We start from the raw sequence: 72,089 nt of genomic DNA, 5'->3' as shown, positions 1-72,089 counted from the left end.
ATCGGCTAACATCAGAGCCTGCTGTGAGGAAGGCCGGTGCTGGGGCCTCCAAGGCCGGGATCGGAACCAGCTGAGGGATTAGGCCAGTGTTGGGGCCAGCGAGGCTAGAACTGGGGCCTCCCATGAGGCAAGGCTGCTGCTTGAGCCAGCGAGGTCTGGATCAGTCCACAGGGTAGCCAGGCCACAATTGGGGCCGTCAAGAGTGGGATCAGTATTTGCAACGTGGCATGCACAGAGAAATATCACAGAAAATTAATATCAGATGCTTCCCCTAATCAGCAATAACTAGGAGGAAAGGGGCAACAGGAAGTTGTCGAGCTATAGAAAGGGCCCTATAGTGAAGCAATTAAGGTGACCAATCAGAGGGTATGGAATAGGGGAGGATGGAGCCTCTTTAAAAAGCAGGAGGTACATAAACACATGTATCAAAGTTAATCACCAAACAAGCATAGGATTGAGGGAGGGGGAGGGAATGGGATGGGGGCTGGATGAGGGCTAATTGGATGATGTGTGCTTGTATATCCTCTCAAGTTTTATATTCCAATGTGATGTATGATTAGAGCGCACCAATAAAAATAAATTTTTTTAAAAAAGAATACCTATCCACGTTTATAGCAGCTCGATTCACAACAGCCAAATTGTGGAAACAATCTAGGTGTTCGATAGGTGGTGCATGGATAAAGAAAATGTTATATATTACACACAATGGAATTTTACTCAGCCATAAAGAAGAGCAAAATTATATTGTTTGCAGGAAGATGAATGGAAGTAGAGGATATTATGCCAAGTGAGATTGGCCAGTCAGTCTCAGAGAGTTGTATGTTTTCTCTCATATGCAGAAGTGAGAAAAAAAATAAGGAACAGGAACTTCAGATGCTCCAGGAAAGTGACCAGTAGAAGAGATGGAGGTAGGGAGGGAGGTGGGAAGGGGAAGTGGAGGACTGAAGACAGAAAGAGTTCAAATAGCTCTAGCAATATATAAAGGCATCACTAGCACTCTCACAAACAAGCACAGGAAGAGGAGGAAGCTGTGTGGGATGGAAAATACGGCAAGATGGGAAATGCATGGACATTTGCATCACCTTGAATCTTGATATGATGTGTAATTACAATGCACTAATAAAAGTTAAAAATGAATAAGGAAATAACAGTAAGAAGAAAAGAATTAAAGAAATGAAAAAATTTGCTTTCCAACAAACAGACAAAGCACAGGAAGAAAGGATGGAAGGAAGGACGGATGGACGGACGGGCAAGCCTATACATTGCATGTAGGGGAGGATACATGTGAAACTCCTGCTCATTTCTACCATGGCATGCTGTGTGAATTGCTGAAGTGAGATAGGAAATGCAGGAGCATCTTTTTAGGTAGAAATAATGTATCTGGCTTTTGACTGTTGAGGTTAAAGTCATCTAGAAGGAAGACAGAGTGGAGCTCTGCATAGAAAGGAGCTCTGGGACTGTGTGTGTGTGTGTGTGTGGTGTGCATATATATGTACATATATACATACATATATATAGTACTGGAGATTGAACTGGGAGTATACTACCTCCAAACTACAACCCTAGGCTTTTTCTTTTCTTTCTTTTCATTTTGTAGTTCTTTTTTTTTTTTTTTTTTTTTTTTGGAGGTACCAAGGTTCCTGGAAGCCCTTCTACCTCCAGGCTACACTCCCAGACCTATTTTATACTTTTTATTTGGAAACAGGGTCTCTTAAGCCAGTGCGGCTGGCTTCCAACCTGCACGATCCTCCTGTCTCCGCCTCCCAAACGCAGGGATTACAAGTGTGCACCACCACGCCCAGCTTTTTTGTGGTTCTAGAAATCGAACCCAGAAGCATTCTATCCCTGAGCTATACCCCAACACTATATTACTATTTATTTTGAAACAGAGTCTCACAAAGTTGCCAAAAGCTAACTAAATTGCTGAGGCTGCCCTTGAACTTGTGATCCTCCTGTCTCAGCCTCCCAAGTACTAGGATTAGAGGTGTGCACCATCATGCCTGGCTTGGGGACTATATACTTAATATTCATGGGTATTCTTTGAATTTTTTAAATTAAGTAAATGTATTTTTTTCTGTGGTGCTGGGGTGGAAGCCAGGGGCTTTTCTACCTCCTGGCTATACTCCCAGACCCTTTTTTTTTTTTTTGATACTTTTTGGAAACAGGGTCTCACTAAGTTGCCCAGAGCCTCACTAAGTAGCTGAGGTTGACTTCTAACCTGTGCAATCCTCCAGTCTCAGCCTCCCAAGTGCTGGGATTACAAGCGTGCGCCACCACGCCCGGCTCTAAATGTATTTTTTAAATAAGAAATATTGAATGGAATTATATATTAAGACAATAATGTGGAAAAGATCACTTACTTTTTCAGCCAGTAAGGGTCTCTCAGGAGTCTCTCTGGCCATCCCTCTGTGCCACTTGTTTCTCTATTTTGTGAAGTCCTTTTATTGCTACGTCTTATTCACGGGGGCCCCTATGAAGATCTTTGACAAGGTTCCTAAGCTATCCCAAGACTGCCACCAGCCCTCGCCATCTTGCCCCGAGGTACAGCCGTAGCAGGGACATTTTCTGAGCCACCTCTGTTCCTCTTGGGGTTAGCATCTGGAGTGTCTCCCAAAGGCTCAGGTGGTGAAAGCTCTGTCAATGCAGCAAGCTCAGAGGTGGGGTTTTAGGTGATGATTGGATCCTGAGGGCTTTGGCCTTTTCGGTGGATTAACCCACTGATGGCTGAATGGACTTCTGCTGGGCAGCATCTAGCTGGAGGAAGCAGGTTAGTAGGGTGTACTCTGCATAGTTTACCTTCTCCCTGGAACTTTCTTGCTCTGCTCTGACCTGGGCAGTTCTCCTCTGCCTTGTCCTTGGCTATGATGTTTCTGCCTTGGAGCCAGCCAACCATGGACTGAATCTTCTGAAACTGTGAGCCCCAAATAAATCTTTGCTCCTCTAAGTTGTTCCTGTCAGGTATTTTGGTCACAGTGACGCAAGGCTGACTAACACAGTTGTGATCTCATAACATCAAAGAACCGTTTTGTTCAAAGACAGAATGAATCATAGATTTGAGCAACCATATGCTTGTGTGTGTGTGTGTGTGTGTGTGTGTGTGTGTGTGTGTGTGTGCACATCCCAGAGTGAGCAGCACTGCCCGATGGGAAGGAGCCCTTGGGTTGGAAACCAGGAGACCTGAGTTTCAGTGCAGCCTGGGAGTCAGTCTGCTGTGTCCTCTATGGGCCTCCCTCATCTTAAAAATGAGAACTCAACTCAATCATGACATTTAACAATCTTCCCAAACAAGACTCCTATTTTCTACATTTTTCCAGACCTCAGCTCTGACCTTGGCCTACATATTCCTCCATCTCTTCATCTTCCTTGTAGAGGACCCATTGCCAGCAAGGTAGGGTGGAACATTCTGGTTCTGGAGCCCGATATCCATGGGCTTGGATCCCGTTTCTGGTTTTCACCAGTCCTGTGGCCTAGAACGCCCAATTATCCTCCCATGTCTTGGTTTCTCCTTCTTTTAAGTACCTCCCAGGTGGTGGCACAAATTAGAGAGGCTTCATCTCAAGGATCCAGCACCGTAAGTGCTCAATAAGGGGAGCTCCTATGATTGACGCAGGTGTATTGGGCAAGCTCAGCATGGCCTCCTCTCTCCCTTCCTCCAGCTCCTCGAGTGTTCATCCTCTGGGCACTTCTGCCACCAGCCTTTGTCTGTGTGTGTCATGCTCCACTGAAACCAGCTGCTAATGGCTCAGTGTCCCCCAGACTGTGAATTCCCCGGGAGCCTGAGTTCTGCCTTTCATCCCTGGGTCTCCAGTACCCGGCATGGAACCCAGAACAGAGGAGCTGCTCTGAGCTCCCTTCTTGCACGCAGGTGCAGCCTTGTGGTTTTCTGCCTCCGTGAGGCTTGGGAGGTCTACTCGCTTGGGAGGAGAGCTTGGCCTCTGGGCTGCGCCCCTGGCCGACACATCTCAGTTCTGATGGAGCTACCCACCTAGGAGAGCAGGGCAGGAATGGAGAGTCCCTCGGGACAAACTGATGTGAGTGGTGACCCTCAGTCCCCTGGCCCAGTGGGGACTGGGCCTGAGGCTGCTGGCCCATCTGCTGTGAGACTCTGGAGAGGCGAGTCCATTTGTCCAGGAGATGACGAGCCATCAGCTGCAAAGCTGGGAGCACTGGTAAGCGCAGCTCACCGGGGATGAGGCTCATTTTTAATTAATTGTGACTTCCTCCATCGATGACAGCAAGGGCCACAGTCAGCCTCACTGAAACACTCTAATTACCTCTGAGGACGCCCACTCTTTGGGTACCTCTGGGACCCCTTCTCAGGAGTCCTAGGCAGTGCCAAGGGGTCCCTGACACCCATCTGTGCAAGTGGACAGCTCTTCTCAGGCCCCACAGGCCAAACTCATTGCTGATCAACCCTCAAACTACCTGCCTCCCAGATTCTCCATTGTGAGCCATGCGACGCACTCTCCTGGGACCCAGCCAGACCTGGCAGGCAGCCTGGGCCCCACCTGCACTCCAGGACCCTCCCCAGCCCTCTCCTCCTAGCTGCTCTGTTGGCTTTATCGTGGGTCACGCCCCCCACATGTCCTGCCCCACATGGGCTCATACCCTCTGCCCTCTGCCCTCTGCCTTCTGCCCTCTGCCCCCTTCTTTGCTCATCTCTCCTCACCTTCCCATGGGAGCTCCCCCTGTCTTCCACCAGCTCCAGTGGTTTCTCTGGACTCCATAGTGGATCCAGTTGTCTGTGGTGATTCTGCCACCTGGGCTGGGCCAAGAGCTCAGTGTCCAGAGCCTGCAGGCCACAGGGCCTGAAGCTGAGAATAAGCTTGGGTAAGGTTTGCTGGAAGGTATTTAAACTGTAACACTCACAGGAGAAAGAGCTGAAGAGAGAGGCTCATGGACCCCCCCCCCTGCACCCCACATACCACCAGCAAATGTGCTAGAGGATCTATTCCCTCTAACTGCCTCACCCTGCTACAAGGACAGAGGACGGGTGACAGGTAGGAGAAGACGGACCACCAGCTCTGCTGCTGACCAGCTCTAACCTATGAGCTTCCACTCTCTTCTGAGCACGATGGGAGCTGGAGAGCCCCATGGAATTGCTCTGAGAGATCAGTGTGTGCAAAAAGAACCTCACACAGCACCAGTTCACAACTGGTATGTAAGCGACTGCAAGTGGCCGTTTCCATACATCCTGGGAGTGCAGGCCCAGCTGGGTGCAGATGAAGAGCATGTTTTCTACTAGGCAAGTGGCCTGGGTCCTGTGCAGAGCCTTGGCTAGACCCAGCAGCACCTGTAAGACTGGACGCTGGCGGCTGAGCCAGGCAGAGACTGAGGCTGGTGCTTGGTGGCCGAGTGCGGCCTGCAGCGCCCCCGTGTGCCCGGAGAGAGAAAACAACTCTCACCGCGACAAGCCACAGGTAAAGTTAACTGAATCCCAGGTTTCCCTTGCCCTGAAGGAAAAGTGGGGTCCAGTGCCCAGGAAACGCAGGTTTTATTTGTGGGGCGGATAGCACAAAACCCACACTCCCCCAGGACCATAGTTCAGTCCATCCTCCCACTGTCTGCCCCACCCATTCAGGGTTTAGCAAGTTCCATCTGCGGCCAACTACCTACAGGTGCCAGGTACCCATGGTGCACCAGCGTGCACCTGCTACGTGCCTCCCAGGCCCTGCTAATGGGGAAGAGAGAAGCTCCCGATGGCTTGTCAGAAGACTAGAGCCAGAAACTTCAGGAAAGTGATGCTTTGACGTGGTGTGTGTGTGTGTGTGTGTGTGTGTGTGTGTGTGTGTGTGTATGCGTGGTACTGGGGCTAGAACTCAGGGCCCTTCTACCTTGGGATGGTCTCCCCAGCCCTGCTTTGCTGTATTTTTTAAAAATTTGGAGATAGGGTATCTCTACGTTACTAAGAGCCTCACTAAGTTGCTGGGGCTTACTTTAAACCTACAATCTTCCTGCCTCAACTTCCCAAGTACTGGGATTACAGCATGTGCCACCATACCCGGCTGACATGCAATTTAACAAACATGCAAACTTTGTTTTATCTTTAGCATTATTTTGAGGTGGCACCATGGAGCCGTTTTACACACTTTTGTTAAGGTTTTGCAATGTGGAGTTGGGCAGTATGGGGTAAGAGAAAACATTCCATTCTGGACCTCTGGGAGTATTCTGACCACAGACCTGGCCAGACCCACATCCCAGGGCCAGCCAAGCCCACCACTCTGTGCTGCCAGCATGGCTCTTGGAGGCTTCCCAGGGGACCCTGGCCCGGGGGATAAGGACTGGGCCTTTTTGTTTCAGCAGCATTCAGCACCTCACAGGCAATAGGTACGTGTAAGTTTCAGGGGAAAATGACATGACATGTGAGACTGGAAACGGTCTGTGAGAGGTCGAAAGGGAACTGAGCAGTACTGAATCCAGCACTATGAGGCCTGTGGGGTGGGACATTCCACTCCCCGTGGCCATTGAAGTCTTAGGGCCCCCATATCTGCCATCCTTAGCAACTGAGACCTGACCAGGAAGTTACCAGTGCCGTGAAATGGTGCCTGGCTGGGCAGAAAGGGGAGGCAGAGCATGGAGTTGCAGCACAGGGATCTTCTGCAGGATACTTCAACCTCTCCTTGCATATATGCTCAGGCTGCAGTCCAGTCTCTGCCTCTTACCTGCTGCGTGACCCTGAACACCCAGCTCCTCGCCTGTACAATGGATCCCCGGTATCTAGCTTACAGGTGGTGCTGTAGATTGAGATAGCACAGGACTTGGCCCTGGGCAGGCGCTCAGTGAGTGGCCCTCTGACTGCCCCAGAGCCATGTCCTCCTTGACAACCGCACAGCCTGTTCCTCCGGGCTCAGCTCAGTAGCTGCCCTTGGCCCAGGTCCTCTGGGAACTATAGAAACAATCAGAGGACGCCCGCCCCTCATCTTCTCAGCCCCAGATCCTCAGGCTATTGCATCTTTATTTATAATTTTTGCCTTCCTTCCTATTGTAATGGAAGAACAATCCTGCTCCCACCAATTGCTAAGGATCCTGTGACCTCTAGTCTTTGTAAGGACTCCTGAGATGAAGCCTTCTCTCCTGAATTGTTGATTCCTTCATCTCTCCTGGGTCATTCCCATCAATACAGAAACAGAATTTGTTGTACCTTGTTATAGAATATCAGGCTCAGCCTGCACTTACCTAACCCCCTCCAGTTGCAACTCATATCTCTCCACAGCCCACCCAGAGGTGGCAGGCTCAGGGCCGGCACCCCATCCTCCAAGGGGCCCCACACCCCACACACAAAGCAGACCCAGGGCTAGGTAAGAGCGCTCTGGAGGACAGCATCCAATGATTAGGATGATTCATACCACATTTTCAGTGTTCATTTTAACTAACATTATTTTTCTGCTTATAAATGTATAGTCATAGCCGGTGTGGTGGCACACACTTGTAATCCCAGCATTTGGGAGGCTGAGACAGGAGGATCATGGTTTTCGGACAGCCTCAGCTACTTAGTGAGGCCCTTTGCAACTCAGTGAGACCCTGTTTTAAAATAAAGAATAATAAATAGGGCTGGGGGTGTAGCTCAGAGGTAGAATGCCCCTGGGCTCCGTCTCCAGTACTACTATATCTCTATCTATCTATCTATCTATCTATCTATCTATCTATCTATCTATCTATCATCTATAGTCATGGTAGACAACCCCCAACCATGAAAAATATAAAAAATGAAAAAATAATAATCATAATCCTACTGCCAACCACAAGTATTCTGGTGAGTTGAGTTTTCTTCTCTTCCTTCTAGATTTTCTGGATTTTTCATGAACATTTTTAGAATTTTAGCACAAATACATTTAAATTGTTTTTGCAGTACCGGGGATGGAACCCGGGGGGGGGCTTCCTATGAAGGGTGGTCATTGGAGGGAGTTAAAGGAGGACAATTACAAGAACTAAGGTGACGCTGCTGCCTTGGCGATGGCAGTGGCCGAGGTGCCCTCCTGGGGGTAGGGTGGGTGGAGTTGAGGTGAGCAGAGCTCCGGGCTCCCAGGTTTGAGGTGCTTGGCTGAATCTGGGGCAGGGATGGTGAGAGGGAAGGAGAAAACCGCTTTAACTCATTGTCCTTCTCTTTTAATGAATGCTTTCTTTCTATGTGTCATTCCAGTGAATCCTCGTGAGAACACTGTGAGGGATGAAGTGTCATAGTATTTCAGAGACAAGGAAACCAGGGCGGAGGGGCCCAGCGACTCCACTGACCAGATGACTGAGCTGCTGAACGCAGCATCTGGACTCCAACCCAGACAGGCTGGGGCTGGGGCGCGCCCTGTGGGTTTTGCTGGTTTACCTGCTGGGCAGGGGACAGGTGGGGGCTGTATACAGGGGCGTCCTGCCCAGTCAGTGTGCTCATCATTCCCTCAGGCCACAGCCAGAGGACAGCATCCTATGGGAAAGGAAGCAGGAGGGAAACTCATCTGAAGAGGCCATCACAGCCAGGCCTCCTGCAGTGCCACACGAGGTCCTGCCCAACGTGCAGCAGCCCCAGCCCTGCTTGGTGACAGTAGAGGCTGTCATCGAGCTGATCTTAACCTGTTCTGCTTCAGCCCCGCAGGGGCCATAGACCCGAGGGTGAGCATCCTGGCTGCTGCCTTGGCCTCTGCCTGTCTGAGATTTCCTGGGGGCTCACCGGGGAGCTGCCTGGCCTGGGTACTCAGCCTCAGCAACTCCGCTTCCCTCCTAATCTTATTGGCGCCAGGCAGAGCGCGTTGAAACCTGCTCTGCTACTATCAGCTGCGTGTCTTTGGCCAAGTTGATTTTATCGTTTGGTTATTGCTCTATCACAAGCCACTTCCAAACCCAGGGGTCTTAAAGCCACAACTTTGAGCGGTTTCTGGGAGCTTGTGTGTTGTTTGGGCAGTGAGTTCTGATGTGGGCTGGACCTGACCGGCTTTGGCTGTGGGCTGGCCGATGAAGGAGAGTCTTGGACAGCACTGAGCTCCACTCCACCTAGAGACTCGGGCTCGGGACTTAGTCACAGCACTTCTGCTGCTTTGTACTGACCAAAGCAAGGCTGGAGACCACTCTGGGTCCAGGGCGTGGGAAACAGAACTGGCTTCAGATGACAGCCACTGCAAAGTCACACTGCAACAGCCATAAATATGATGGTCCCTCTGTTTAGGGGATTGGATCCAGGACTCCACTGTGGGGACCCAAATCTGCAGATACTCAAGACCCTTCTCTGGAATGGCTTGGCACTTACATATGAAGTACGCACATCTACTTATATACTTCTAATCATTTTTAGATTACATAGAATATCTGATACAATGTAAATGCTATGTAAATAGTTATTATACTGTATCTTTGAGTGAATCATCCCAGGGGGTTAAAAACCTGCTCAGTACAGATGTGTGTGATTCCCCCCCCCCCCGAGATATTTTTAATCTATGGGTGTGAAAGCCATGGCTGTGGAGGGTGAACTGTGTAAGGGTGATGGAGAGGGATTGACGTACCACATCACTTCATTCTCTGAGGCTCACTCTGCTCATTTCTAAGATGAAAATTATAGGATTTGCATCATGCTATATTCTAGTGTTTCCTGGCCTTTTGGGGGATGATCAGTCCAGTGTGGCCACCAGGGAGGATCACAGCGTCGATTGAACTTGCAAATCCTGGAGAATCACCACACACTGGAGGGCCACATGGTAGGAGTGGATGCTGGGGAATGGGGAGCATGCAGACAGAGGTGAGTGGCACCCCCGCGGCAGGGCCGGGCATGCTAGCACAGGTGCAGGGTGCCATTGCACTTGGGTGCTGCTAAGTCATGAACAGGGTGGGTATACGGGAGCCTGTCAGGAGCCGGCTTTCCACAATGTGTACCTGACTGCCTGGGCTGACTTGTGGCGGGGATATTGAGGCAGCAAGGAAGTAAGCTATTTTAAAATTTACTATATGCCTTGTAAAACGATGACGTTCTGAAAGCTCACCTTACACAATTTAAAAGGTGAAGGAGAAAGCCATTCCTCGCGTATCAGCAGAGAACAGCATGTGGGGCCAAGCCGCCTCCAGCCGAGGAGGCCACGCAGCCATCCCACACTGAAACACCCTTGTTCATCCCTTCATTTCTTCATTCGATTATTCATTTTGTCCAGGAGTCAACCCAAAACAATATCTCAAGACTCTATTGTGTGAGATATTACAGAAGAGAAGCAGTGTGAGCAGCAGCTGGGCGGAATAGCAAATGAAAGGTTTCTGTTGCTGGAGGACCCACCAGTGAGCCGGATAGTCAGGATACTTCCTTGTAAGTCCTGGAGATGCGCTCACCCTGCCGCCTGAGGGAGTGGGGAGCTGAGCACGGAAGGCTTTAGGCAGGGCCACCTTTGTAATTCTAAAAGCTCTCCTGTGCTTCTGTGTGGAGAGAAGACAGCTGCTGGAGCATGGTGACAGGAGACTGGTGAGGAGATGTTTGAAGCATCCAGCCATTGTCCTGTGTCCTGGGCCATCATGACAGCCTAGATAAGAACTAGATGGACAGGAGAGATGCTTGGGAGGCAAAACTGGTGGGGCTTGGTCCTCGGGAGGAGGGCCAAGGGAGGGGAGGCATGATGTTTCTGTCTTGGGTGCTGGATGGAGGGAGCTGTCCTGTGAAATGAGACATGTGGGGCAGATGACCAGGGACCCAGGCCGAAGCGGATGGTAGTGAGCTAGAGATGTAAGCCCCGAGCTTCCGAGACAGAGTATAGGCCAGAGAGTCATATCTCAGAGACGAAGGCTGTGGAAAGGGAGTGCTGGGTGTGGCTGGGCCACAGCCAAGTCTCAGAGCTCCAAAGCTGTGGAGGGAGGCTGGTCCTTCTCCTTGGGGATTTTGACAACTCTGTACCTGTAAACTGTTGTTTGTTCTTGTGTGTGTCTGAGAGTTTATAATAAGGAGAGAATACCTTGGAGAAGCACAGCTGACATGAATGTTCTGGAAGAATCTGTAGTCAAGTCTCAGCATGTTATCTTGCTTCCCATTATAAACACTGCAGATTTGAAATTAAAATCCTATCTGCTGGCCATGGTGGTGCATGGATTATGCTTGTAATCCCAGTACTTGGGAGGCTGAGACAGGAGAGTCACGGGTTCGCAGCCAATCTCAGCTCCTTAGTGAGGCCCTCTGAAACTTAGTGAGACCCTGTTTCAAAATAAAGAATAAATAGGGCTGGGGGTATAGTTCAGAGGTAGACTGCCCCTGTAATCCCAGCATTTGGGAGGCTGAGACAGGAGGATCGTGGTTTGCGGCCAGCCTCAGCTTCTTAGTGCGGACCTCTGCAACTTAGTGAGACCGTTTCAAAATAAAGAATAAAAAATAGGGCTGAGCATGTAGCTCAGAGGTAGAATGTTCCTGGGTTCTATCCTTAGTACCGCAAAAATTAAAAAAAAAGATTATGCAAATAAATGCCAAGAATTATGTCACTTGCAAGAAAATGGATGAAACTAGATAATATCACGCTAAGCAAGATTAACTGGTCTCAGAAAATCAAAGGTCTGATGTTTTCTCACATAGGTGGAAGCTAGAAAGGAAATAGGAAATAAAGGGACTTTAGATAAATGGGGAGTGAGACCAGTAGAATAGTGGAAAAGAGGGGTGGGGAGGGGAAAATGACACTCGAGGAAGGAAACAGTTCAAATAATGTTATGTCCATGTGTGATGGCATCACTACCAATCTCACTAACATGTGGGGAGGGGGGAGGGGAGCCGGTGGGATGCGGAAGGAAATACACCAAGGGCTGTGCACACATATGAGTGCATCACTTTGAGTCTCAGTACGATGTATAGTTCTAATGCACCGATAAAAGTAGAAAAATGATTTTCAAAATCCATAAGTGTGGTGGAAGACCCTGCAAGGTATAGCCCCACCTTACCCAGGAGACCTGCCTGGAGCTGACTGTGGATGAGAAGTTCCCTTCAGGCCACTCATATTTTCCAGGTAGCTTGTGGGACTGCCAGCCAGCCTCTTTGTCTGCTGCACAGACAGAGACAGCAAGCGCTGCTGGCAGGGCGGTGCTCTGGGTTGTGGAGCACCGCCCTGTGGAGCAGTCAAAAGGGCTGCCTTCTGACAGCAGGTGACCTTTGGCAGCGCACTCTCCCCTGCCTGGTGGGAGCATTGTTAGTCACCTGCTTTGAGGTCAGCTCGGTCTGGCTTGGGAGGGGCACAAACTGCCGACCCAAATGGGAATTGTTTGCATGCAGGCAAGTGTCCGAGGACCAAATGGGACTGATAACCAGAGACCCTGACCGATGAGAGCCTGATAGTTTCCTTGTTTACCCTTTCCTCCCCTGATTCATCTGTGACTACCTTGGTATTACTCTCTGACTCACCCCATGATTGCTTTGTTATTTCTTGTGATTAATAATATCTTAAAATGTTTTGATTGTAATCCTCAATAAAAGCAAGATGCTAGTGGAAGGATGAGAAGAGTAGAAGAGTAGAGACATCTCTCTCCTCCTGGCCTCCCCACTGCCATGTTGTCTCTGTTGTCATTCACGTGAGCGACTACTTCTCATCAGTCAATCAACATCAAAGCCATCCGCTACACCTGCCCACAAAGCTCCCTGTGCGCGAGGGCACGTGAGGATCGAGGGGCGTGTCGGTAAGAGACAGACACACTAACTCAACCACCTGGCCAGGTGGCACTAGGAGCTTTATTAATGACCCTTCCAGTCCCAGGGGATCCTGGGGGCCTCGGCCTTCGCAAGGACACCTCAGCCAGGTGTGGTGAGTTTCGGCTTCAGGTCAACTGCACTCCACGCCCGCGTCCTCACCGTGATTGCAGTTGTGAGAGCCCCAGTCGTTCTTGTTACAGTCCAACAGGGACGCCTCTGTCCCCTGACAGGCAACGTTATCCAGCCAGATCTTGCCTGTGCCTTGAGACACAGGAGGGATAGGGGAAGGCAGATGGTCAGAAAAAATGTGAGGCCCAGAAGCTTCCTCCTGGGGTAGACTGCAGTTGCTTCCCTGTCCAGTCCAGCCCGACGTATAGACAGCTAGTCTGGTCTTCGACAATGACTGATTTTATTCTCTACCGTTTGATAAAAGATTCATTCAAAGTGTAATATTTCCAATCTCCTGCTCTTTGAAATCTCCCCCAGAGCGCCCTGCGATTCACTGTTATATATCCACCTTTCCCAAAGCATTTTAAACCATGTTTCCACTCTCCTAAAAGCAGCCACACCTTTGTCTAATCTCCTTCCTTCTAATAAAATCGAAAACAAATTATTTGATTACATTTGATTTACACTCCAATGAAATTTTATAGAACTTTAATCTATATAGGAATAATGTACAATTTTAAGAAGTTTTCTAAGCCAGGCTTGGTGGTGGCCACTTATAATCAATCCCAGAATTTGGGAGGCTGAGACAGGAAGATCTCAGGTTCTGGGGCCAGGCTCAGAAATTTAAAAAGGAGTGTGCAATTAGGGTGGGGTAAACATGTAGAGCATCTGAGAGACCAGCCTAGTGTCCCTGCTGAGTCAGCTCTTATGGCCAAAGAAAAGGGGCTCCCTTAGGAACTAAATTCCTTTCCTGAAGGTTTGGTCTATGGCAGGAAACAAAAAAGATATAAACTGAGTTGATCTCTAGCACCACAGGACACTGTCTCCAAATTTATTTTAGTAAGTCCCTGCCCCTCCCTCCCTCCCTTCCTTCCTTCCTTCCTTCCTTCCTTCCTTCCTTCCTTCCTTCCTTCCTTCCTTCTTGGTTGTTTTTGCAGTGCTGGGAATGCAAAGCAGAGTCTCACACATACTGGGCAAGCTCTCTACCCCTGAGCCACGTTCCCTGCCCTCCCAGAAATTCTTTCAGGATGACCACAGCCAACACTGCTGGGAAATTCCTGCTCCTATTTCCCCAGAGGGACGGTGACAACTGTCTTTGCCTGCTTTCCAGAGGGGCATCTTTGTGAACCATTCTGACTCCAGATGCCTGGGTGAGCCTTCACCATCACTGCTGGGCAAGAGACCCTCTCTTTCCACTGCGGAGGCCGCGCAAGGAGCCAGCCCCAACACGGACCTGCAGAACTTTTAGCTGCTTGGACCAACACTTTCCTTTAACTCAAGCCACAGGAGTCTCCAACAACCAAAGGGCATTAGCACACCACTCTCTGCAGCTCCAGGGAAGAGGCCCTTGGCAGAGGACACACTTACCACCCCCGTAACTGCCGAGGGCCTTTCCTCTGGAATAACCCAGCATGCGGCAGAAGATGGTGGCATCAGGTTCATCCCAGTCATCATCGCAAATCGTCCCCCAGACCTCGTTATAGAAAACTTCAGCCCGGCCTCGATTACTGCTGCCCACAATCCTCACGCTTATGAAAGATGTGCCTAGGGGGCAGGACACGGAGAGAGCAGTCAGTGAGGGGTGCATACCCAGGCTCTTTCCATCCATCCCCAGAGGTCCTTTAGCTATGGAAAGGAATAACCCTGGTGGCTGTCACCAGAGCCCAGAAAATCCCTGCTCTGTGGCATCAAGGCCTAGCCCAGGTGGCAAGGTGGTGCATTTTGGCATATGGGCATGAGGCCAAAAGGGCAGGGGCCTCTGTGGCTGGTCTTGCAAATCCCACAGACCACATCTCACTACTGCAGAGAGAAAAAACATCGAGAAAAGGCAGGAAGGAGAGAGTGAGGGGAAAGATGAAGAAATGGAGAAAGAATGCAGAGAAGGGAGGCAGGGAGAAGAAAGATGAAAGAAGGAAGGAAAGAAATCAGGTGCAGTGGTGCACACCTGCAGTCCCACTCCTGAGAGACAGAGACAGGAGGCTCACAGGTTTGAATCTAGCCTCAGCAACTTAGCAAGACCCTATTTCAAAACAAAAAATAAAGAAAGGCTGGGTTTGTAGCATGGAGCTAGAATGCCCCTGAGTTCAGTCCCTAGGACATTAGCATTATATAATCAGAAAGAGAGATAGAGATGAGAGAGAGAGAGAGAGAGAGAGAGAGAGAGAGAGAGAGAGAGAGAGAGAGAAAGGGAGGAAGGGAGGAGTGAGGGAGGAGAAGGGAAGGAGGATAGGAGAGCGAGGCTGTGTCTGTACCCAAATCACGGATTATTCAAGTGAGCAGAGGACTCCATCAGCCTTTTCCCAGAATGAGGAATTTCTTTAAAACCAAGCTCTCCCCCAACACATAATTTTCTAGTGCTGAATTGACTCCAAAGTACAAATTAAAAAGAATGGAAATGTCAATTACCTTTTTGACCTTTCTCTCCCTTTTGTCCTTGCTGTCCAGAGGATCCTGCCACAAGAAGAAGACCCACATGGCTTGAAGGAGGGCCAGCCACGAGCCCCTCGCCCTCCTTTGGCAGCCAGAGTGTGGGGGGAATAGAGGTCGGGTTTCTCCTCCAGCTCTGCCTGTGGCTTGTGGGGACCCCTGTGCTAAGGTACCAGGTGCTGAGCCAGAAGTGGGCCTAGGCTGCGGTGGGAGGGATGGGCATTGGATCTCACTGGTGGGGGACCTTTCCTGTGTGGGAAGATCTGGTGGGTCCTGGGTGCTGTCTGGTGGCTGGGGTGTGGCCAGGCTCACATGCATGTGGCTGAGCTAAGCCTCGCTCACAGACATGTGCTCAGTACCCAGGACAATCCCCAGTTCATAACTTGCCAACTGAATAAACTAACTTTCGCCAGCAGGTTCTGAAAACCTCCAAACCCTTAATTCAGGGCCTGTGCCCTAGGAGCCCACAGATGAGAAGGCCTTACCTTTTGCTCCTGGGTCTCCCTTCGGGCCGCTTGGTCCAGTGGCTCCTTTGAATCCTTCCGGCCCAGGGCTTCCTTTTTCTCCCTTTATGCCAGCAGGGCCTGAGAGGAGAGCGTGTACCCCAGATGGGAGGAGAGCATGCACCCCAGATGGGAGGAGAGCATGCACCCAGATGGGAGGAGAGAGTCCACCCCAGAGATGCCCCCCTCTGCTTTCCCAAGGGGCCCCAAGGGCCTGTGTCTAACAAATGAGTTACTCTTAGCTACCAGGTGTGGACTTCTTAAACATTCAGCCCCCATCTTTGGGGATTGTTCTGCCCCCACTCCCATGTCGATGCTATTGAGAATACACAGGTGGCAATGGCTGCCAGAATCCCAGAGGCTGTCTGTCGGCCCTCAGCCCATCATGCAATTGTGTGGAAGTTCTAGATATTCTGGGAGAATTTTCTAGAACATTTGTAGGCCTCCATTTCTCCTTTTAGTACATTAGAGTAGTAACAGAATGTATCTCATTTTCGTTATCCATTTATCCGTTGACAGACACTGAGGCTGGTTCCATAATTCATCTATTGTAAGTTATGCTGCTTTAAACATGGATATGCATGTAAAACTATAGTATTCTGAATAATTATTTTGCAAAAACATTGTTATCTGGTAGAGATAACAGGATATAGCATATACACACAATGAGACTTTACGCAGCCTAAGGAAGAACAAAATTATGTCATTTGCAGGAGAATGGATGAAACTAGAAAATATTATGCTAAGTAAGACCAGCTAGTCTCAGAAAGTCAAGGGTCATACATTTTCTCTCATATGTGGAAGCTAGAGAGAATAGAAAACAAAATGGACTTCAGATAAACGAGGAGTGAGAACAGTTACGAGTGGAGGGGGATCAGGAGAGGAAGGTGGGAAGGGGAAGAGAAGAACAGATGAAGGAAACAGCTCCAGCAGTGCCACCTCCACGTACAGGGCTCTCACTCCCAACCTCATAGCATGCACAGGGAGGGGTGGGGCGCGGGGCTTGAAGGGGGTTTTCAGGGAAATGCACCAAGTGCTGTGTGCAAGTATGTCTATATCACTTTGAACCTCGTCATGATGTATAACTATGCATCACCAATCAAAATATTTTTAAAATATGGTGATGCCACCTCTCTCTTCCGAGTGTGCTTCCACCATTATGACACTATACACCCTGAAATCTCCCCTAGGGCTGAAAAGAGCCCAGTACCATGCCCTTGAACCTCCAGAACTGTGAACTTGACAGATCTTTTTTTCTTTATAAAGTTCTGTGCCTCCGGTATTTCATTACGATAACAAAAGTGGACTAACATTGCCCTCCTTAAGGTCAGGCTGTTGAGAAGATGATATATGCTGTGTTGTAAGTGCTGAGCTCAGCAACTATAAGCAAAGGCTCAGTAGCTAAGGACAACTAGAGAAGTAGTAGCAGGACAGGTAGGGCTTGAAGGGCCAAGAAAGGAAAGCAGACCAAAGCAGAGATGTGGAAGCCTTGAACCCAGGATGCGAGAGGGAGGTCCATGGTGTCTACACAGCTTGAAGCCACTGCCTACACCACCAGCTCTCCTGAGTTTTTACCTGTGCCAGCTCAGCCCCTGTCCCACACCTAGCACCCCACGGAATTCTGGGTTTCTGTCATTCCCCAGCTTTCCCAGGGGAGGAATGGAGGCTGATGACAACCCTGGAGTCTCAGCCTCAGCGTCGGGGAAGAGGAAGGTCACAGCCGTGCATTCAAAGTCAACAAGACTCAGTTCTTAAGCACACAGGCCTCCTGTCATCATCCTGGGAAATTAAAAGGAAGCCAGTCTTTTACCTGGGATGCCTGAGTCTCCTTTTGTTCCTTTCTGTCCTTGAATTCCTAATATCAAAACAAAGAAAAAGGGGAGAATATAATAAAACTTAGATATTAGACAGTTTTAATCTTAGACACCCTCTCCTTTTTGTCTGATTAATGTGGATGGAAAGATACATTGGTTCTCCACGATTGAGTCAAGCCTCTTCAGCAGAACATAAAAGAAGACCGGCTGCAGAGCAAGGGAGACAAGTGTGTTGGGCTGAAAGGGCAGCACTCTGGGTGAAGGCCTCGGGTACACAGACCCCGGCCACCGCTGGCCTTCCCTGTCCACCAATAACATCACATGGTATCCAAATCCAATCCCATTTTTTTTTTTTTTGCTGTTGCCTTCTATTGAGAGATACTTAATTGAAAAGAATTAAGAGATATTTTAAAAATAAAGTTGTATTGGCTTCTGAAAGCCTGTGGGGGGGAACTTAGTAGCCACAAGGAGTTTTGGGGATCCTCACCCATTGTAGATCCTTTAAAAGTATTTATTGGATGATTCGTTATGGCACCCAGTATGGGCAAAAATTCATGTGACTAAGGGGTCTGACATTCAGAAATGAAGAAATAATAACCAAAACCATCAGCCACAATTCTATTTGTAGTTCATGTGAGAGGTCTTCCTCTCCTCGGGTTGTGCCTTCCTTATTTCGTCTCTTTCTTTCCACCCACTTATCCCACTGTCCCCAGCACCCTGCTGGATCCTGCTGGGATTATAAGTTATGAACTTGGAAACATCATGGTCTCTCGATTTTCAGTGACAACATTGGTTCACATCAGAGCAAAGGGCCACCCCCAGGACAGTTGCAGGAATGTGGGAGTGTGCCAGCTTGTTCAATAACCAACCACAGAGCAGCAGTTACTAGAGGGCAACCAGGGCGTGTAACCAGCAGTTCCCAAGCATCTGGGCTCACGTCATGCCCTTCCCCTGCTTCCTGCCTGAGCCCACCAACCTCAGCACAGAGCCCACCAACCTGATGATGCCCTCCAACCGCAGGTAGCTCAGCGGTCGCCGTTGCCTGGGGAAGTTCCCACCCAACCTGCAGCTGGGTTTCCTGAGCACCTACAGCGTGTTAGTCAGTGGAGGGTGAGACATGGCCTGGTGGGCCTCTTAGGATCTTGTTGGGATAGAGAATAGGAGAAGTCCCAGAAGTTCCCAGAAGCCAGTTTCCTGGGCCTCCCCTCCCAAGGTCCAAGGCCCTCAGGTCACTGGCAACTCTCGCTCTGATGCTGGACTCCTACGACTTCTGTCTCCGAAGTGCCATTGGGTTCTGGGTGGGTGGATAAGGTCTCACAGGGGAGGGCCCCAAGTTCCCCCATAGAGAATACTTTCTCACCCTACACCGGGGAGCACTCTGTTTCTGGCCTGCTTGCTCTTCCCAGGTTCTAGCCTCCTGCCATTTGCAATTGGCCTTGGGCAATTTCCCTGATGCCCCTGACAGACAGGCCCTGCGCACACACCTGAGCCACTGGTCACGGCTGGCCTTGAGGCCTCCTCTGCTTTGGCCTGGCTCTGCAGCATGGCCAGGTATCCTGGCTTAGAGCCTCAGTTTCCTCTCTGAGTCTCCGCAATGCCTCTTGAAACCACTGTGAGGCTGAAATGAAGTCAGTTGTGTCAAGCGTGGAGTAGGGCTGAAGACACAACGCACGAAGACCCCTGGGCCCTGTTTGCATGTGCTCGTCTCCCCCGGCGGGCGTCTCTGGCACTGGCGTGGACCTCCCTGGACACTGGAAGTGTTTGCACTTCACTTCAAGGGACTCTGCTGAGGCCACCAGAGAGGAGGCACATGTCTCTTCTCTGCTAACTTGTGTCAGAATAGCATAGGGTCAAGACTGGGGGGGGGGGGGACCACATCCAGAAGTAGTCTATGATTGTCACCAAGTAGGAAAATAGCCCACATCTAGACCCGTGGCACTCTCTGGTTCTGTCCTAGAGGGCGCCATATTGCACAAGCACCACCCCAAGAGCCAGTCCCTAGAAGTCAGTCCCTGTGACACTGTAACTTCCCTGCACTGTCATCACCCAAAGAAGACAAACACCTCCCCCACTGTCCTTTGAAGCAAATGCAGCCAACACCCCTCATTGGCCAGGATCCATCCGCGGGAAGTCCCTGCTCATAAGACCCCCCTTCACTCCCGCACCACCTTCCAGCCCTCGCCTCCAGGCACCAAGCCAGGGGGGGTTCCAGGGCCTACTCCCCTCCACCTTGCAGCTGCCCAGAAAGGTCCTCTCCCTTATGGATCAGGAAGTTGACGTTCAGAGATGTGAAGGGATTTATCCACGGCCACTCAGGATTCAGCAGTGAAGTCCAGCTGTCACCCAGGCTCAGCCTCCTGCTGTGCCTCGTGGCTTCCTGCCCTCTCTCAGGATGCCAGACCCCTGCCTTCCTGGACTTCCACTTGGGTTGTCCAGTGACACCTCCAGGCTCCCTGGGACCATCCCTTTCCCCTAAAAGAGGCATCTGACTAGGATACGCAGGAAAATCACTTGAGTGGTGAGAACCTGTTTCCAAATAAGAAATAAAATAGGGCTGATGGTATAGCTTGGAGGTAGAATGCCTCTGGGTTAAATTCCCAGTACAAAAAAAAAATCACTTTGGTGGGACTTGTTTAAAAAACAACATGGTAGGCTCAGCCAGAGTTGCTGATTCAACAGGACTGGGGTTGGAATTTGCAAATCTTCATTTCTAACATGTATTGGAATTAATGTAATGGTATTTTATACAACAAAGCAGGAAAATTCTATCTTAATCTATACAGCAAAATCTGGAAAAGGACAACTCTGGGATGCCGATGCTGGTCTAGGGACCACACTTGGAGTAGCACTGGCCTGGACAAATCTCACTCATCCTTCAAGGACCAACCAGCTCTAAGCCCTCCTGTCTCAGCAAACTCCCCTATCCCTGCCCACATCTGAGCTCTCTTAGAACTGCAGCTCAGAGGGCAAAGGCTTGTCACTGGCCTTTTGAGATGTGTTTAATGGGTTCTAATTTTTGTCTTCAAAACTCTTCCCTCGGAAAGGAGGAAATGAAAACTGTTTTGTGTGACTTCTCCCCAGATCTCCCTAAACTTTAAGGGCCCTGGCTGAGAGAGTGTTCACTAAGTGATCATGGTTTAGCCATTACTTCACTGTCAACCAAGGCAGCATCCTGACTGGGTCAGCTAATGACATGGGAGGAGACATGGCAGAAGAGCAGGATGCAGGGCGGCTTGCTCTGAAACTGCAGATGCTGAAGCGCGTGGTGGTGGCCCCATTGCAGTGGGCGCCATAGGCTCAGCAGGCTGAAAGCCCCAAGTGTTTATCTGCAAAGTATTTTTAGAGAAGTCCTTCCCCTCAAGAAGTATTTAGGAAGCATATGCCTTCCTCCTGCTCAGAACTCCACTGGGTCTCTCAGGGAAACCTTCGCTGGCTCCTGCTCCGAGAGGCCTGTGTCAAACCCAGAGGCCTGTGTCAAGCCCCTGGCCACTCAGGTGGTTAGTGGCCAGTCCAAGTTGAAGGCCAGCCCACTGATTGTGAGTTAAATGTAGAGATTTCTAAAACATCAGCACTTCCTTAAACACCATCCCAATATAAATGCTGGGCACAGCCTGGCCAATTTAGGATTAGTCTAACAAGTGAATAATCTGAGCTGTGTGTAAGCAGTGGTGTGGCGGACAGGGGATATCAAATTGGGTGTGTGTAGACTTCTACAGATGTTTCCAAGAAAATTAGAGGACAGCAATAAGCTTTATAAGTAACTAATTAGCCATGTGACTTGGTAAGATTCAATAAATTCTTTACCTGAGTTATAGATATGAGAAGTAGAATATATAATATGTAATAATTATACATTTATATAATAATTGGTATAAGAGGTACAAGGGGTAGAATATAATAAATTATATTTATAAACATTATATTCATTACATGGGACTTAATTGATATTATGGATTATCTTTGTTGTTAATTTTTAAAGTAAATGTCTTCAAATGCAGATAAGAAAATAGATTTCAACTTATTTACACATTGGAATTGCCTCAAGACAAAAATCAAAGGGCATAAAAAATTCTAGGTATTATGCTTTGTATACAAATCCATTGAAATGAAGAATTTTTGACCAGGTTGGTGTTTTGGGGCAGGAATATTTTATGACTGCTTCTATCATTATTCCATAGGGTAGAAATGATAAAATGAGAAATGTCATGAATCCTAATTGAATTAAAGTCCTTCCTTATTTTCAAACTTAACTTTCAGGGTAGCTAAGAGGTGTAGACCTAAATTTTGGTTATTCTTTACAACAATTTAAAAGAGAAAAAACGGGAAAAAGTAAGTTTGGCGGGTGGGATGAAAGCCTGTTCTTGACAGGTGACAGAATTTAACATTAGAGAAAGATTCACTGGATATCATATCTTACTTAATAAAATATGGGGTTTATTTTCCCAGCTGAATAAATGAAATTTTTTTTCTCTAATTAGTGATGGCTTCTCTCCCTCAAAAGGTACAAAGAAAAGGAAACATTTCACTGGAATGAGTTGGAGCATGGCTAGTGAGAAAGATAAGAAGGTCTGGGGCCTGAGCCACAATCACCTGTCTCTCATGGAATGAAATATTCCAGACCAGTCAGTGCTATTCTATACAACACGATAGAATGACTCCATCTTGACCTCCACAAAAAAATCTGGAAAAGCACAACTTTGGCATGTGACTTAGGGATGAACTCCCAGATTCAGTGTATACTAACTGTGAGCCCATGAGCTAAGAGTTTGCCCTCTCTGAGCCTTTGCTTCTTTGGCTACAAAAGAGAGGATAAAACCCAGGAGTGCACGTAGTGAACCAAGATCATGGGAAAAAGTCCTGCGCACAGTGCCTGGCCTAGAGGTCTTGTTACTAAGAAACAGATCTCTTATTGTTTATAATTAATGCATAATAATGAAATCCAGCTGTCACCTAGGTCAGGCAACAATGCAGTCTAACTTCTGTTTTTATCTAAAGTGATTCAGTATTTTCTTGAGAGATTAATAGCTTTATTTACAAAAGGGGAAATCCATCTGTTTGTAAACCTGGCTTGACAGAGCAAAACTAGACAGTCATCATGGTCCTTTCAGCGTGGGAAATGCCAGCATTGGATGTTGGAGAGTGCACATTATCTTGCTGGGGAGTAGTAGTCTCTACCCACTGCCCCCCACCCCGCTCCATTGCAGGAAGCATCACATCTAATCTCTTCAGAAATTCAGTTGCCCATGCCTCCAGCACAACATACAGCCCAAATATTTCCCTCTCAGAATTCCCCCAGGCCAACCATCAGACACTTGATCAAGGCATTTGGACTTGAACGGACAACCTATCTAATTTTACCTAAGTGGTAATTTTCCTATGTCCTAAATCAAACATGTAATTTATTGTGTTTACATTAGCAGTCAGAATTAAGGGGTGGTTCCCAGAATATCTACCACTGGACTTGATTAATACAGAGCCCTATAAATGTGTTCAGCAAATACACAAGAACCCCGTGATCCTTAGATTGTGGTGTCTGTGCTAAGTTACGGGGCCTGAGAGGTTTGTGTTTCCTCTTAGTGTAGGAAGAGCTGCCACTGCTCTGCTCTGATCCTCTGAGCTGGAGTGAGGGAGAAGGGGTCTCCCTCCAGAGTCCTCTGATGGAAAGTCTTGGGGAAGAGCCCAAGATAGAGTGGGGTTGATAAGCCCTAAGCTTTCTAAGCTTTGAGTCAGCCAGCAGAGATTCCAGCCCTGGCTGCATATCCTGTTGGCTGTCTGACTTTGGGTAACTTACCCTAAAAGAGGGCCACCATATCCCTTGGACTGTCATGAAGATGCTCATTAGCAGGCTCTGCTCCTATTACACGGAGCCTCCCAGGGTGCAGAGTGCAGGGCAAGCTCCCTACCCTCAGGCCAAGGCGACCTGGGCTTGGGGCCTAGCGGTGGGCATAGTGTCCCTCTGGGTAAAATCATATTTTATGCCCATATTTTCTTGCTTAGCCTAGAATCATGAGTCTGGAAATGGAGCTGGGGACAGAGCTACTATTTATCTATTTATAAAGGTGGGTGGAAAGTCACTCTATAGAAAGCTGTACAAGAAACTTGGGAGCAAGAGAGCCTCTGGCTTCACATCAGCTGGACCTTAAGATGGGGGGCCAAGCTGGGCGTGGTGGTGCATGCCTGGAGTCTGAGCTACTCGGGAGGCTGAGGCAGGAGGGTTGCAAGTCCCAGGCCAGTCTGCGCAACTCAGTGAGACTCAATCTCAAAATAAAATAAAAAGGATGTGGCTCAGTGGTAGAGCGCTTGCTTAGCATGTGTAAAGCCCTGGGTTTTATACCCCACACAGCAAACAAAACAAAGTAAAAATAAAAACAAAATTAGGGAACCAGAGAAGATGGATTTGTCAGATATGAGAGGGCTGCCAGCAGGTCACACACCCAGTGGGAACCATTCTCAGATCTGACAGGGTGCTACCCTCCACTCCAGCAGGAGAAGGGGCCTAGGCAGACCACCTGCAGACAGCCTCACAGACACTCAGCCTCTCCCATCACCTCCAGCCTGCACCTGGCTTTCCAATGGCATGCTGCAGTTTTCCATGAAGCCCCTGACCATCTGTCTCTTGTACCCCCTCATGTGTCTGGGGACATCTTGGGGACCCATCACCATAGACTTGGACTTTCTAGACCAAGGGACCTAATGCCAGGGACTGAACTTAGAGATGGGATGCAAATTAGCACAGCCGCTTAGAAAGCAGAGCCTGCTGAACAAGAGAGCAGAACCTGGCGTGGTGGGTGCAGCCAGGACAAAATTGCTGGATGGCCCAGAAACCAGTTTTTGTGCATTCAGCTAGTACAGCCCAGCACTAGAATGTACAGCAAGTTCCTTCTTTCCTTCCTTCCTTCCTTCCTTCCTTCCTTCCTTCCTTCCCTCCTTCCTCCTTCCTTTCTTTCTTTCTTTCTTTCTTTCTTTCTTTCTTTCTATCGTGTGGATGTAATCCAGGGGCCTCTACCTCCAGTCTACACCCCCGACCTATTTTATATTTTATTTGGAAACAGGGTCTCACTAAGTTGCTGAGAGCCTCACTAAGTAGCTGAGGCTGGCTTTGAACCCATACGATCACCTTGTCTCGGCCTCCCAAGTGAGGGAATTACAAGCGTGTGCCACCACGCCTGGCTACAGCAAGGGTTTCTTGACCCTCCTGCCTGAATCCAGAGCACTGGTCCCACTGAAATTAAGCAGGATGGAGCAGTAACTGCACACAGCTGGAAGGCAGCTCAGGCAAGGAGCCCTGCTCTCCTTCATGGTGCTGGAGGTTTGACACGGCATTCAAGGCCCGCCAGGAACCTTGAGCAGAGAAAGTACAGCTTGGTGGTTGGGCTCAGGGGTCCTTGCTCTCCCCAAGTCAGAGCACCACAGACCCTGCCTCTTTCTGTGGGCTGCTGGAGGCTGATCTCCTTCCTGTCCCTCCTTTCCTGTCACCCATTGGCCTATCCCCTCCAGCGCTGTTACCTGGATCTCCCTTGCTTCCTTTCATGCCCGTGGCTCCAGGGCTCCCGGGGCTCCCAGGTGGTCCTAGACAACAGATACCACAGGCATAAGGGCTGGAAGGAGCAGGCGTTGCTCCCGTGCCCGCGGAAGGCTGTGGGACCTTACCTGCTGGCCCAGCCGGGCCAGTGCTGCCAGGCTTCCCGTGGGCACCCGGGTATCCTGCTGGGCCAGGAGGGCCTGGGACACCCTGCACTCCAGGTTGTCCTGGAAGTTAAGTGGTGAGCGTAAGGCTGGGGTGGCCCACAGAGGGCCTGGCTGCCCCAGCCTGCACCCCTGTGCTCAGCAGTGGCACCCAAACCTCCTCCTACCATCTAGCCCCTCTTTAGAAGTCATGGCCTGGCCCTATTGTCAGGAGGAAAATCAGTGTCTGGCTCTTCCTCGTGGCTGCAGAGTTTGGAACTGGCAGACATATAGATCTATGTGTGCCTGCCCCACTCTGGGTGGCAGAATGAGGTGAGGACCTCACTGGGGACTGTCAATGAAGCCTGCCCTTCCCCGCCCCACAGGAGGGGCCAGGTCTTCGGAACCCGGGTGCTCCAGCTGAATACCACGGTCTCAGGCTGGAGCCATGTCCAGATTTGCACGGGGCTTACCTTGGTCACCTTTGGCTCCAGGAATTCCAATGAGACCTAAGAGGAAGGGCATTTAGGAACTTTTTTCCTTTGGCCAACCATCCAGAGAAAATGAGGTGCCTGATGCATGACCTCTTACCTGCCGGGCCTGGCTTCCCAGTGTCACCTTTACTGCCCTGGGCTCCAGTTGGCCCTATGGCCCCTGTGTCTCCCTTCATGCCCACAGCTCCTTTGCTTCCTGAAAAAAACAAGGCATCCAAGGGCGTCAAGGTCAAACCTGGGAGGAGGGCAACACATCCTATCCCACCCAAACTCCAAAATCCTTGAGCTCCTCCTTGGTGCCCAGGGGTGATCGCCATCCCCAGGGAGAACCCCAAGGAACACCCACAGAGACAGGAAACGTACTCCAGAAACCTGGCCAAGGGGCTTCATACTCTCAGGACCCCAGGCAGAGTCCTGGTTCCCAGGGAGAGACCACAGCCCACGAGGAAACAGCACTATGGGCTCATTTTAGTGTCTGCATTTGGAGACTTGTTTTTTAAATGCACTTAAGCTGGACTCTGATTAATTTAGAAAGCAGATCCTAAATTCTGAGAATAGCCACTTCGGGACACTGAGGAAGGAAAGGAAAACACCACAAGGGCTCATAGTGCTGCCAGCGGTTAGGACCAGAAGTCAAGTCTCCAACTTGTCATCAGCATTCAGGCTCATCCAGTCTGTCTTGAGTCCTCCCTCCTCCTTTCCTGCAGGGTCTGGCGCATATCAATTGAGGCTGCCAGCAGGAGCTGAGCTCCAGGACTCCTTCCCAAAACATCTGTGAGTTGCGAAGTAACCTGCACAGCACCCAGCCTCGCCCCAGCCACACCCCTGTGGCTGGTCAGAAAGCTGCTCACCCCTCAGAGCGGCAAAAGTCTGAAGAACCATCTCACCCCAAAGCAATCTTTTAGGCTCTCAACTGGGCCAGTTGCAATGGATTTTGGTTCAGTGGCATTTATGGCTCTACTCTTTCTAAGATAGTGCTAGAAAGGGCTCAGGCAGGATGGCAACCTTCCCCCCCAGAGGAGTAGGAACCTTGGCCCCAAGGGGAGAGGAAGAGTCAGCCTCTCTGGGCCTGAGTGTGGAGTGCAGTTAGGGAGCCTGGGAGGGAAAGAGACTCTTTGAGATGGCTGGGTACTTAAAGAATGGCCGTCCTGATGAGAGACAAGGCAGTCACAAGGAGCGTGGCTACGTGGGCACCTGTTAGACTCTTTTCTGGGGACCTTGTTGTAGCCTGTTGGTCTGGGCCTGCATCTGTACCGCTGTAACTTCCCTGTCCCCATAAGTGAGTCTATGTTCTCTCTGACAAATATCTTTTGAATATTTGAAGATGCCTAACATGCCCCTGCTCAGGGATCTCTGAAGACAAGCAGCCCCAGTTTCTTAAGTTATATTATTGGTACCTGCCAGGTACAATGTTACACATCTCATAGGTATTAGGTTTTGCTGTAGTTAATTCTCATTAAAGGTCAGTATTAGTCATCCTCCTTTTATAGGTGAATGATGGGGCTCAGAGAGGTCAAGCCTTTTGCCCAAGGTCACACAGCTAGTGAACCATATCAGAACCCAGGTCTGCCTGATCTTGGAATCAAAGTCCTTTCCTTTCTACCTTACAGGATAATCATTACTAATTCTCATAATAATAATTTATTTATAGCCTACTATATGGGTGACACCTTGGAAACCTGATCTCTAGTTCTTAAAATTATCCTATAAGCTATATATAATTTGTTAGTATTTTAACTGAATTATCATTCTGCCGCTGGTGGAGCTGTAAAAGGCAAGAGAGATGAGAGGTAGGAGGTTGCTCTGTCAAGTCCAGAGCCCTCAGCAGGGTTTCTCCAACGTGAGTTTCTCTGACGTGGTGCCAGATCATCAAGGTCAGAACCAAAGGGACATGTTTCTTCTTTGTGTTTGGTATCGGGACAGGGCATTCTACCTCCAGGCAGCACCCCTAGCCCTATTTTATTATTATTTTTTAAATTTTGAAACAGGATCTCACTAAGTTACTGTGGCTTGAATGTGTGATCCTCCTGTTTCAGCCTCCCTAGTACTGGGATTTCAGGCATGCATCAGTGCACCTGGCTCTAAATGCCTGTCATACCTTACCCAGAGCCTGGGAATCTCTGCCCAGGACACAGCACCTGCTGGCAAGGGGGATTTAGCCATGTGAGGTCCCCCTTCTGGAATCAGCCTTAGCCTCACTGACAGCCTTCCGGCCCCCAGGCCCCCAGGCTCCAGAAGCCCCACTTCCTTATCTCCTCACCCTGCCTGCAGCTCCCCAGAGTGGCGCTATCCTCCCTCTTGCACTCAATCCCCAGGGAGGAGACGCTGCGCTTCAGTGCACCTGGCCTGCTGTGGGCAGAGCTCAGCCCTGTCCCAAATGAGTACAGATAGATGCTGGGCTACAGCCCCTGACCCCCTGAGCACCAACACTGCAGCAGGCCTCACCTTGGGGGCCTGGGTCCCCCTTGTCTCCTTTGGCACCAGCGGCCCCTTGGGGGCCAGTGACACCCATGTCGCCTCTGCTGCCCTTCTCCCCTTGGGGTCCGGGGGCACCTGCAAAGAGAACTGGTGAGGTGGGTCCCACATCCTCCTGGGGACAGAAGCAGGGAGCGTTTGAAGGAGAGGGGAGGGGGTCCCCAGAGGAGTCAGGGTGCGTTAGCTCATGTCTTGGGTGGTCTTGATAAAGTAGATGAATTCTGGGGAAGAGGACCATGGATGTGGGAAGGATGTGGACCTCAGGCCTCAGGGGTGGGGGGCAGTGCCTCCAGAGCGCAGGCAGCACCTCGTGGCCCCAAGCAGTAGGGGCTGTAGTTACCAGCGGCTCCTGGCTCCCCAGGTGCACCCTTGGGTCCTTGGAGGCCTGTGGAGATGGAAGAAGACAGAATTCAGTTAGGGTGCCCCATGCACCGTCATTCTACACCCCCAGGTGGGCGAGGCACCCAGCAAGGGCCCCCCACAAACACATAGGCACACGTGGCAGAGACCCTGGCGGGCCAGGCGGCATTCGCTCTCGTCCTAGAAGCCTTGCCAATGCGTCTCACGCGGCCGTGGAAGAAAGGCCTCAGAGCTAGGCAAATCACTTTGAGTCCCAGCTCCCGCACCGGGCAGGCCGTGCGACCTTGGCAAAGGCACCTGCATGCTCAGCACCTCAACTTTCCCATCTGTACAGTGGGGCTGGTTCTTAGCAGAACATGACTTGTGCTCTGGTGGAAAGAAAAAAAGGAACTGAGACATGGTGCTTCCATCCTGTGCAGGCCAGGGAGCCTAGGATGGCATACAGGGTACAGACCTGGGGTGCTAGAGGCTCCGGGGGGCGGGCAGAGCAGGACAGCGAACAGGTGAAGGAAAACACAGAACGCGGGAGTCAAGGAGGGGTGGGGGCGGTGGGGGTGGAGAGGGACAGAGGGCACAGCTGCGCGCCTGCGCCCAGGGCATTGAGTGCCGGTGTCTGTGTGAGTGTGCTTGTGAGTGAGCTTGTGAAAGTCGGTGTGTGCACAAATGCGCCCACGCATAGACATGTGTGAATTGGCAAGTACGTGAGCCTGTGGGTGTGCAAGTGTGCAGTGCAAGAAGCGTGTGGGTGCGAGTGTGTGCACAGATGGGTGTGGGCATGCGAGCAAGGGTGTGTGTGAGCAGGTGTGTGTGTGATCACATGGGTGCGCCAGTGTGTATCACACACTTCCCTCAGGCTGCATCATAAACTTTCCTCCCTGCTGTTTAAATCCTCAGTGGCCACGCTGTGAGACTTAGAACAGTCGGTTCTTTGGGATCCTATTAAACGCCTCCAAAAGTTAGTTGCTGCAGGATGTCCCTCCTGACAAGCAGGCAGCTTCCTGTCTGGACGCTGGAGGTTTCTTTCCGTCTCAGCAGCCGGAGGCTTAGAGCCCGCTGGCGTGTTTCCTCCTTCCCTCTAAATCCTCCAGCTCCTCTGGCTCTCGGCTGGGCCAGGTCTTACTGTCTCTGCAGCTCCGTGGCTCGGCGGCCGGCCCCTGGGAATTCCCAAGTGGTGGGTCTAATTGGAGAGTGGAGTAGACTGTGACTGTCGGGGTAGGGCGACTCTGAGCCCTCACTCCCTCCTGACCGAGCCATGCTGGTTGGTTTGGATCTGACATGTGCCCCCAAAGCTCCTGCGTTCAGGGCTTGGTCCCTGAGGCAGCGATGCTCAGAGGTGGGGTGTGGGAGGTGACCTATCAGGAGGACTCTGGCTGCATCATTGGGTCCATCAGCTCTGGGGACTCATCACGTAATGGGCTGCTGGGTGGTGGTGGAAACAGAGGAGGCGTGGCTGCCTTTAGAAGGAAGTAGGTCACTGAGGCTGTGCCTCATATTTTGTCTTTGGTCTCCTCTCTTTTTAGTGGGGGGCTGGGGACTGAGCCCAGGGGCATTCTACCACCAAGCTATACCCTCAGCCCTTTAAAAAAATGTATTTTATTGTGTGTGTGTGTGTGTGTGTGTGTGTGTGTGTGTGTGTGTGTATGATACTGGGGATGGAACTCAGGGGATTTCTACCTCTGGGCTATACTCCTAGACCTATTTTATATTTTATTTGGAAGCAAGGTCTCACTAAGTAGCTGGGGCTGGTTTTGAACCTGTGCGATCCTCCTGTCTCAGCATCCCAAATACTGGGATTATAAGCATACACCACCATGCCCAGCTATATATATTTTATTTCTAAACAGGGTCTTGCTGAGTTGCTGAGGGTCTCACTAAGTTGATGAGGGTGACCTTGAACCTGTGATCCTCTTGTCTCAGCCTCCCAAGTACTGGGATTACAAGTGCGCATTGCCATGCCTCGCTCCTTGGACTCTTTCCTTTCTCCTCTCTCCTTACTGGCAGCCATTAGGTTGTCCACCTGAGGTAAGTTGCCGCAGTGGCAGAAAGCTAATACTGGTGCCTTGCCATTGTGAGGTATCTGGGCAGTTCTAGGAGACAGCTGGAAAAAAAATAGAGCCTTATATTGACTTTAAACCACTGTATGGATTTCCCCAGCAACCCTGCAGAATGCTCTTAGCTCCTTTATATACAAAGAAACTGAGGCTCAGACAGGTAAGGGAACATTGCCAAGGTCGCAGAGGCAGAGGCTCCAGGCCCTCAACTCCCTGTGGGAGCACAGAGCTCACTTCCCCTGGTGACTTTCTGTCCACGCATCTGCTGAGACAGCCTGCTGCAGCCCCTTGCACCCCCACCCACTCACCTGCCTGTCCCTTGATTCCTGGCGGGCCTTGAGGTCCTGGGAAACCTGGGGGAAGAAGGAGTTCAGAGCAGAGCCTGGACAACACAGAAAGAAAAGATGACCAGGCCAGAAACGGAAACCATACCTGGGGCTCCATCGCGTCCCTTCTCAGAAGGTGGTCCCGGCAGACCAGGGGTGCCAGGCATGCCCCTCGGACCTGAGGACCAGAGGAAGAGGAGCAGAGATGCAAGTGAGCTGGCCAAGAAGGAGGGTGACAAAGCCACGCACTCAGCCAGCCTCCACTGAGCACCAAGGACGAGCTAACCGGTTTAGAAGGAAGCAGTCCTTCCTACAAGAGGCTCAGGGCTAGACGGCAAATGGGAAGAGGAACGCATTCCCTTGGAGAAGCCTTCTGGGGAGGCCGGGCCAGGCATACCTGGCTCAGTACCAGCACTGCCTTCCACCTGCTGCCTGTGCAAGTGACTTCATTGTTCTGAGCCCCAGCTTCCTCCCCAGAACAATGGGGCTAAGTGCCTGGTAGCCAGGCCTGCCCTGAGGCCCCGCGTGGAGACGCCTCATGGAAAGCACCAAACACAGGCTTCAAACAAACAGCACCTATTACTTCTGCAGGCCATGTGGTCCTCCTGATTCCAAGGATCTGTTTAAAGACAGGGGGTCTTGGGAGCCTCACATGAACAGCAAGGGCTGACTGCCACCAAGTCCCCATGTCCTGAGTGGCTCAGGACTCACCTGAGGCCACACATCTGCAGAGAGGCCAGCGAGTTCCAGGTCTCTGAGGGCTAAGGCTGCGCCTCGCAAGGCACCATGGCAGCCAAGCCCGGGCTGTGCGTTCTATTTCAGAGGAGAACTTTACTTAGCCCAACTCGTAAGATCCAGAGTGTTAGGCCGGTTTATAGACACGAGTCTGGGGTTTGGGAAGATGGAGGCAGAACGGGGGACCAGACCCTTCATGTGAGCACAGGCTCGCACAGGGTCATTCTTGACCTTTCTCAGCGAACAGCATCCCAGGGCCTGGCAATGTGGCCTCCATAAGCTCCTTCGACCTGGCCCAGCCACGTCCTTGTCCATGCTGTGTTAATGGTGACACCTACCTCACAGGGTCCTCGGGGGCACTCAGTGAGGTCCTGGGACACAGTAAAGGCCCCCGAAAGTGGGCTCACTAGGTTTTATTAGCCTAAAGGTAGAGGCAGGAACCAAAGGGAGCTGGCAGGCCTACAGGAGAGCCTGCCTCTGTAGAGATCTCCTGCCTAGTGTGTGCCCACTTCCCAGCAGGCTGGACCCTGGTCTCTCAGAGGGGCCTTCCAGGTGAGTCCCTAGGATCCTGTCGCCAGTGTTCCCGCCCACCCCCAGTCTCTCCCTTGACCACTGTGGCCCAGGAGGCTAACCAAGCTCTTCTGAATCTTCCTGCATCACCTGAAGTGAGCCATTGAGTCTTGGAGCCTCAGTGGCCTCATCCGCTTAATGTGGACACCAGCAATAGCAGCCTTGAGTCAGCAACACACAGAGACAGTGCCTAGAGGGACCCTACCCACCTCGCCCCTCCTGGGCCTGCCTCACCTCTGCCCCTGCCCAGACTCCTGTCGCACTTCCCCGGGTCTCCCAGCACACACACTTTCCTTGTTTGCACCTCATGACTCGCCAAGCTCCCTTCCACCTCAAGGCCTCAGCGCAGGTGGCTCTCAGGAACTGCGGTCCTGCAAACCCCTCACCCCAGAGAAAGGCACTTCCTCCAGGAGCCGTCCCTGGCCTAGGGATGAGGCCCCCTCTGTGCTTCATGGTGTGGAGACCTGCCCCAGCCCTCAGCTGTGACCATATCCTGCCACTCCCTAACCAAAGGTGGGCAAGGGCAGGGAGGGTCTTGTCTGTTTTCATGTCTGGAGTCCCATTGCCTATGGTGGAGACTCATCCTTAGGAATTTTTCATAAATATTTGTCGGGAGGGAGCATAGGTGTCTGGGATGGACAGGGGAGGGTCTAGAGGGACAGTGGGTTCCACCTTCCTCCCTTCCATGGAATTGGGCTGAGTACCCTTTACAGAAGCCTGGTCCACAGGGCAGACCTACTTGTCTGAGTCAAATCTACCCTGCCCCCTCTCTGCCCCCCTGTGTCTCCAGGAAGCTTCACTGTGGATGAGCCTTTGGGGAGCCCTGACCAAGCAAGTTGAGCCATGGGGAAGTGGAGAGAGACCACAGCCTGCCTGGATGGGTCGGGGTGGTGGGGGGCCTAGAAAGGAGCCAGACACCAGGAGCCCCAGGTCCTAAGGATTCCTGCCTGGGGTTTGTGGGCTCCAGAAGAGACAGCAGGAAAGAGGGACAGAAGTCAGAGACAGAGAGAGGCTCTGGGAGATGCAGGGAGAGCGAAGTGGAGAGTCTATACAGCCAGTCCTCCATAACATCTGTGAGTTCCAAAATATTGAAAATATTTGAGGAAAACAATGGCAAATGTATTGAACACGTACAGATGCTGTTTCTTGTCATTATTCTCCAAACAATAAAATATAACAACAATTTAAATGCATTTACATCCTATTAGGGGTATTAAGAGTAATCTAAGGGAAGATTTAAGGAACATGAAAGGATGACTATAGGTTATATGCAAACGCTATGCCATCACATACAAGGGATGTGGGCCTCTGTGGCTTTGCTATCCATGGGGATTCTGGAGCCAGTGTTCCAGGGACACAGAAGGATAGCTGTGTATTTATACAGAGAGAGAGAGAGAGAGAGAGAGAGAGAGGCGCAGAAGGTGCTTGTTTTGCCTCTGCATCCTGAGGGTGAGGCGGGCTCCCAGTATTGACCAGGAGCACTGAGCCTGAGTGGTAGGCAGACATTCAAGGTCCAACTAAACCCATCCTTTTGAGAAGAGGAGTGAACATTGATACTGTCAGCCAAAGGATGAAGGCATGGGAACTGCTCCTCCTTAGAGGGAGGCACCAATGCTCTTTAGGCTGTTCAAATACAAACTCCTTTAATAGTTTCCAAAACAACAGCAAATAATAATGATGACATGGGCTAGCTCCATGCTGGGCACTGGGCTAAGCTCTTACGTTCCTCTTTTTGTCCCACACATCTACTGTTGCTCCAAGGTCACCTGCCCTGTGAGGGGCAGAGCCAGGGTGTGCCCCCAGGTCTGCCAGCCCAAGGCCGCCTCATACCTCTCCCTGCCTGGACAGATGATGTGGGCCATACCCCAAATTCACAGGCCCAAAGGGTCTATCCTCCAGGCCCAATTTCAATGGCTCAAGGAAGAAGGGCCGGTCCTAGACAGCACTTGCCATGACTACACATCTTTTTCCTCTTCTCACTTGAGTCTCACAGTGACCCTGTGAGGTGAGCAACTGGTCTCCATTATTTTCTACATGGGCAAGCAGTGGAGGTTCCAGAAAAGTTCAGTTATGGTTTCAATGCCACACGGCTAGTGAGCCTCAGGCCTGGCATTAGAACCCTGGACTCATAACTACATCTCTGCAGTATCACACACACACACACACACACACCACACACACACACACACACACACACCGCTGTCACCCTTGAGAAGTTTGGACTGGCCTGGAAAGACGGTGAGATTTGCATGAGTGGAGGGGTGAGGAGATTGTTTCAGACAAGGGGGAGGGCAGTGGCCAGGAGCTGGGAGTCCAAGCATGGGCACGGGGCATTGAGGCCATCCAGGAGGAAGAGTCTTGGGGACCATTGGAAGGTCAGCTAGGGTCAGATTGCTCATGGCCCAGGATGGTACAGGCCAAGAAGCCCTTGGGGGAAGGCCTGAGGGAGGCATGGGGTGAGTCAGAAGGAGAATGACCTACCTGGGGCGCCTGGTTCACCTTTGATCCCAAACAGCTCTGCAAGGGAAGGAGAGGGCAACAGGCTGAGCAGAGGGGCTCCTTAGCCTGACTCATCCCACCCCTGGAGATCCCAGGCTCTGCACTGGAAAGCTGGGCCACCCTGTGGGGAGCAGAAGCATCGCCAGACTTGTGGGGTGGATCCAAATACCTGAGTGTGTTTTGGAGAACATCTTGGAAAGAGCCCACACTTAGCTCTAAGTAGCAGACTCCCAGGAGCCGCTTAGTGTGGGAAGGGGCTGAGGCCACCTGCTCACTGCAGTTCTGCCCCAGACCAGCTTGCAGAGGGGCTCAGGGTGTGGAAGGGCTCTCTCATGTTGGTCAAAATGAGCTCCTTCATGTTTTGAGGGAGAGACACTCCCTTGGCGTCCAAGTGTGTGAGCCTGGGCTTGGTCCACCTGCCCAAGCTGTACCCTCCAGAAGGATTTGCCTTCCTAAATCCCATGTCACTGGCAGGGCCATGGGATCACCCTCCTAAGTCCCAGCTGAGCTCACTCCAGACACAGTGGCCAGAGCAAGGAACCCCACTGGGCCAGCACTTCAGCCACAGATAGTTGGTTCACATCTACAAGCTGGTTCTGCCCGACTGGCCAGAGGCGTAGCTCTTCCCATTCTGGGGTAACTTGGGGAAAGGGATGGGGCAGCTACAAGACCCTGGGGCACAGAGGGAAGGGGCCCAGGCCTTTCATCCTGGCTTCATCTCCTCCTCCCTACCAACCTAGCATTCTCCCAGGAGTTCCAGCTGCCCTTTCCCTCTCAAGGCCCCACATCTTTTGAACCAGCTTGGAGATCTCAATTATCTCTCAATTGTAGATCAAGGAAGACCACTGCATGGGAGAGATGGTGGGACCCCACCCAGGCTCTGCGTTTTACCCACCCTCCTGATGTTCCCACCAGCCTGGGGCTTGGTGACACAGACTTGGCCCTTGGCTGCTTGCCTCAATCCCTGCCTCTTGGAGACAACTCTTCACTTGGATGGGGCCCTTGGTTCCCAGGTTCCTGCCTGCTCTGCCTCCCAGAGAGCTATTTGCAGCCTCCCATTTCACACCATTTAACACAGTTCTCCCCCTGCCTTGTCCCCAGAGCCCCAGATTGGGTCAGGGTCCCAGATGCCTCTCTTAACAGCGAAAGGGATGAGCACACAGTTCCTCCTTCCTCTTTTGAGGAATCCCAGTCTGGGGGGAGGAGGACAAACCTGGGTTTCGAGTGATGTTGTCTACCCGCCAAAGCAGGTACTCCTGGCTGACCCGCATCCGCGTCAGCTGGGCCTGCAGGAGTTGCATATCTGCTGGGCCCCGAGGAAGGGGTACACGGGGGAGCCTCGACTGCAGCAAGGAGAAGGTCGGGCTGTCCTCGGCAGCCAGTGTTCCGTTGGGAAAGTACATCTCCAAGGCCCGGAGCCGCACCTGCAGATTCAGAACTGGACCCGGCCCCAGAACATCCCTTCAGGGACCCCGTGAGAGCCCGAGGCAGTGGAACACATCCCTGGAATTCTTGTGTCAGCTGTGCGTGACGTCTGTAGGCCCTGAACTCATGGACACAAACACCATGTGCTGTGGGGACCTGATGCGGGACAGAGCCTTTTCTGTATCTTGAACAAGTGTCCTCCTTTATGCTCAGGCATGGCGTTACACATTCGCAGAATGTGACTGTGTGGCCTAAAGATGTGCCCGCTGCACCCACCGTCAATCCCAGCCTCCGTTCAGTTCAGCTGCCTTCAGGCCCTGGGTGTGAATGTGTGGTGCGTGGCGATTAGCCTGTGGGTCTGACCTGCAGCTGTCGCCTCAGTGTGTTTGGGACAAGTGTGCACATGACATTCTTTGAGGGGCTTCGTTGTCTGTGGGTGGAATTGCTTCCTGATTTTAACATCTGGACTGGGAATGCTTTGGAAGGAAAATCCGGCTCCAGTGGAAGCTTGGATCAGGGAAGCTTCTTCCCAAGAGGGCAAGGTCCTTTGTGTCAGTTGTGCGTGGTGAGCCCTGTGTGAAATCATTACATCTTTCACCGCCTCACGTGCAACAGGTTCCCAGATGCATTCTCAGTCTCACACACACACACACACACCTTCCCTCCCCACCACTGGGGCAGCCCGGGGGCTGAGCTCTCTCCCCTGCAGGTGGATGGCGATAGCCCCAGGACTCCCCACTCAGCCTGAACCCTGCACCAGAGGGGCCCGGTCAGGCCACCCCAGCTCGGAGCATTCGGGACCAAAACTGCTTTACCTTGGACCACCAGCAGCACAGCGCCTGCCGTGAGCAGAACCAGGTAGATGACCACCAGAGGCATGGAGATGTTCACCCCACATTTTTTCTTGGGCTTTGAGTCTGAAACACAAGGCAGGCAGCAGGCAGCTGCAGCAGAAGGCCCTGAGCAGAAGGATCCCAGCCGGTGCCAGGCCACATCCCTGCGAGCCATGTGGAAATGACAGCAAAGGCCCACACTCTCCAGATCTTCCCCATCTCACTTTGGCCATGCAGGAAGTGTTGCTCCTGTCCACTCATTTGTGTGGTGAGCAAGCATGTGTCTAGGACAAGCGTCATGGCTGGAAAAGGGGATCTGTCACCCTGTTCACTTTTAACAGCCCCAGCACCAAGCCTGGCCCATGATGATTATGGAATGAATTAATGAACCCATGTGTCTAAATTTCAGCAAGTCTGGGAGGAGGAGGACTGCTCACATTTATAAACAGTGAGCAAGGCTGGGGAGTTGTTGGCTTATATGATGCAGCTCTCAGATTTGTATCCAGGTCTCAGTTTTCTTTTACATTAACTTAAGAAGTTTTTAAAGTAAAATATGCTGATACAGGTTATCACACAATTTGGAGGGCATGGCAAGGGTTAAAACCTTTCCCCACTGCTCCCTCAGGTCCCTATGTGTTAAGGTGAGCTCTATTAGACTTATCAGTGTGTTTTTCCTCCTATCCCTTCTGCTGACAAAATAAAATCCCACAAACCCAACTTGCCTGTTGGGTTTGTAGGATTTTGTTCCAGGAGCCCGCGAGGATGGTGAAGTCTGGAGAGGCTCAAGTCCTTTATATAAGATGGCACGTGCTTAAGTAGAACCCACATGCATCCTCCTGTGCACTTGAAACCATCCCTAGACAGCCCAGTACAGGGTATGTGCCATGAAAATAGTTGTTATACTGTATTGTGTAGGGAATAATGACAAGAAGGGTCTATATATATTCAGTATATTTTTTTTTCTAATACTTTTCATCCTTGGCTGAATCCACAGATGCGAAGCCCTCAGATAAGGAGGGTTACCTGTGCTGTGATACAGGTGTTTTTTTCTTTAAATTTTATACAAATGTTGTCACAGTGCATATAGCACTCCACATTGCTCTTTGCAATAAAGGATTTTCATGGGCATTCCTCTAGTTTTCTTTATACAGAAGGAGTTAACTATTTTTTGTTGTTTCTTTTTATTTAAATATACTTTAAGGAATTCTCTGTGATTACACCTCATAGTGAGGCTCAGTGTGATACAAACACACACGCACACAGCTCTTGGTATATCCCCCCCGCACTCCCCCCTCCTCGTGTTAGTGAGATCGGTGGTAGTACCTTCATATATCATATATTGTCATAGATTTAAACTATTTCCTTCTTAAATCCTCCTTTCTCTTCTCTCCAACTCCTTCCTCCAGTCCCCTTCCAGTCCTACTGGTATCTCTCCCCATTGTTTATTTTATATTTTCTCTCCAGTTTTCACATATGAGAGAAAACACATAACCCTTGACTTTCTGCGATTGGCTGATTTCACTTCTTCTTAACATTTGCCAAATATTTTTTAGAGACAAAAGCTGCAGTTCCCATAGTTAGTTTCCTTTTCATAAGCTGCTTCCAGATTGGGGTATTACAAAAGAGGCTGTAATGAATCTTTTCTGGGGCTTCTGACTTGTCATATGCCCGCTGTCGTCCTCTTCGGGAATCAAGGGGAGGGCCCTGGTTGCAGGAGGCCCTGTCCCACTGGTCCCTGGGCTCACACTGATTGGGCACCTGCTCCACACCATGTGTTTACCAGTATCATCTCTAACCCTCATGGCAACTCTGTGGGGATAGGTGAGGCACCCCTTCTACAGAGAAAGCTGGGGTTTGATGAAGTCCTGGTGACATCACCGGCCTATGACCCCAGTTCCATCTACCACCAAGACCTGAGCTGATGTTGCTGGCATATACCCACCACTGCCCCTGGGAACATGGGGTTGGACACTCCCAGGGCATCTCTGTAGAAAAGGGAATGAGAAGTGAACAGCCCAGTGGGGGAGGCGTGGCCCTGCTGTTCCTTTGTGATGGGTGAACATGAGTTCTCAGGCAACTGTTCTGGACACATGTGACACTCAACCTTTTCCACCTGTGGGGTATGTGCCTACTGCTGAGACTCCTTCCAGTCACCTTTAGAACAGAGTCCCCTGCTTCAGCAGCACTCCAACGCAGGGTGGGTACGGAAACAATTTCTTAGTAGCATTTGGTTATGCTCAGTCTAGTATGAAGTTTCCCCATCCCCACCGCACTTCCAGAATGCAGATCCCCGACAGCAACTTTCCCAGAGCACAGCTGGCCAAGTCATTTTCATCAGCCCTTCAACGCCTGTCTACTCTACTGGTGTGTGTGTGTGTGTGTGTGTGTGTGTGTGTGTGTGTGTGGTGCTGGGGATTGAACCCAGAAACATTTTACCACTGCGATACATACCCAGTCCCTCTTATTTTTGAAACAGGGTCTTGCTAAATTGTTGACACTGGCCTCAACCCTGTGATGCTCGTGTCTCCGTCTCCCAAGTACTGGGATTACAGGTGTGCGTCACCACACCCGCTGACTACTCACTGTTACCCACGGTGAGAACTACAAGATTTAAATAGGAGCCAAAGTCTCCTAACATACTGCGCAAAACATACAGTGCAAAATCACCCATTTTACTAAGACAGAGAAAAATCATAACTCAAATAAGAAGACCATCAGCAGAGGTCAGAACTGAAACGGCACTGACGGAATTGTTCAGCGAGAATTTAAAGCAGGCAGAAGATAAATGCTTAAAGAAGCAACTACAGATAGCCTCAAAACAACATTTTTACATCTCACCAAAGAAACAGAAGACAGAAAAAAGAACCAAGTAGAAAGAAATAATTAACTAAATGAGCTGAATAGTATAATAATGTGACAGTAAATCAGCGAACTCAATGATAGAACAGTAGCTATTATCCAGTCTGAAAAACAGAAAAAATCAAATGAAAAAAATCGTGAGGGGAGCCTCAGAGATGAGTGAGACAATAACAAAGCATCTGACACACATGCAATTAAACTTCCAGACAGAATGTGGGGCTGAAAATTTTTCAAAGGAATAATAGCTTTAAATTTTTCCAAATTTTGTGAAACACATAGACCCACAGATTAAAGAAACTGAAAAGGACCCAACACCTGATAAGCCCAAGAACATATTGATTAAAAATATGAAAAATATAAAGACAGAAATTTAAAAATCTAAATAAAGAAAAATTTCTTGAAAGCAGCCAGAGAAATGGCACATTATTATAAAAAATACCAATTTGAATAACAATATATTTCTGATCTAAAACCATGGAGACCAGACATAAGTGGCACAAAATATTTTGTGTATGAAATGAAAGAATTTCTGACCATGAATTCCACTGCCGATCAAAATATCTTTCAGGAATGAATGAGAAATAAGGCATTCTCAGATAAAAGAATCTGAAGAAAATTTAGTGCTTGTAGATGTAACTTTAAGAGCTAGGGAAGAGAGAGAGAGAGAGAGAGAGAGAGAGAGAGAGAGAGAGAGAGAGAGAGAGAGAGAGAGGAGAATAGAAAAAGGAAAAAAAATATATATACATATATACATATAAGAAGAATATATATATATATAAAAGGAGAATATATATACATATATATATACATATAAGAAGTCTAATATATATATATTAGACTTCTTCTCATGAATTTCTTTTTTTTTTTTTTTTGGTGGTACTAGGGTTCCTGGAAGCCCTTCTGCCTCTGGGCTACACTCCCAGACACTTATTTTATATTTTTATTTGGAAACAGGGTCTCCTAAGCCAGCGCGCACGGCTGGCTTCAAACCTGTGCGATCCTCCTGTCTCTGCCTCCCAAGCGCGGGGATTACAAGTGTGCGCCACCACACCAGGCTCCTTCTCATGACTTTCTAAAATAACATTCAATGGTGGAAAAAATTATAATGCCACCCAGTGTGGTGTGTAGTGTATGTAGAGGAGATACTTAGGACAATTATATTTTAAAAGTGAACTTAGTGAGACCTTGTTTCAAAACTAAAAATGAAATAAAAAGTGCTAGGGTTGTAGCTCAAAGATAGCATGTGCCTAAGTTCAATCTTTAGTAATAAAAAAGAGGAGGAGGAGGAGGAGGAGGAGGAGGAGGAGGAGGAGGAGAAGGAAGGTTAAAGATATTATTGGAAATAGGTTCTATGTTTCTACACTTGACGTGAAGTGGTAAAACATTGATACCAGTAGACTGTGATGAATTCCGTACGCTTATTGCAATACCCAAAGAAACTCTTAAGAAAACTATTCAATGTATTCAAAACACTACACATAAATAAAAATGGAATTCAAAGAAGTTTTCATATAATCCATTGGGGGAAAATAATCAATTGGATACTAGGATAAGAGAAATAAATGAATGAGGAATGAAGGAAAAAGTAGAAATTACACAATAAGATGGCAGATTTAAGCCTTAACACATCAAGAATTGCCTTATATGTAAATAGTCTAATCCAATCAGAAGACAGATACTGGCAAATTGATTACAAGACAAGGCCTCTAAGAAAGCAAACAACAGAACTTCAAAATTTATAATTAAAATTCAGGACTTGAATACCCTTTTGTCAATGCTTGATAGAAAAGACACAGAAAAACTGCACCAACAACCAGCAGAACACAATGGACACTTAGGAAAGACATCTTGCAATGATGGCAGAATACACTGTGTGTGTGTGTGTGTGTGTGTGTGTGTGTGTGTGTGTGTGTGTAGTACTTGGAGATTGAACCCAGGGGCATTCTGTCACTGAACTGCATTGATAGCTTTTGTGCATGGGGGGTTGAACTCAGGGGAGTTCTACCTCTGAGCTACACTCCCAGCCTCATTTAATTTTTTTAAATTTTAAAACAGGATCTTTCTAAGTTTCTGAGGCTGGCCTTGTACCTGTAACCCTCATGTCTCAGCATCCCAAGTACTAGGATTACAGCTTCATGCCACACCCAGCTTCCCTGGCCTTTTTTTTTTTTTTCTTAAATAGGGTCTTGCTAACTTACCATAGACTGACCTGGAACCTTTGATCCTCTAGCCTCAGCCTTCCAAGTATTGGGATTACAGTTGTGTACCACCATACACCCAAATAAGACTACAGTTTCTTTTCAAGCACACACAGAACATTTGCTAAGATAGACCATATCCTGGGTCATACAAAAACCTCAACAAGATTTTCGGGGGGGAAATAAGATCATACAGAGTATATGTTTGACAATATAATAAAAATAGGAAGATATAACAAGCAACAGGAAACTACCTAAATACCTGGAAATTAAAAAATACTTTCAAATAATGTAGGGGTCATACGGAAAATCTCAAAGAAAATATTAAAATTGAGAAAAATCTCTATTTAAAAAAATTTTTTTTAATTGGTGCACTGTATTCATATATCATAGTGGGATACAAACTTTTGTAGACATACATGCACACATCGCCCAGTCAGCTCCCACCCGATCCCCACCCCATTCTCTCCCCATCCCTCCCTCCCATGCTTGGCTTAGTGGTTGACATCTAGTATTATAGCAATTTATCCAAAATTAAAAATGATAATCTCACATAACAGTTTCATTTGTCTGATACCAAGCTTTTGATGACTTAAAGATAACATTTCAATATTTCTTTTCACTTTCTTTCTTACTAGAGAATATTTTTTTCTATTTTTTATGTGAAATTATCATATATTTGTATATTTATTTTTCAGAAAAAACTCTATCCTAATATGGAATATGGACTCTAGATACCCAAAACGATCTTGAAAAAGAACAAAGCTAGAAGATATATATTTTCTGATTTCAAACCATATAAAGCTACAATAATTGAAACAGTGTAGTACTATTCTAAAGGCAGATATATAAACCATTGGAGTTAAGTAAAAGCCTAGAGCTAAATTCTTCCCTATATTGTCAAGTTATTTTTGACAAGGTTTCCACGAACATTTGGTGGTAGAAATAATAATATTTTAACTAAATATTGTTGAAACATAATAATTACATGGAAAAGAATAAAGTTGGACCCTTACCTAATCCCATATACAAATATTAACTCAAAATAGATAAAAGACCTAAATATAAATCTTAAGACTATAAACTTTTGGGAGAAAATCTGAGTCATAAAACCTCACAACACTGAAATTGGCAGTGATTTCTTGGATATGATTTCAATGGCACAGGCAACAGAAGAGTATACAAACTCCCTAAAAAATAAAAAAAATATTGTATATCCAAAGACAATGTAAACAGAGTTGAAAGTTACTAATAGAATTGGATAAAATATTTCCAAATGCTATATCTGAAGGTATATTAATATTCCAACTAGACATCCTAAAAATTAACAACAATAAAGGCAAACAATACAATTTAGAGATAGGTAAAAGACTAACATAAGTAATGAATCTCCACAGATAACCAATCTTAGTTGTCTGTTGGATGGAAAATCTTGTTTCTCTGGTTCTGGTGTGTGTTACCTATTTCTTCTTTGTAGTTAATCTCTTTGAGTATTTTCTCTAGCACTGGTTTTGAAGACAAAAATTCCTTCAGTTTCTGTTTGTCATGGAAGCTTCTTATTTCTCCATCTAATTTGATAGAAAGTTTTGCTGGGTAGGAAATTTTTGGCTGGAAGTTGTTTTCTTTCAGAGTTTGGAATATGTTACTCCAAGCCCTTCTGGCTCTCATGACTTGGTTTGGGAAGTCTGGAGTGATTCTAATTGGCTTGCCTCTGAATGTCACTTGGCCGTTTGTTTTTGTTGCCTTTAAGATTCTCTGCTTGGCTTCCACATTGGTCATTTTGACAATTATGTGGCGTGGGGATCCTCTTCTCCGATCCTGTCTAAAGGGAGTTCTATAAGTTTCCTGGACCTGTGTATCAACCTCTTGCTCTATGTTTGGAAAATTTTCTGCTATTACTTCCTTGAAGAGATTGTTGATCCCTTTGGTTTCACTTTCTTTTCCCTCCTCTATTCCAATTATTCTTAGGTTAGCTCTCTTAAAATGGGCCCATATTTCTTCAATATCAGATTTCTGCTGTCGGTTATTTTTTTCTAGATTAGAAACTATGTGTTCATTTTTAGAATGATCATCTTCTAAGAGTGAGATTCTGTTCTCCATGTGGTCTAATCGGTTGTTTATGCTTTGAATTGAGGCCTTTACTTCATTAATTGCATCCTTTATCTCTTTTTGGCTCTCTCTGAGTTCTTTTCGAAGCACCTCTATTATTTCTACAGTTATTTTCCTGATTTGATCTTCTAGAAATCTCTGATTTTCTGTTTTATCGGGTTCTGATGTTGTGGGGTTGTGGGCATTCATTGCTCCAGTATTATTCCTCTTTCCCATGATTTCGGAAGTTTGTGCCTTCTCTGGGTTCTTCCCTTGGGTCACTATGACTTCACTTAAGGTGTTCTGGATCTCGAGTCAGTAGTATCTCAGACCCCACTACTCCTTTACTGGGTTGTATCACAGAGTCTCTGACCCAGGGAGTCGATAGAGGCTGCTTTAAACTATGGGGGGGTGCCAGGCTGCACGTTCTCCTATGGTGTGATATCACTGCCACTGCCCCTCCCCCACTGGATCAAGTCCCAGGGTGTACAGTACTGGGATTTCTCCTCTGTGGCCCGCAATTTGACTCACTGTTCTTGAGTACGCAGATGTAGCCGTACTGGATTCGGTGAATTCTCTGCTGCTGCCACCGGTGGCAATATGGCGCCGCTGCCACGCCCTCGGCCGTGAGGCTGCCGTATTTCTCCTTGGTTTTGATTTCCACTCTGAATCCCTGCGGCGTGTGCTGAGCTCAGCCACTGGGAGCTTTAGATTTTACCTGCGGCGAAAAATCCTGCCTGGCTGTTCCGCAGTGGCTCACCTCGGCTTGCTGTAGCCGTCTGGTGAATTTGCTGCTGCCGCCGTCAGTATAGCACTGCTGCCGCATCCTCGGGCATGAGGCCGGTTATCTCCTCTGTGGCTCTGAGCTCTGTTCTCAGTCCGCTTTCTCTCTGGAGCCTGGTGATTTTTTTGTTTCTCTGGTGATGGTGTTTTCTGGCTATGAAAGGCGCTGATTTTGTGGTAATGGAGATTGGTTGTTAGCGGGGCTCTTAAGCCCCGCTTTTCTCGGTCGCCATCTTCCCGGAAGTCGAGAAAAATCTCTAAAACACACAATTTACTTAAACATATCGAAGTCAACCACTAAGCCAAGCAAGGGAGGGAGGGACGGGGAGGGAATGGGGTGGGAATTGGGTAGGGGTTAAATCAATGATGTATACATGTCTGTACACACAAGGTTTTTACCCCAATATGATGTATGAATATAATTTACCAATAAAAATTTAAAAAAATAAATTTATGACAAAATAAAAGGATTAAGAAAAAAAGAATTGAATGAAATTGAAAGTACAATGAGGTGCATCTAAAGAGGCCCTGAGAAGGAAATTAAGAGCATTAAATGCTTACATTGAAAATGAGAAAGGTCTCCAATTAACAAATTTCCTACCTCAAGCAACTAGAGACAGGCGTAATGGTATACACTTGTAATCCCAGTACTTGGGTGGTTGAGACAGGAGGACCACAGGTTCGAGGCCATCCTCAGCTATTTAGTGAGGCCCTTCACAGATTAGTGAAATTCTGTTTCAAAATATAGAATAAAAATTAGGAGGGGTATAGCTTGGAAGTAAAATGCCCCTGGGTTTAATCCCTAGCACCACCAAAAATAAACAAACAGACAAAAACCTAGAAAAACAAATAAGCTTTAATCAACCAGGAAGAAGGAAATAATAAATAATAAAGGTTAAGAACAGAAATCAGCAAAATTTTGAATAGAAAACCAAAAGAGAAAATCAGTAAAACAAAAAGCTAGTTCTTTGAACAGTCAATAAAAAAGAAACAAGATGTAAACCATCAATATAAAAAAATGAGATAGTATTTTACTACAAGCTTGTAGACATTCAAAATAAATAGGAACATACTATTATTAACTTTATGCTTACAATTTAAAGGAAATTGGTAGTTCCTCAAAAGCCACAAGCTACCAAAATACAACCAAGATAAAATAGAATCTGAATATCTATTATCACTAAATAAATTTAATTTTATTTAAAAACCTGCCAAAAAGAAATATTCAGGTCCACATATTTTTCTGGCATGTCTTAATAATTATTTGAAGAAGAATTGGGATCAACTTTATAGTTTCTTACAGAAAAAAATAGAAGAGGAAAGAATACTTCTTAATTCCTTTTGTGAGGCCAGAATTATCCCATGTAAAAATCCTGCAGAGAAACACACACACCATACCAATACTTCTCAGAACATTTAACACTAACATCAAAAAAGTTTTTATCCTAATATTGGGAACAAAGTAAAAAAAAAAGTCCATTCTCATTCTCTTATTCAAGATAGTACTGGGGAGTTCTAGCTGGTGCAATAAAGAGAAAGAAGAAGGCTAGATGTGGTGGCTCACACTTGTAATCTCAACATTCAGGAGGCAGAGCCCAGAGGACTGTGGTTCTCAGACAGCTTCAGCTACTTAGCGAGGCCCTTCACAACTCAGTGAGACCATGTTTCAAAAATAGACTAAAAAATAAGGCTGGGGATGTATATAGAAGGTACAATGCCCCTGGGTTCCGTCCCCAGTACTGCAGAGAGAGAGAGAGAGAGAGAGAGAGAGAGAGAGAGAGAGAGAGAGAGAGAGAGAGAGAAGGAGGGAGGGAGAGAAGGAGGGAGGGAGGGAGGACGAGGAGGAGAGGAAGAGGAAGAGGAAGAGGAAGAAGAAGAAGAAGAAGAAGAAGAAGAAGAAGAAGAAGAAGAAGAAGAAGAAGAAGAAGAAGAAGAAGAAGAAATAAAAGACAGGAAGCACGAAGCACGAAGACTGGAAAGGAACAAATAAAAATGTTTCTCTCCAGAAGTGATTATATACATAAAAGTTCTTAGAAAAACTAGAACCAATGAGTAAGTCCACAAAAGTTGCAGAATATAAGATTAGTATATAAAACTCAATCATATTTATATATACTAACAACAACAACAACAACAAAAAACACACAAGGGGAAACCAAAACTTAAACACAGTAGCATTAGTTGGGTGAGGTGGTACACATCTGTAATACTGGAGATAGACTTAGGAGGCTGAGTCAGGAGGATCATAAGTTTGAGGCCAGCCTGAGCAACTTAGTGAGAACCTGTCCAAAAACAAACAAACAAACAAACAAACAAACAAAAACAGAGGGGTAGAGTATCCCTGGATTCAATCTGCAGTTAAAAAAAATCCCACAGTAACACTGATAATCACTCCAGAGAAGATGAAATCTAAGAAAATGTGTACAGAATCTATATGTTGAAAATTATAAAATTCTGGGGTTTAAAAAAAAACTAAGACTTAAAGAAATAAAAGACATACTATGTTTATGGTTTTAAGTCTGAATGTATTAATGATGTCAATTCTCCCTACATTTATCTGTAAGTTTCACACAATTCCTATCAAAATCCCAGCAAGGATTTTTACTGTTTTTGGTGGTAGTGGTGTTGGTTATAGACAATATGGCACTAAAATTTATATGGAAAAACCAAGCCCTTTATCTTAAAAATAAAGATAAAGTGTGAGGAATAATTCTGGTGTTAAATCTTAAGATATAGCTATGGTAATTGGTACAGTTGGTAATGGTAGAGGGATAGTCACATTGATCAATGGAACAAAATAAAAAAAAAAACAGAAATAGACCCACACAAATTTGCCCAACCAATTTTTGTCAAAGATAGAAAAGCAATTCAGTGGCAGATGAATAGGCTTTTCAACAAACTACATAGAGGCAGCTGAATATCCACAAGCAGGAAAAAGGGGTGGGGCTCATATAAGGCCTTAGAGACTTAATTGTAAAATGTAAAACTATACACATTTAATAAAACATAGGAGAAATTCTTTAGGACCTGGGACTAGTTGAACAGTTCTTAGACCTGACCAAAAGCACAATATATGAAAGAAAGATTGTTCAGTTCTATGGACCTCACCGGAATAAACAACCCTTGCTGTGCCAAATACACTGCTAAAAGGACAAAGACACAAGTTTTAGACTGGGAGAAAATGTGCAAACCACATTTTTGACAAAGGACTTATATCTAAAAAATATAAAGAACTCTCAGCGCTGAGGATATAACTCAGTAGTAGAGCATTTGCTTAGCATGAGTAAGGGGCCCTGGACTCCCCAGAACTGGAAACACACACACACACACACACACACACACACACACACACACACACAATTAAACAGTAAAAAGAAAAACCCCAAACAATCCAAATAAAACATAGGCAAGCTGGGCATGGTGGTGCACGCTTGTAATCCCCGCGCTTGGGAGGCGGAGACAGGAGGATCGCACAGGTTCGAAGCCAGCCGTGCTGGCTTAAGAGACTCTGTTTCCAAATAAGAAAAGTATAAAAATAGGTCTGGGAGTGTAGCCCGGAGGTAGAAGGGTTTCCAGGAACCCCAGTACTACACACACACACACAAAAAAAAAAAAAAAATAGGCAAAAGACTTGAAAAGATAGCTCAATAAAATAAAGTATACAACATTATTGGCCACTAGGAAAATGTAAATTCAAACTGCAATGAATTTGGAAGATGAAGATGGCTAAAATGCCTATGAATTTGGCTAAAATAAACAACAAAGAGAATACCAAATGCTAAAAGGCTGTAGAGAGACTATGTCAGTTTTATGTTGCTGGTAGAAATACGAAATGGTACAGTCACACTGCAAAATATAACTGCTTCTTGTAAAATCAAGCACACAATTTTTGTATTAGAAGGTAGGAAGTTGTTGGCCAGTTGTGGTAGCCCATGCCCATAATCCCAGTACTTGGGAGGCTGAGACAAGAGGATTGCAGGTTTGAGTTCAGGATCGGCAACTTAGCAAGGCCCTCTACAACTTAGTAAAATCCTGTTTCAAAATCAAAGAATAAATAGGACTGAGGTGTAGCTCAAAGGTAGAAGGTACCTGGGTTCAATCTCTAGTATGAAAGAAAAAAGGCAGAACGTTTACTGCATTAGTTAAATGTTCCATTTACACTGGAGTGGTCATGTTTTGTTGTCATTTGTTTGATTGTTATTAGTTCATGGCACCCACAACTCAAGTTAGAAGTGTGGGGTTCACCCTTGGCCTCTGTACCACCCCTGCCCGGCTGCCCCCCAGTCTTACTGATGGGCTTCCAGTTCTCCTGCAGAACTTGTTCTCTCTTCCTTCCTCAGAGACACTGGCCCTCGTCATGTCTGGCTGCCACACTCTTCTCTGTCCTCATTACTCCATCCAGCCCGTGTCCTGTCTACCATGGTAAGCAGCCCCATGCAAAGCAGAGCTTCTGAGTCCTGTGCCCATCTCTCTAGCTTCACTATTTTCCTCAAGATAAAGCTCACAGTCCGTGATCCCAGCCTTAACTCCATTGGGCTTTCTCTCCAAATTTGGATCCAATGGTATGGAGCTATTTGTATTTTATTGGACTATTCCTTGTGACTATAATATAGACATGTGGTACCTACTCCTGCACCAGGTACTCTCTCTCTCTTTCTAAAACCCTCTTTTTCCTTTTAGTTTTAGAAGAAACATCAGTTCTGACCTCCAGGCCCCACACCTGGGCTGGTTCTTCCATGATGTCTTATGAAAATCTGTTACAGCTGGTGACAAACTAGTATAAAAGAAGTCAGCTTATAATCAGCCCTGAGGCCACCACCACTAAGAGGGGGCTCCTCAAGGCCAGCAGCCATGTTTATTCATGTCTCTTTCCCTGGTGCTGAGTATGGTGCCTAACAGGTAGCAAGTGTTGAATATGCTTGATTAGCTCAATTTTCTAGAACATTTTCTGTATATTAAAAAATCACCAATAAAGCCGGGCATGGTGATGCACACTTGTAATGCCAGTACTTGGGAGGCTGAGAAAGGAGCATTTGAAGGTTTGCGGCCAGGCTCAGCTACTTAGTGAGGCCCTCTGTAACTTAGTGAGAACCTGTTTCAAAATAAAAATATAAAAAATAGGGCTGGGGGTGTATCTTGGAGGTAGAATTTCCCTGGGTTCAATCCCTACCACCACCACCACCACCACAACAACAACAACATAAATAAATAAATAAATAAATAAATAAATAAATAAATAAATAAAACGTAGTACATTGAATTCTGGAAAGTTCTGAATAGCAAATAATGGTTATAGTCATTCTCACACATGCGTTTATTATCACAACCGTAAATTCCAAAAGACAGTACCCTGGACCCTTCATCTTGGTACTCTCACCAGTTCCAGCCAGGGACCTTCACAGACAGGTGTTGTGTGAGAGAGGTGCCAAGGCCAGGGACAGACAGGCCTGATGTTGCTTCCACATACAGAAATTCCAGGAGCTGGGCGTGGTGGCGCACGCTTGTAATCCCAGCACTTGGGAGGATGAGACAGGAGGATTGTGGTTTGCAGACAGCCTCAGATACTACTTAGTGAGGCCCTTTGCAACTCAGTGACACCCTGTTTCAAAAAAAAAAATAGGGCTGGGGGTGTAGCTTGAACGTAGAATGCCCCTGAGTTCCATCCCCAGTACTGGAAAGAAAGAAGAAAGAAAGAAAGAAAGAAAGAAAGAAAGAAAGAAAGAAAGAAAGAAAGAAAGAGAGAAAGGAAGAAAGGAAGGAAGGAAGAGAAGAAAATTAATTCTAAAAAAGCCTTGGAAGACCATTCCAACAGAATTTCCTAGAATGGAAAATCAGATATTGCCTGTGGAAAGTAAACTTACCTGACTCTCAATGCTACAAATTCTAGATTTAAAAAGTATTTCATCTCTGTAACACTAAGAGAGAAAATAAAGGCAACAGGGATTGACTGGATTTTTTAAACCTCACTCTAAGACAAACTATGGATGAAGCTATGGATACAGCCTAGTCAACATGAAACAAAGAATGTGCCTCCAGATCAGCAGGTCAGGTACAGCAGAGCACCAGAGAGCATACTTAAATATAATTTAAATACATGGGGGAGTTTTCTTTTTTTAAAAATCCTCAATGCTAAAGATATAGCATTTGTTGCCAGCATTCTGGAAATTTCAGGCCGACACATTCTAGACTGGTACATTGAAAGTCAAGCAAAAGCACCAGTGGCACAAACCTAGACTTCCCAACCATCTGTCTCTTCTGTCTCCACAGCAGAAAACAAGTGACCATGCCTCTCTGTGACTGGGAAGTGGTACTTTACCATTGATCTCGAAGGTCTCCTCCATGGAGAACATGGCTTGGCCAAAAGCTGTGTCTTCTTCAATGCTTCCCAAGAACCCTTCCTCCTTGAGGGCTTCCTCATTTTCCATTGCAAAGCTTTATAGGTGGCCAAAGTCCTGGAGCCAGCAGAAATGCTCCCCTAAGAGGAACCACTCATTCCTATCTAGCTGCCACAGCTAGCTGAGACCACACAGGACTTCCCTTTGGCTGTGATTTCTAAATTTGCAAAATGTTTCCTGAACACGATCAAGACTGCGTATTTCTCAAAAATGGGCCCTGCATACGTGGAGCTCCTGCTTAGGGAAGCTGGATCGTGCAGGTTCGAAGCCAGCCACGCGCACTGGCTTAGGAGACCCTGTTTCCAAATAAAAATATAAAAATAGGTCTGGGAGTGTAGCCTGGAGGTAGAAGGGCTTCCAGGAACCCCACTACCACCAAAAAAAAAAGTGGTGAAGACATTTGGGGGGCACTCCCTTGCCCCTGAGTGGGGATGATTCTCCTCCTCCTTTCTGCCTAGTCAAGCCCCACATTTGTCCCAGGCCAGCTGGCTGTCCCAGGATCTTTCCAGCCCACACTGACCTCCTTCAGCTCTTAGAGTTCACCCTTGCAACCCTAAGTGTGGTCCCTGAACTGTGGCATCAGCATCACTTGATAACCTGCGAGACACGCGGTCTTGGCTCCCACCTCATCATCCAGACTGAATCCGAGTCAGTTTAACAAGATCCCTGAATGCACAGTGAAGTGTGAGATGCAGTGCTTCAGACACCTTACATTTCAGCACCTTGTTATAGATCACCTTGCGGTTTCCCCATGTTCTGTGTGTGTGCTGTGCACTCGCATGGGCTCTCCAGCTCTGGTGATGGCTGAGCTCCTCAGACAGGAGATGCTCCTCTCTCTCTCTCTCTCTCTCTCTCTCTCTCTCTCTCTCTCTCTCTCTCTCTCTCTCATGCGAGGCATCCCCACTGAGGATATCATCTAGCATGCTGGCAGAGACAAGATGCTGAGCACTAGAATGGCTGCTTCAAATTCCACCCCTTCCACACAGGAGCTGTGTGAGTGTGGGCAAGTCCTGAGTGTCTCTTTTCTTTGCTGGAAAAAGAAGAAAGACGCTAATGATTGTTGTGAGCGTTTGATGGATCACATCATGGAAGGTGGCTAAGAGTGCACCAGCTACATAATAAGCACTGGGGCCATGTTGTCTTCACTGGAGATGTGGTGAACCTGCCGGGTCCCCAGGAGATGAGGCAGCCTCTGCCTTCACCTGCTCACAGCCAGCGCGCAAGTGGATGTGCATCCAGTGAGCAAGTGGCAGGTGCGGCTGAGAGCACAGGAGTGGCCTGGGTGTAACGGGAAGGGCTTCCCAACCTGGATCAAGCTGGAGGTTTAAAGGAATGATGGAGGTTGCACTGGAGTTAAAAAAAAAAAAAAGGCAAGGGCATCCCGGGGAGGAGAGAGAAATACAGACTCACAGAGATGGGCAGTGGGGGAGGGAACCTTGAGACTTTGAGTATGTTTGGAACAGAACAGGTGAGGAGGAGGGCTGGCAGAGGTGAGAGGGGGCCAGAGAGGTCACTCTCCTTGGCCTGTGACCTGGCAGAAAGTGAAAGGGAAGTCAAATTCAGGAGGACTGGTTCCTGGCAGTTCCCAGTGGTGCCTACAATTTCAACACCGAGGAAATCACTAGTTTCTGCAAAAGTGAGGCACAGAAGCAGGGACAGAAAAAGTCAAGGGGGAAGACTGAAAAGTAAGGAAGTGGAGAGTGCTGGCAGTGCAGGCCAGAAATGGGGAGAGGAGGAGTGGGGATCACAGAGGTTGCCAGGAACACCCCTAGGGGGGAAATCTCCAGCACAGGAACCTGCCCTCCCCACGGCCTCTGCTCCCCAGTCTGCCCCCTCAGCCAGAGGAGATCTTTGAGAACACATAAACCCCATCCCCAGCCAGAGGCTCTAGTCTTAGTAAGTCCCCTGGGCGGCAGCCAGCTGGAGACCACTGAGCAGAAGAATGAAACATGGGCATGCAGCAGGGATTGCTGGGAGCCCTCAGCCTCCATCTGGGGAGGGCTCATTAGACTGAACCATATGAAATTACTGATATTTACTCCTTTCTCACCTGCAGCGAGCAGCTACTTTACATAACTCACCCTAATTCACATCCCCAGTTTTGCCCAGAACCCACAAGTCTTGCTTTCAGAAGATACAGTCCTCAAAAGAAATATTATTTTAAAGTAATGTTTTTAAAAATCAAATTAATTGCCAGGTGTGATGGTGCACATGTGTAATCCCAGTACTTGGGAGGCTGAAACAGGAGGATCACAGGTTCTTGGGCAATCTCAGCTACTTAGTGAGACCCTCTGAAACTTATGAGAACCTGTTTTAAAATAAAGGATAAAAAATAGGATTTGGAGCAGAGCTTAGAGATAGAATGCTCCTGAGCTCAATCTCCAGTAACACACACACACACACACACACACACACACACACACACACACACAAATGCAAGAATCCTAATATCAACATCTTAAAGACAATACCCCATTGCACTTAGAACAGGCCACTCGATCCCCTCATTAACCTGGGTTTCAGCATCCCGGCCATGAGGAATACATGCAGCTGCCCTGTGTGCCATGGAGTGTAGGTGAGGATCTGATAAAAGTACAAGTAGATTTGCAAACCAAGGGCTCCATGTAGAACAGCATAGACTATCCTAATAGTGTCAGCACAGAAGGCCAGCACTGTATTTTTACCCTGAAAAATCCTTTACACCTTCCATAGAGTACAAGACACACAGTTTAGGAAGAATGGTACAGTCTCTTCTCAGCTCCACTCAGACACCTGCAACTCCATGACATGAGTCTTGTCATTTCTTCCCCAGACTAAGTGGTTGATTTGTATCTGGGGACCAGGATGTTCAATAAATGTGGGGTTTGTCTACTTTTGTGGCTAAGTGCATCTAATTGGACTGGAGTGTTTCGACGTGTGTTCGGAGAGGCCCGGATGTAGTTATGTTAGTTCTGATGCTGTCTGAAGTGACAGACAAGAGGCTCAGAGCGCTTCATTAGACAAGAAGAATAGGGTGGGGGAGACCCCAAGAGAGCCACCTTACTCTTGGATCCTGCTCAGAGCTCCATTTTCTCACCACTAGTAGGCCCCAAATTAGTTTAGTGTGTGGGCTGCCTGGCAAATAACCAAAAAAAAAACAAAAAAACAAAAAAAAACCCCACAGCAACCTGGTTCCTGTTACAACTGGGAAGCCGTATTAGCGCTCACACTTAAGGGTTGCAAATAAACCAAGCCATAGCCAGCCAGCAAACCACAGCCGTTCCGGAGCCCCCACCTTACACCATCCATTCTGCAGAGATCATGGCAAGAGGATCCTGGGCTGATGAGAATATACAGGAGACAAATGTTATAAATAGTCTATTGACTTCATTTTTTCTGGCCAGTGTGAGTGGCAATGGTGGTCACACAGTATCCCCAGGCCTAGCTCAGCTCCTGGTGCCTAATAAATATGAGCAAGGCATGGTGGTGGATGCCTGTAATCCCAGTACTTGGGAGGCTGAGACAGGAGGATAGTAGGTTCAAAGCCATCCCCTGCAACTTTGTGAGACTCTCAGCAATTTAGTGAAACCCTGTTTCAAAATTAAACCAAATAAGACATAGGGCTGGGAGTATAGCACAGTGGTAAAATGCCTTGAGTCTACTCCCTAGTACCACAAACAAAAACAAAAACAAAAAACAAACCCAAGAGTAATGACTTCATATTAATTTAAATTTAAAAAAAATCAACAATACAAATAACCATTGATGGGGGAATAACTTGTGGTATGTCCATGTGGTGGACTACTAATCCTCCATAACAAGAAATCAGCCATAACATAGCCCAGTCTCATAATGGATTCATTATGTTGAATCAAAGAAGCTGAACCTCAAGAAGGGTTTCCTGTATGAGTATATTCATACAAGGTTCCAGAACAAACAAAACTCACCTGCAGTGTCAGAAAACAACCATGATGGCTGGAGGTGGGGCAGGGAGAACTGACCGCAAGGAAGCATGGGGGCAATTTCCAGGGTGTTGGAAATATTCTGTATCTTAACTTCAGTATTGGCTACAAAACTCACTGAACTGTATTTTGAAACGTGTGCATTTTATAATATATAAATTATACTCTAATAAAGTTAATTGAAAGACATTGAAGGAAGGCAATGTTAAGAATCATTATTGTTGGACTTTGGCCCAACATGCAGCAGTTTGTCTTTTGAGATTCATCTGGATGGGAGGCGACAGGTGGGGTGTGGCCCTGGCCACTGCACCCACTCTTGTCTGTGTCTAGGATGCGCCCACACTGGGGTGGCTGGATCAGGATTGCAGCTTGTGCTCCAAGAACAGAAGACAGAAAAGAGAAGCAAGTTGCTCCAAAGTGAGACTTGCCTGACACAGGAGCCTGACCTGGGCTCATCAGGGCAAAGAACAGAAAGGCAGTGCTGACTGCAGGGACAGGGGTTCTCCTGGCTCCAGAAGCCATGCCCTGACTTCCTGGAACCTACGATGTTTCAACAGGAAACCAACCCTTTTCTTCTACCAATTAGAAAGCTGATGTAAAAAAAATGTGTCCCTTTCTAGAAAAGGAAACATACTGACCTGTAAATGAACCATGTCTTTTTCCTTTCTCTAAGCAGGTTCAGGGATTGAAGATGTGACGCTGAAGATATGGCAGCAACCAGGCCCTGCAGGTCTCGGCACAAGAATGTGCTAACTATGGCTTGTAAAAAAGGCAAGAGCCGCTGTTGGAGACTTTGCAATTCTGCACAACTGTACCAAGGGTCATCTGTGCTGATTTTCAGTGATCTAAGACAATCCTGCCTGAGCAACCTGGGCTTGACAGCAAACAGAATGAAACAGAGAAGCCAAGAAATCCATCAGAACTAGAGCGGGGAGGTCGTAGTTGGTCATTCTCCATTCAGTCATCAGATGTCTCTGTAATGCCTACAGTGTTCCAAGCTAGGAGTGGTGGCTCAGGCTTGTAATTGCAACACTGGGGAGGCTGGGAGGATCACAGGCTTGTAGCCACCCTCAGCAAATTAGTAAGGCCATGTTTCAAAATTTAAAAAAAAATTAAACAGAGTTGGAGATATAGCCCAGAGGTAGAATAAATCCAGGGGGGATTCAACCCCCAGCACCAAAAATATAGAAAGAGAGAAAGAAAGAAAGGAAAGAAAAAAGAAAAAAAGAGAAAGAAAGAAAGAAAGAAAGAAAGAAAGAAAGAAAGAAAGAAAAGGAAAAGAAGGAAGGCCTGAGAAGAACTAGAGCTTTTGTCTTAGACTGATTCCTAGTGGAGAGACAGCATAATGATTTTTTAAAAATAAGAGTAAATTTGGTGTAAGGGAGATATTATTTTTAGAGTTACCACATCATAATATTTAAATGTCTGTCTCTTAAAAATAACATGGGGCCGGGATGTAGCTCAGTGGCAAAGCGCCTGATTTGCAGGTGTGGCGCTCTGGGTTTGTTCCCCAGTTCCAAAAAAAGACCAAAAGAAAAAAAAAGGGGGGGACTTCCGGGAAGATGGCGACCGAGAAAAGCGGGGCTTAAGAGCCCTGCTAACAACCAATCTCCATTACCACAAAATCAGCGCCTTTCATAGCCAGAAAACACCATCACCAGAGAAACAAAAAAATCACCAGGCTCCAGAGAGAAAGCGGACTGAGAACAGAGTTCAGAGCCACAGAGGAGAAACACTGGCCTCATGCCCGAGGATGCATGGCAGCAGCGCCATACTGCCGGCGCCAGCGGCGAATTCACCGGACGGCTACAGCAAGCTGAGGTGAGCCGCTGCGGAACAGCCAGGTAGGATCTTTCGGCGCACAGAGCATCTAAAGCTCCCAGTGGCTGAGCTCAGCACACGCTGCAGGGACTCAGAGTGGAACTCAAAACCAGAGAAGAAAAAATACGCCAGCCTCACGGCTGAGGGCGTGGCAGTGGCGCCATATTGCCACCGGCGGCAGCAGCAGTGAATTCACCGAGTCCAGTACAGCTACATCTGCGAACTCAAGAACAGTGAGTCAAATTGCGGGCCACAGAGGAGAAATCCCAGTACTGTACGCCCTGGGACTTGACCCAGTGGGGGAGTGGTGGTGGCAGAGATATCACACCATAGGAAAACGTGCAACCTGGCACCCCCCCCCCATAGTCTAAAGCAGCCTCTATCGACTCCCTGGGTCGGAGACTCTGTGATACAACCCAGTAAAGGAGTAGTGGGGTCAGAGATACTACAGACTCGAGATCCAGAGCACCTTAAGCGAAGTCATAGTGACCCAATGGAAGAACCCAGAGAAGGCACAAACTTCCGAAATCATGAGAAAGAGGAATAACACTGGAGCAATGAATGCCCACAACCCCACAACATCAGAACCCGATAAAACAGAAAGTCATAGATTTCTAGAAGATCAAATCAGGAAAATAACTGTAGAAATAATAGAGGTGCTTCGAAAAGAACTCAGAGAGAGCCAAAAAGAGATAAAGGATGCAATTAATGAAGTAAAGGCCTCAATTCAAAGCATGAACAACCGATTAGACCACATGGAGAACAGAATCTCGCTCTTAGAAGATGATCATTCCAAAAATGAACGCAAAGTTTCTAATCTAGAAAAAAATATCCGACAGCAGGAATCTGATATTGAAGAAATATGGGCCCATTTTAAGAGAGCTAACCTAAGAATAATTGGAATAGAGGAGGGAAAAGAACGTGAAACCAAAGGGATCAACAATCTCTTCAAGGAAGTAATAGCAGAAAATTTTCCAAACATAGAGCAAGAGGTTGATACACAGGTCCAGGAAACTTATAGAACTCCCTTTAGACAGGATCGGAGAAGAGGATCCCCACGCCACATAATTGTCAAAATGACCAATGTGGAAGCCAAGCAGAGAATCTTAAAGGCAACAAAAGCAAAGGGCCAAGTGACATTCAGAGGCAAACCAATTAGAATCACTCCAGACTTCCCAAACCAAGTTATGAGAGCCAGAAGGGCTTGGAGTAACATATTCCAAACTCTGAAAGAAAACAACTTCCAGCCAAAAATTTCCTACCCAGCAAAACTTTCTATCAAATTAGATGGAAAAATAAGAAGCTTCCATGACAAACAGAAACTGAAGGAATTTATGTCTTCAAAACCAGTGCTAGAGAAAATACTCAAAGAGATTAACTACAAAGAAGAAATAGGTAACACACACCAGAACCAGAGAAACAAGATTTTCCATCCAACAGACAACTAAGATTGGTTATCTGTGGAGATTCATTACTTATGTTAGTCTTTTACCTATCTCTAAATTGTATTGTTTGCCTTTATTGTTGTTAATTTTTAGGATGTCTAGTTGGAATATTAATATACCTTCAGATATAGCATTTGGAAATATTTTATCCAATTCTATTAGTAACTTTCAACTCTGTTTACATTGTCTTTGGATATACAATATTTTTTTTTATTTTTTAGGGAGTTTGTATACTCTTCTGTTGCCTGTGCCATTGAAATCATATCCAAGAAATCACTGCCAATTTCAATGTTGTGAGGTTTTATGACCCAGATTTTCTTCTAAAAGTTTATAGTCTTAAGATTTATGTTTAGGTCTTTTATCTATTTTGAGTTAATATTTGTATATGGGATTAGGTAAGGGTCCAATTTTATTCTTTTCCATGTAAGTATTATTTTTCAACAATATTTAGTTAAAAGATTATTATTTCCACCACCAAATGTTCGTGGAAACCTTGTCAAAAATAACTTGACAATATAGGGAAGAGTTTAGTTCTAGGCTTTTATTTAACTCCAATGGTTTATATATCTGCCTTTAGAACAGTACTACACTGTTTCAATTATTGTAGCTTTATATGGTTTGAAATCAGAAAATATATATCTTCTAGCTTTGTTCTTTTTCAAGATTGTTTTGGGTATCTAGAGTCCATATTCCATATTAGGATAGATATTTACTTATTTTTGAAATGGGGTTTCACTAAGTTGCAGAGGGCCTAGCTAAGTTGCTGAGACCGGTTGCACACCTGCAATCCTCCTGTCTCAACTTCCCAAGTACTGAAATTACAAGTGGGTGCCACCACATCCAGCTAAGAAGAAATATTTAAAGAAATAATTCCTGAAAATAACCCAAATAGTATTAGTCAGTTTGCATAGCTGTGACCACAGTATCTGACAAGAACTACTTGGAGGAGAAAAATTTTATTTGTCTCATGGTTTCAGAGGTTAGTCTATGGTCAGCAGGCTCCAAGGCAAAAACATCAAAGTGGCAGAGGGAAGCTGCTCAGCTCATTCCAGTGACAAAGAAAGGAGAGAGGGGAAGAAGTGGCCAAGGACAGATATAGTCCTCAAAGGCATGCCCTTAATAACCCACCTCAGTCTACCATGTCCCACCTGTGAACCCTGCTGCATTAAGGACCAGGCTTCGATGCAGGAGCCTTTGGGGGAACATTCTAGATCCAAACCATAACAGACATGAATCTATAAATTCAGGAAACTCAATAGACAAACAAGTATGGTGAAGTCAAAGATAGCCATGGCAGTGTGCAATAATCAAATTTTCAAAAGAGAAATTTTAAGTAGTAAGTGAGAAACCATGCATCGCATACAAGGCCTTTCAATGAGAATTTGGCTGATTTCTCACCAAAAACTCTGGAAGCCAGAAAGCAGTGGATTAATGTATTCAAAGTAATGAGAGAAAACCTGTCAGCTGAGAACTCAGTATTGGGCAAAATTGTACTTTAGAAACTAGGGAGGAATAGGCAGGCATGGTGGCATATGCTTATAATCCCAGAACTTGGGATTATTGTTTTTAAAAAAAGTTGATGGATTGATGGAGTCTGGTAACAATAGACCAGCCCTACAAGGTATGATAAAGGTAGTCCCCTCAGGGTGAAATGAAGCCATACCAAAATAAATAAATAAATAAATTTCTCCAATAAATACAGAGACTATTATAAAAGCTGATATGATTGGGCCTATAAACTTTACTTTTAATTTTCTACACTTCTCAAAGACAAATGCATAAAAAGTCAATTACTTATCTGTGTTTCTGGGCAGACCTGTATAATGTCACCAATGACAAAAGGAGGAGGTGGGAAGCTAGGCCTGGTAGTGCAGCCTGCAATCCAAGTACTTAGGAGGCTGAAACAAGAGGATCACAGGTTCAAGATCAGCCTTGGAAATTTATCAATTTATCAAGGCCCTCAGCAATTTAGTGAGATCCTGTTTTACATATATATATATATATATATATATATATATATATATATATATATATATATATATATAAGGGGATGGGGATGTAGCTCATCCCCATCCCTATTATAGAATGGCCCTGGGTTCCATTCTCAATTTTTAAAAAAAGGAGGAGGTAGGGCACTGAGGTGTAGTTGTCTGCTACTGAAGGTAGGGTAATGCATTCAAATTAGATTGCTATAACTTTAAGATGTAAGTAGAATCCCATGATGTTCACAAGAAAAGTGTTTATTGAATTTCTACATATGGAGATGCAAAAATGATCAAAACATGTTGCTCTCCTGTTACTATGAGAAAATCCACAGATAGAATGAAGGCGGCGATGGAGAAGGAACAAGAAGAGCTCCAAAGCACAGGGGGAACAAAGAACAACATGGCAGCTTGAGCCTCTCCTTGCTGATGGTTATTTTAAATATGATGGATTGATACCAAACGACAGAGCTTGGCTGGGGGGATTTAAAAATGGGACCCAACTGTCTGCCATCTACAATAGACTCACTAGATTCAAAGACACAACTAGGTTGAAAGTGAAAGTATGGAGTCAGAAAGTCCATGTAAATAGCAACCAAAAAGAGAGCTGAAGTGGCCACACTAAGATCAGGCAGGACAGACTTTAGAAAGGCTGGAAAGACAGAGGAATGGATTACAAAACTCTGCGATATATACACAGTGGAATTTTACTCAGCCATAAAGAAAAGCAGAATTATATCATTTACAGGGAAATGGATGGAACTGGAGAACATTATGCTAAGTGAGATTAGTCATCACAAAAAATTAGAAATCGGATGCTCTCCCTAATATACGGAAGCTAGAAAGAAAATGGGTCATAGGAGGAACTCTAGATGAAAAAGGAGATCCTATAGATAAGCAAATAAGGCAAACTAACTGAGGGGATGTGACGGGGAAAGAGGAAAATTCTCTAATGCACATGATGTACTTTAACAAAATATCAATGTCAACCACTAAGCCACGCATGAGAAAAAGGGAGGGGGAGAAAATGGAGGAGGAAGTGGGTAAGGGCTAATTGGGTGTGATGTGTGCACGCATGTTTTCACCATCTTATATCCCATTAAGTCGTATGACTACAATGCACCAATCAAAAGTTTTAAAAAATGAAAGGCTTTAAGAGACAGAGGACACTATATCAATAAAAGGTTTTATGTAGCAAGAAGATGCAACAGTCATAAGCATACTGCTATGATTTGACTGAGTCCCCTCAAATTTCAGGTTTTGAAACGTAATGGCCATTGTGATGATGCTGAGAGTTGGGGCCATTAAGAGGTGATAAGGTCATACCCTCACAAGTCAGATTAGGGCCCTTCTAGAAGAGGCTCATGCGGTTCTTGGCTTGGCTTGCTTGTCCTCCCACCTTCTGCTTTGTGACGACATGACATCTCTCCCCCTGAGGACCCAGAAACAAGCACCATCTTGGAGGCAGAAAGCAACCCTCACCAGACACTGAATCTACTGACACCTTGATCTTGGGTTCCCCGGCCTCTAATAAATAGACTTCTGATGTTTGTAAATTACCCACTCTCAGATTTTTTATAGTAGTATAACTAGACCTAACATAAGCCCTTCAAAATATATGAAGCAAAAGCTGACAGAATGGAATGGAGAAATAGGCTCTCCTACTTTCAGGAATGGGTAGGTCAATCAGACAGAAGATAAGGGAGGAAATCTCGGACTTAATGCAGTAAACCCATTGAACGAATAGACATGTATAAAACTCCATCTAACAACAAAATACACATTCTGAGCTGAGCATGGTGGCACACGCTTGTAATCCCAGCATTTAGGAGTGTGAGACAGGAGGATTGCGGTTTGTGGACAGCCTCAGCAATTTAGTGAGGCCCTTTGCAACTAATAAAGAATAAAAAATAGGGCTGGGGATATAGCTTGGAGGTAGAATGCCCTGGGTTCTATCCCCAGTACCGCAAAAAAAGAAAAAAATAATAATAATGCACATTCTGTGCTCTGAAGAGCACAAGGGACGCTCACCAGGACACACCACGTGTGAGGTCAAAACCTTGGTCTAAATAGGTTTTAAAAGGTAGCTATTCTCCAAAATATTTTCAAAATCAATTTGACAAAGTCAGAAGTCAATAACTAAAGGGTTAGAGTATGAAACTGGAAATTTCATAAATAAGTGGAAATTGAATAGCATAATCTTTTTGTGTGTGTATGGTACTGGGAATTGAGTCCAGTAGCATTCTACCACTGAACTATACCCCTCAACCTTTATATTTTGAAACAGAATCTTGTTACCATGCACTGGCTCTGAACCTCCTGTGATCCTCCTGTCTCAGCCTCTCAAGTACTGGGATCACAACTATTTGCCATCATGCCCAGCTAATCAGCACACTCGTGTGTGTGTGTGTGTGTGTGTGTGTGTGTGTGTGTGTGTGTGTGTGTTACTCTGAGCTACATCCCCATACTTATTTTATTTTTAATTTTGAAAAAGGGTCTCACTGAGTTGCAGAGGGCCTCACTAAGTTGCTGAGCTTGGCTTTGGACCTTCAATCCTCCTGTCTCAGCCTCCCAAGTATGAGATTACAGGCATGTATCACCACACCTGACTATCAGCACACTTTGAAACAACCAATGTGTTGAAGAAAAAAATTACAAAGGAAATTTGGAAACACTTAGAAATGAGTGAAAATGAAAGCATGATGTATTGAAACTTACATTTACAAATAGTTAGATTTACAAAATATATACTTTGCAACAATAAAAAAATTGTGATATTGATCAAAACGGTCTATTAGTATCCTAGCTGAGCAACAGCTGTTCAAAACAGTAAATCTGGAGGGTTTCCCCTTGTTTCCACCCTTAAGCCTGTCCTTGTCTACTTCCCCAAACATCCGGGTTCAGAGGGACAGTCCTTTTGGTAAAAAGTAAGTTTATTCACTAGCTGTTCTGTATCATATGACTCCCTGGGAGACCAAAGGATGAATAGAGTGATCTGGAGCTAAAAACGGAAGTGGGTGCTTGTGAAAGAGGACCCCAGGCTGAAACACTGCTTAGGTTTCTCTTTTCCTTCTAAATTTCATTTCTGAACCTTGCTAGCTGTGAGCCTCTGGACCTGAGAGGGCTGAGCACTCATGTGACCTGGAGTGCAGGGTGAAGAAAGGGTCACTTGCAATCTGATGGAGTTCCCAGAAGGAGGGAGTGGCTAGAGAATTTTGATGGGACTGATAGAGGAGAAGCTAGTTGATCAATGGTTGTTGTGTCATTGTAGGCAAGCTGGCTTCTCAGATCAATAGAATTCTGGTATAATGTCTCCATGTTGGCTGAAGAGGGGTGCAGGTACTCCCAAGAGTGGGATGATATTGTTAGACTGAAGTCAGAAGGGGTGAGATCTGTATTCCTTTGACTTTAATACCTGAAGTTATCTCAAAAACCAATGGAGAGAACTCTAGCCATTCAGAATGGATTAAAGCCGTGCCATGTACTGGCTCCGGGTGGCTACAGCCAATATTTACGGGTTTGGGAGCTTTCCAGCACATTTCCCCTTCCTAAGGCATTCTTTATTTTCCTTTGTCTACTACTGTTGTACCATCAAGGGACTTGAAGAGATCCAGACAAGGGGTAGGTAAGCAAACAAAGCTAGGCCAAAGTACAATTCCTTGCTGGTACTGACGTCTGTAGCAGAGGGAGATAGTTTAAGAATTGTGGGGCTTCACTCTTTCCTTGCAGTGTGGTCCTGAGAATGCCATTTCTGCTCCCTGACCTTAGCCCTGCCCTGCTTTCAACTTCTAATACAGCCCCAGTTCCTTTTCTTTTCTTTTAAGCCTGCCTCTTTCTATCAAACCTGGTACTCCCTGAAATTCTTGCAAATAATTTTCTTTTAGGTTGGCTAGATTTTATTTCTATCAGTGTAGCGAAAGAATCCAAAGTTTGATAGTTCTACAGCAGGAGCTTTTCTATTCTGGCTCATGTCTCAGGTTTATATGCCCTCTGATTCTAACACTTTCTGTGGCTTTGGAGATGGTATCCCCTTCGTCACTCATCAGGCAAGGGACCTTAGAGCTCCAGCCCAAACCGGGGAGAGGGGAGGCTCATAGTTTTCAAAACTAATATGATTGATTCGCTACCCAATCACCTAATACACTGCCCAGCTCAAATCTACTAATTGTTGCTTCTTTCTGGCAGTTTTCAATTGCACTCATGTCCAAAAGAAACACATTTTTAATAGTGCGATAGAAAAAAATTTAAAACAACAGTCCAGAAACAACCATCGAATGGAAATGAGCAGAGGGTGTCCCCCTCAAATGACCCTGAGAAAGGATGGAGTTATGCCCCTCTTCTCTCTTGGAGCTCACAATTTGCTGTCAAGTCAAGACTTGCATGAGGCATTTTTCTGCTTGTTTACTGTGACTAACTTGTAAGTGAGCCCCTTTCCATGCTTGAGACCTTTCCCAACTTCAGAGGGTGAATGGAAGCTGAAACCATATTCTACTAAGAAGCAGAAGAGTCCAGGGAAGACAGGCAGGGTGAGGAGCCACTGGAGACACCCAGTGGTTTCTTTAAAAGCAAAGCAGGGATCACCAAGCACCAGGGAAGGGACAGCCACTGGGAAGGGCCCAGGCCCTCCATCTCTTTGGCACAGGCAACAGATGGATCCTCACTGCACCGGTCCTGTGACACGCTTTTGGCTGTGGCTGCATCCTGTCCTTGGCCTTTTCCCAGGCCTGTTTCAGTGGTCTAGAAATCCCGTGAGCTCCGATAATCTTCTGGTACTTTCCTTCTTAGTTAAAATCAGCCAGCTATCCATCTCTGTTGTTTGCCACATGTTGTAAACTGATACGGACAGTGAGAGTCACGCGCAGTAGGGCTGTGTGTGTTGCTCAGTGGCAGAGTGCCTACCTAGGATGTTCGAGGTGCTGGGTTCCATCTTTGAAATACAAAACAAACAAATACCTGAATGTTTATATTTTTGGAGAATAAAAAGGTCCAATTTTCCTCTGTTAGCTTCTCCCTCCTCCTACTCATTTGCTGCTCCTCCTCCACTTAACTTGTATTTCTCTGATTGTCCTGAATCAGTAGTTTACCAAGCTTATCTGTCTCTAAAGCTGGAAGAGACTCGCACTACTCCTGTACCTCATTGGATAGATGCCCATCACTCAACCTGAAGGGTTTTCCATGAAGCCAGTGTTGAGTAGACCGGGCCCTGTGCTCCCCACCCACCTCTTCAACGTCTGCCCTGCACAGAGGTTCACACACAGCCCAGAGAACTCCATAGTGCTTGTGCCTACAGGACTCCTTCCTATGCTATGAGCTTCCATCAGCAGAAACCATCACCATCTCTTTAACTCCAGTTCAAGCAGAACTAAAGAAATGATTGGGAAACACCCGGATGCTGAGGAGCAGCTCCCATGCTGTGTTCCAGCCACACCCAGAATTGTGGGTCCCCCGGAGGTGATCAGGACAGAAGAGGCAGGGGCAGGCAGAGACCCTCTCATTCTCTCACTGACTCTGTTAGATGGAATTACAGGGACAGTGATCCAGGAAGGCTCTGTGAGTGCCTGCGGCTTGTTTTTGTCCAGCAGGAGACGGGATCTCTTGATGACCCTAAATAATTTTATGGCCAGTTGTACTTGAGAATCATTCCTCAAGGTTTCTGACCTCAGCCCCCACATATTAAAGGCTGCTACTGGCCATGAGTGTCCAGCTCCCAAGAACTCACACTTTAATACAAAACCTAGACTACCAACTAAATCAGTGCAGAAAAAAGAGATTGTGGGCTGAGGGCCTTTGCTGAGGCTATGCCTTTTCACTCTCCTGCCCTTGCAGGGAAATCAAGCGACCCACAAGGACAGTTCCAGCCAGGTAAGTCAGGCTCTGCCCCTCTTTATTCTAAACACTTTTGAGTGGGTTGATATGTGACACACTCTGGTCGTTTGCTTCATTTTGTCTGGCCCTGTGCCTGCCCCTGAATCAGAATCCTAAGAGCTGTACTGAGTATGATGACACTGAAACGTAAATGCCCGCAGTTATATTACTAGTCTACAAAACTCCCAGCCTATTATTATCTCTTGTGCATCATTTTTGAATCTCAGATGGGAGTTAACAGATGACTATTGTGCAAACTCAATACAATCAGAAGGGAAGCAAAGTCCTGCTACAGTTCTGAAGACCTGGGTGGAGGGATCTGAAGTAGTCGTATGTCTGGAAGCGCACTTCTGAGACAGTAGATTTTGTAGAATCATTTCCCCAGAAAAAAGGAAGTGAACAATTACATCTCAGTACCCACTAGGAGCCAGGAAGGATTAAGCATTTACCCAGGTCCTTTCTCTACAACAATCCATTTTCGTGTAAATGTCACTGTCCCATTTACAAATGAATAACCCAAGACCCAATGCCATTAAACATGACCTGTCTAAGGTCACACAACCAAGTCCATCTGACTGAGGAGCCCAGACATGCCCACTATCTCACACTGAACCTTGGAGTCCAGGCACCGAAGGGAAACTGGAGTTATTTAAATTGTGCACTTAGAGAGGGATTTTGCCTGAAGCAATAGAACAAATATAAGGAACACAAAGGAGGAGTTTGTGAGTCCAGAGGAAAACAGTGACTCATACAATATGCAGTTGGCTCTCAGTCTCCATGGCTTCTGCATCTCCACATTCAGGCTTAGATGGAAAATAGTCCTCAAAACTCTCATCCTGTGTGTACTGAATACCCACAGACTTATTTCTTATCATTATTCTTATAACAGCTATTCACAGTGTTTACATTGTATTAAGTACCAAAAGCCATCTAGAGATCATTTAAAGCTTATGGGAGGATTGTATTAGGTCTATGAAAATATTAAGCCATTTTGTATACAGAACTTGAGCATCTGAAAATTGGAGGTTACGTTATTTGCAGGGATCCCAGAACTGACCTCCTGCAGATATCACAGGACAACTGTAATCTTTCACACACCATCTCTTCTTTCTTGATGCTTTTCACCCGCCTGAGGCCCTCAATATTTAGCTAGAAGGAGCTGGGTACTGAGGTCTCCCACCGCCAGAATTTACCCCAAGGAGGAACTCACAGAACCCACTGTGATCCAACACATGGCAGCACTCTTTATGACACTAAACAGCTGCAAGGAGCCCTCATGGCTTTCACTGAGGACATGATGGGTACTTTGTGGAATATCAGGTTGTTAACAAGACTGTGGTAGATCAGATTGTGTTAATTTGGAAATAATTACAAGTTACTATTATTTGTGGTAATGGGGATAAAACCCAGGGGCCTTCTACCTCCAAGCTACACCTCCAGACCTATTTTTATATTTTATTTGAAAACAGGGCCTCATGAAGTTGCTGATAGCCTCACTAAGCTGCTGAGCCTGGCTTTGAACCTGCGATCCTCCTGTCTCAGCCTCCCAAGTACTGGGATTACAAGCATGCACTACCACGCCCGGCTGCAAGTTTTTATTAAGGAGAAAAAATGAGGCACAGAACAAATGAATGATATGATTAAAACAAAGCAAATTTAAAGTATATACATATACACACCTATACGATGGATTATTTTTTAAATGTCTTAAAAGTAGAATAATACGCTTCAATGTTACCTACCTTGAGATAAGAGACGGGTGTGAGGTATATCTTTTTTAATATCAATTTTTCTTATCATGGCTCTGCTCTATAAAAAGATTTGTGAATACTTACATTGTATCACCTTTGAACAGTCCTGAGCTTTTTATTCATTGTAAGGCAATTAATCTTCATGATAAGTCTATGAAATTGGTTTCTTTGTGAGCTTTATTTTGTAGGTGAGAAAATCTGGGTACAGAGAAGTTAAGTACTTATTCAGTCAGCATTCTCTATGCCATGACCCCAAAACACCTGACGGCCACAATTTACAGGAAAGAAAATTTATTTGCTCACAGTTCTGAAGATTTAGGAGGTTTCAGTCCATGTTAGGCTGGGTAGTAACTGCAGAGCTCAGAGCATGGTGGCAGGGAGCAGAGAGAGAGAGACGACAGGGTGAGAGTCATATATATGGACCCAACACCCCCAGTGATCTACCTCCTCCAGCTGCACCCTACCTGCCTACCTTACCACTCAGTAAATTCACTAGCCCTTCAATGGATTTATCCACTGATGAAATGAGAACCCTCATGACTTAATTATCCTATCTCTGATCATTTTGCATTGTCAGTATATGAGTTCTTTCAAGGGACATTATATGTCCAAACCCTAAAAAGCAGCTTACCAAGGCCTTCTGGCTAGTAACTACCAGAGTAGAAATTAAAACTCAGCCTCTATTACCTAGAACATGTCAAAAGCACCTAGATTGCAGAGGAAAGATGGATAAGAGACCAATGCGCAAGATGGAGCTGAGTACTTCCCTCTTCACCATCTGCAATGACTTTCAAACCCTTCTAGCTATTTTTTCTGGATCTTGTCTCCATATTTTCATGATGAGATATATAGACTGCCATTTTGGGGGAGGTACTGAGGCTTGAACCCAGGGGCATTCTACTTCCGAGCTACATCCCCAGCCCTATTTTTTTTTTACTCTTTATTTTGAAACAAGGCCTCACTAAGTATCTGAGGCTGGCCTTGAACCTACAATCCTCCTGTCTCAGCCTTCCAAGTACTGGGATTACAAGTGTGCACCAACATGCCTGGCTAGACTACTCTTTTTATTTACCAATTCTAAAAGGATTTGAAAGATGAGGAGGCAGCTCTCTTCTCACTTCTTACCTTCTCCCAATTCTGCTCTCCCTACATTCTATTTATTTATTTGTTTTTTTGTTTATTTGATTGTACTGAGGATCAAACTCATAAAAATAATAATAATAATAATAATGATAACACACACAAAAACAACTGGATAAACTAAGGAAATATTTAAAATACATTTTGCAAAAAACTAATTTTTTCTTTTTTATATTTTATATATTATTTATATATATTATATTTTTAATTTTTTATTGGTACACTATAATTTCACATCATAATGTGAATCATATTGACGTATTAGAGAAAACATATGTCCCTTCTCTTTCTGTGCTTGGTTGATCTCAGTTAACATAATGTTCTCCAGATCTTTCCATCTTCTTGTGAATGACATGATTTTGTTCTTTTTTATTGCTGAGTAGAATTCCATTGTGTGCATTTCCCATAATTTTGCAATCCATTCATCTGTTGATGGAGACCTAGGTTGGTTGCATATTTTGGCTATTATGAATTGTTTTGTTATGAACATAGGTATGCATCTGTTACTATAGTTCTCTGATTTAAACCCCTTTGGAAAAATACCCAAGAGTAGTATCTTTTTCGTGTTTTTTGGGGGGGATTGGGGCTCGAACTCAGGGAACATTCTGCCTCCAAGCTATTTTGTCCTCAGCCCTTTAAGAAAAAATTGTTTGTGTGTGGTACCAGGAATGGAATCCAAGGGCCTTCTATCTCTGGGCTATGTCCCCAGCCTTATTTTTATTTTTTATTTGGAAATAAGATCTCATTAAGTTTCTGAGAGCCTCACTAAATTGCTGTGGCTCACTTCAAACCCATGATCCTGCTGTCTCAGCCTCCCAAGTACTGTGATTACAGGAATGTGCTACTACACCTGGTTTACATTTTTTATTTGGAAACAGGATCTAAGTTGTCAAATTGGCCTTGAGCCTGTGATGCTCCTGTCTCAGCCTCCCAAGTACTGGGATTACAAGATTGGGCCATCATGCCTGGTCGAATTAATTGCCATAATATTACATATTATGTATGTTTACATACATATATATTACATATACATACATATATATTACATATATATCTCCAAATAAATAAATAGCTCTAATAGGAGAATGGACAAAACACATGAGCAGTCTGTAGGGCGGGAAATGGATCACAAATTATAATGCAAATCATACTTTCATTTTTAAGTCTGTCAGGTTGTAAAAAACAACAAAAAGAGCTTGAGAAAACATTATGGGCAAAAGTATAATAAGAATATGCATTTTCATGCCCCAAATGATGAGAATGTAAATCTCTGTACCTCTTTTGAAGAGCAATTTGCCAACATCTATTAAAATAGCTATCTTGTGACTCAATAATTTTACCTCAAAGCATTTATGTTAGACATCTTGTACATGTGTACAAGGATATTTACAAAGCAGTGTTTATAAGGAAAAGACTGGAAATAACCTGGATGTTCCCCTGTAGGAAGCCAGTTGTATAAATTATGATTCGTTTATCTGGTGGAGCCCTATTGTAGTGTAGTAATAGTGTTGAAATAACCACCCAGTGTATTTTCCTTTTGATAATTCTTTTCTCGTTTTTCCCCTTTTCTTTTTTTCTGCTCTGCCCCTGAGTTGGAGCTCAGCCTGGAGGCTCAGGCTTGGGCGGTGCTTGCCTTGCCAGGGGTGAGGAAGGCTCATCCTAGAACAGAGAAGTCATTTTCAGCTTTGATTTCCAGGTCTTATAAGGATCTACACTCTTGAAAGATAATTATTTTCTCAGAACTCCCAAAAGGAATTTTTGTATTTTAAGAGCTAAAGTTTCATTAGCATGGCAGAGCCAGGGTAAGAGAGGAGGCCAGGACAAAAGGGAATGGCTACAAGGTGTCCTCTCTTGGTGCGAGGGGAGCATCTGGCCCTGAGGCGCTGGCAGGAGAAGGTTGGCAAATCTGGAAAAGTCTTTGTCATCGCTTAAGGGGATAATCCCCATTTGCAGCTTAGGATGTTTACCAGTTAGACCAGTGACCCTGGAAGGGGATTCCATCTTCCCATGAGATGACTGCTCCTGCTTAGGGGGCTAGTACCACCCTGGGGTGATCTGCCTGCCAGGCTCCGTTGTTCTTGGAAGGTGTAGAACACTGACTGGAGATGTGTAGGTGCCATCCAGGGCTCTGGAACTGGATGTTGTAAAGCTGGCAGCAAGTGTCCCTGCAAAACCCAAAAATATTCCAGTTATTCTTACCTTGGTGTCCTCGGTCTTGAAGATATACGAGATAGGTTGTGTAACTTTAGGGCTGACAAACCTTTTATTGCCAGGGTTCAGATGAACACTTCTTGAAAAATTAACATTCCTACATGCAGAGCAGAGCAGGGAGCTGAAGATGGATATTAAATGAAGATGGAGATGCCAAGCTTTATCCTGCTTTTAGTTGCCCATTGAGAAAGCCCAGGTGAAGAGTCACTGTTGCTGATGAAGGTAGCCCAAGTTCCAGTTATAGAATGTGTGTCAGTCAGCTTTTCATCACTGTGAACAAAATGCGTGACTAGAACAATTGACAAAGAAAATTTAATTTGGCTCATGATTTCAGAACTCAGTCCATGGCTGGCCAACTCCAAGGCCAAAACATCATGGCAGCAGGGAAGCTGTTGTATTCATGGCAGCCAGGAAATAGAAAGAAGAAGCCAGGAAAAGATAATAAGAAAAGGGAGAGAGAGGGAAAGAGGGAAAGAGAAAAAGCGGAGGGAGGAAGGGAGGGAAAGAGAGAGAAAGAAGAGGAGAGGAGAGAGAGAGAAGAGGAGAGAGAGAAAGAAGAAGAAGAAGAAGAAGAAGAAGAAGAAGAAGAAGAAGAAGAAGAGGAAGAGGAGGAGGAGGAGGAGGAGGAGGAGGAGGAGGAGAGAGA

At 46.4% G+C, this 72,089-nt stretch overlaps 1 protein-coding gene across 1 annotated transcript; it reads right to left on the bottom strand.

Moving 5' to 3' along the window:
• Positions 1–12,749: 12,749 nt before the first annotated feature.
• On the bottom strand, positions 12,750–51,317 carry MARCO (macrophage receptor with collagenous structure; the record flags this gene model as incomplete). The annotated part of the gene is made up of 18 exons (XM_080689402.1): positions 12,750–12,874; positions 14,150–14,332; positions 15,194–15,238; positions 15,700–15,798; positions 17,528–17,572; positions 25,038–25,100; positions 25,182–25,280; positions 25,670–25,705; positions 25,788–25,886; positions 28,136–28,280; positions 28,453–28,550; positions 30,885–30,929; positions 31,009–31,080; positions 34,405–34,434; positions 34,689–34,724; positions 35,920–36,144; positions 36,947–37,048; positions 51,209–51,317. 18 exons carry the CDS (start codon positions 51,315–51,317, stop codon positions 12,750–12,752), a joined length of 1,656 nt encoding a protein of 551 aa, XP_080545528.1.
• Between the last annotated feature and the right edge of the window lie 20,772 nt (positions 51,318–72,089).

Source organism: Muscardinus avellanarius, assembly GCF_963383645.1.
Source record: "Muscardinus avellanarius genome assembly, chromosome: 2".
Lineage (NCBI taxonomy): Eukaryota > Metazoa > Chordata > Mammalia > Rodentia > Gliridae > Muscardinus > Muscardinus avellanarius.
The sequence above is the reverse complement of the archived record's forward strand: the minus strand, read 5'-3'. Positions and strand labels throughout refer to the sequence as shown.